The sequence below is a fragment of the Schistocerca americana genome, chromosome 1 (genome assembly GCF_021461395.2).
Source record: "Schistocerca americana isolate TAMUIC-IGC-003095 chromosome 1, iqSchAmer2.1, whole genome shotgun sequence".
NCBI classification, from domain to species: Eukaryota; Metazoa; Arthropoda; class Insecta; order Orthoptera; family Acrididae; genus Schistocerca; species Schistocerca americana.
Window position 1 is genome coordinate 153,137,594 of NC_060119.1, and position 72,089 is coordinate 153,209,682.

The following is a 72,089-nucleotide window of genomic DNA, read 5'->3' on the forward strand; positions in this document are numbered from 1 at the left end:
ATATATTACTGTCCTCAAGTATGTACATAAAATAGTGAGAACATCATTCATACTATACCGTAAAGTACAGTGCAAAACCACAAAATACAGAGGGAGAGACTCCATATAAGCCAATGTGCTGACATATTTACATAAACTGTCAAGGGCGTCGTTCATATCGTAATAGCGAATAAGCTCACAAGTAGAAGGGGTGGAAGGGGGGAAGAGAAAAGAAGCCACAACGTGCTTAGATGAAAGTCCGTCACACTGGAACATAGATCTCAGCAGTTAATGAAAAGTAATCTTATGAAATATAATAAAATTAGTGGTGGGGAAACACGTGCAATTATTGAAAGCTGATTCCATCTTTCAACTATTTTAGCCTTCGACACACAATATATTCCAAATCCGATTGTTTGACTATACGTTGTTGTATCAGAAAATGTCTCCTGTGCCTATCACACAAGTGTTCTAACAGACGTACCACAGGCGAGCGCTTTACGGTAATAAGTTGCGTACGTGGACTTCCACCTGTCATGTTTCCTACTCTTTGGAGCTGCCTCAGGTATTGTGGCGCTTTCGACCAAGGCAGTTTCGCACCGTACTTATTCACACCAGAGCCTCCACCGATTTCAGATTTACGTCAGTCGATCAGCAACGGCAAATACGTTATCGCCGCCAGTCGCGCAGTGCCTTTGTCTAAGGTCTTCGTTTCCGTATAGTTTCTTTCGTAGGTTTAAACCACGTAAGATATGGACACTATTAGTAACGGAAATAATTCCAACAACGAAAGGGAAGCACTGTCTTCTCAAGAATACTCATTGTTACCAGATGCACAGGTAATGTGATGAGTATACGAGCTATCTGTTTGTAAATTCCGAATGAGTAAGTGTCGAGGCCGTTTAGAACTGTAATTGGCAGAATCATTGCTGAAGAGCAGCATTCTTGCCCACCTGACGAAGCAGATGTGCAGGTTAAGAAACGATTGCGTAGCTGCGGGAAAAGAGTCACGAAGAAAATATAGTGCCTTTGTTCCAAATTTCTTAAGAGTAGTTTCCAGATTTGAAGATAAAAAGATTTTTTCGCAAATGAGCCAAATTATGAGAATTCCATAACTGTATTGTGTAAAGCAAGAAGGGAAATTATTGAGACTAACCATGACGCTGCAGAGTGAAAATCTCATTCTGGAAACATCCCCCAGGCTGTGGCTAAGCCATGTCTCCGTTGTATCCTTTCTTTCAGGAGTGCTAGTTCTGCAAGGTTCGCAGGAGAGCTTCTGTAAAGTTTGGAAGGTAGGAGACGAGATACTGGCAGAAGTTAAGCTGTGAGGACCGGGTGTGAGTCGTACTTCGGTAGCTCAGATGGTAGAGGAATTGCCCGCGAAAGGCAAAGGTCCCGAGTTCGAGTCTCGGTCGGGCACACAGTTTTAATCTGCCAGGAAGTTTCAGGGTGAAAACATTTTGAAATTTACTTACGGTATCTCTTTTTTGAAAACTGACGATAGGTCTGTTCCTCATGAAAGAATCCTGATGTTCGGTTGGGAAGAAGCAAAGAAAATACCGCGTGAAAATGGAACAGTTCTTACGGACGAGATATTGCAGAGTTGTTCGAAACGGTTCAAACATATGCACACCAGCACACTTTACATCAGAAGCACAGAAAAAGTGAGGTAGGTATTACCTCTTCTTTGCTTTGCTACCACAGAAAAGTTAAAAGACACATTAAACGCTTCCCAGTCCGCTGTTAGCAGCGGTGGGGCAAGGTGGTCGTGCCTGTGTCCCCCAGTTAGCGCACCGCGCGCGCGAGTGTGTACTGTTTACCTTTCGCTGCGGCGAGTATCACGCGTCCGTGGCTCGGTAGTGCCATGGCGCACTCGTATCGCAAGTCCACAATTAAGATCACATTTCAAGCGACTACGCAAGACCTCGAGCACTTGACATTGAAAGTTTCATCCGGAAAGAACTTCATATTGCACCTCAAGACATCATTGGGATCCACTTTTCTATAACACAAAGTGTCGTCTACATAAAACTGATCAATGAAAAGGCGTGCACTGATGTTGTGTGCCGACACGCTCATGGACTTAAATTTAAGCATTCTGATGGTCACATAGGAACTGTCACGATCGACCACGCTGGATTAGGCCTTCGCACTCTGAGGGTCTTCGAGCTGCCATTCGAAGTCCCGCCGGATGTTGTGATGACAGCTTTCAAACCCTACGGCAACGTGCTAAGCCACTTGGCTGAAAAATGGGAAACGTTTGAGACGTACCCCGTCTTAATGGAGTGCGACAAATTAAGATTGAACTGACGAAACATGTGCCATCCTATTTAGTAATTGGCGGCTGCAGAGCCATTGTCATGTACGACGGACAACCGCGTACTTGCGCCGGCTGTGGCAAGGAAGGACATGTCCGATCGGCCTGCATTCAACGCCGACTGACTCAGACACCGGTTGGTGAAGTTACATCCCCGGCGACGCCTACTTCACTCCCCACCACGTATGCAGCGGCTGCAACCGCAACAGCTCCTGCCCAGGATCGCAACACCTTATTGCAGTCAGTGGTCGATGAGAGTGTGGCGGACAGCATATCCCCCTCTACGACGTCATCGGCAGACTTGCCTCAAGACAGTGATCAATTGTGCCACCAAAACGAGCCTAACGAGAAGATGGAAGTAGAAACGGAAGTTGTCCCGACCTCTGCCTTCCTACAAATGGAGACCGCATCAGATGATTGTCGCGCGCACTCTGACACAGAACAACATGTCCGAAAACAACGGTCCTCTCGAAAACGCAAGAAACGGCGCCATACGCCATCCGGTGATTGCCTGCTTCGGATGTGTGACCCGGACGAACATCTGGCGTCGGACGACACTCAGGACTACCACCACAACTCACCCTTCCCATCACGATGCTACGCCTGATACGATTTCTGAGCCTCGGTCTGACAACATCACTTCTGCTACCAAACATGCGCGCAAGCGCTCTACTGACAGCACTAATCAACAGTTACCAATTGCTGCATCTGATTCTTGGGCGGATGATGTCGAGGAGGAGCCACAGCACCAGGAGGACGCCGAAGGCAGAGATGCTCCCTCGGCTGTACCCAGCATCAACGAACCACAGTGATTACGGCTGTATCGTCAGCCTCTGTGGTGCCGCCCTGCCGCCCACACCTGGCCTCTTACACAACCCAGTTGCCGACCTGGCTGACCAGACATACCGTCTAGCGACGATTAACATCAACAACATACGTGCCCGACATAAACTAGCGATGCTACAGGATCTACTCAACGCAGCAGACATCGACATTGCGCTCCTTCAAGAGGTGTATGTTGCAGACTTCAAGGAACCCTATGGCTACAAGACTTGGGTCTCACGTGCATCTGCCAATGGCAGTGGTGTGGCGATCCTCCTCCGCAAAAGTATATCCGCAGAAGACGTCGAGTATCTCCCTGACGCCAGAGGCATAGCTCTTACTATACAAGGAGTCAAATTTATTAACATCTATGCACCATCAGGATCTGGTCGGCGTCGCGAACGATCCACCTTTTTCGCTCATACAATCACGCCCCTCTTTATGGGCCGTCAGGACGCCTTGATAATCGGAGGGGACTTTAACTGTAGCCAAGCACCTAAGGATCAGTTACCACATCATTCTCCCTACGCAGAACTAATGACAATTATAAATAATCTTCAATTGGTGGACTCGTGGGAACATGTTTGTGGCTATCGGCCCGGATTTACTCACTCCACCAGCCATTCCTCCAGCCGCATCGACCGGATTTACATCTCGCGCTCCATAGCTGTGGGGACAAGAGCTGCCGAAGTTTGGCCCACAGCTTTTTCTGACCACGAAGCCTACATCAGCGGTATTACCCTCGGCCGTTAGAAATCCGCATCGACCGGATTTACATCTCGCGCTCCATAGCTGTGGGGACAAGAGCTGCCGAAGTTTGGCCCACAGCTTTTTCTGACCACGAAGCCTACATCAGCGATATTACCCTCGGCCGTTAGAAGGTATGGCACAGCCGTGGTCCTTGTAAGTTGAACGTCGCCCACCTAGCTTCTCAGGAATGCCGCCGCCTTATACAGAACACGTGGGACTCTTGTAGCCGCCGGCGTGGCACCTACTGGTCTACACTGTCGTGGTGGTTACTCTGCGCCAAAACAGCCCTCCGGAAGACCTTGATAGGCTACGGCCGAGATGTTGCAGCATGGAAGAGACATACCATGGACTTTTACTGCAGCTTCTTAAGGGAATGTACAACACTGCCGTAGTCACCTGCACGGCAGGTGACAGCGAACCGTGCCAAGGCACAGATCATCAGATTAACACGTTACCACCTTGAGGGTGTGATCGTCAGAGCGCGCACTCAAGACAGAGTGGCCCAGGAGGAACCGTCCATGTACCACGTCATTGCAGAACGACGGCGCCGACGCAGGACACTGATCCAAGCTATCACGACGGAAGACGGACGACGCCTTGATCCCCAACGCGACATAGGGAACGCCCTTCACGCTCACTACACTAGGCTGTACTCGGAACATCGACATCCCCTGGAGGTGATCGCCGAAGTCTCTCAACTCACTTATGGCACGATTTCTCCGACAGCGGCAGCGAATTTGACTGCAGATGTAACAGAAAACGAAATCATTGAAGTAATACAGGCTGGAGCTGGTCATAAGTCCCCGGGACCTCATGGCCTTCTTTTGGAATTTTACCGGACATATCAACAATTGTTGGCACCAGCATGGACTGATATTTGCCGCGATCTTATGTCTCCCACGACGCAGATCCCTGGGGCCTTCCTAGAAGGACTGATTGTGCCCATACACAAACCACAAGGCGGATCCAGGTTCTGTGACTATCGGACCTTGACCTTACTCAACAGTGACTTGAAGATTTTCACCCGGCTTCTGGCGGCACGCCTAAAGCGATCAGTACGATGTGTTGTGTCGCAGGACCAGGCATCGTTAGGTGGTGACCATAATATTCGCACTGCATTTTGCCGATATAAAGAGAAGATCGGGCTAGCCAAAGCTCGCCAACTGCCAGGAGTTTTGGCCTCACTCGACTTTAGGCAGGCCTTTGACAGAGTCGACCACACATTTTTGATGGAGGTACTGCGACACATGGGGTATCCGGACGTAATAGTTAATGTACTGATGCGTCTCCTACGCGGCGCGACGTCCAAGGTGTTATATAATGGCCGTCTCACGCCGCAGATACAGATCCAGCGATCGGTGCGACAAGGCTGCCCTCTTTCGGCGATATTGTACGCCCTCGTCTTGGAACCACTCCTCTGCGGCCTCCGACAACGCCTGACTGGGATGTCCCTTGGTGGACACACTTTTTGCTGCACTGCCTATGCGGATGATCTGGTACTCCTTCTTCGCAATAATGACGATGTTCGTGCAGCACTGGCGTGGGTGGCGACCTACGGCGCGGCATCGGGGAGCAATCTCAATCTCCACAAATCACACGCCCTGTCTATAATCAGAGACCTACCCGACGAGAGCGTCGCACCACTACGAATCAGTGACACAATCCGCTGTCTTGGCATTGATTTCACATCTGACATGAAGCGTTCAACAGCCCTTAACTACAGGCGTTTATTGTATCAGGTGAGAGCAGGAATAAGTGACCACCGTCTGAGACGTCTAGACCTCCTGCAACGGACGCGATATGCTAACGTCTATTTGGCGTCACGTATCCCCCATTTTGCACAGATACTCCCGATACCACCTACCCTGGCTCACCGCATATTGGCGGTTTTGGGATCCTTTGTTAATACTGGCATGTTATTTAAGATTCGTTACGAGTCCCTAACCCTCCCGAGGAGCAGAGGGGGTTTAGGCCTTTGTCATGTTCAGAACAGAACGAAGGCCCTGTTCGTCAACTGTCACCTGCAACTGCGGCGACGAAGTCCGACGTGCCTCACAAGTCTCTTACTGGAAGCCTTACGACCAATCTCACTCGCACCCCCTGTGATGATATGGGACATCCCAGCACCTTTCTTCTACATTAGCCAATTCTTCCTTGAATTAAGCTACATCCGCACCGCACTACTACCCACACGCTTGATGATGACGAGGGCGATATATGCTGCCATGCAAATGAACAGGACGCCGAATGTGATTGAAAGCAAACACCCCACTACAAAATGGCGCGCTGTGTGGCAGGCAGTGAATACCACCACCCTTGACACTGACGAGCAATCTGCATGGTACGTAATGGTTAATGGGAAACAGTTGTGCCTGTCCCGCCTACATCACATCCACCTCACTGAGTCACCCTTGTGTGCCACATGCCAAGTGATTGACACGGATGAACATCGTTTCGAATGCGGGTCGGCAAAGGACTTTTGGTATTTGGTGCGTCAGATATTGGCTTTTCTCACACGCACGACTCCCGACAGGACAACAACCCGATCACTTCTTTTCCCCGACAAGATTTATTTCCCAAGAGCAAAAACGAACTCTGTGACGTGGATCAGCGGCCACGCTGTTCACTACCTATTCGGTAATGGCGTAAAGACAGTACCCGATTTTTGGTATTACCTCAACGAACGACATTGTGCGGTCGTCAAGAACCCTAAATACAGGCAATATCTTTCTAATTTTCTTTGGAGCCAAATTCCACAATCTGCCTCTCAGCTGGATTATCGATGACATGAGAAGATAACCATAGCACCTCTTCCCAGTTCCTTTTTTTATGAGATTGAACAAACAACGGAAACAACACAGCAACAAGACGACAGTCATCGAAAAATTCGCAGCGGGATTTAGTATGGAGCATCCTTTGTCGTAACGGGACGACTTCCTATTATTCTGTTTAGGTAGCCGAAGAGGAACGGCCTTCCTTTTATCCATTTGTATAAAAATAAAATAAAATAAAAATAAGCAGACAAACAAACCTCCCAAGATCCTTTTTCCTTTTTTTCATTTTTGTTAAAAAAGTGGCTACTTGTTTCAAGTACGCATTTTGTGATTTTATTAGTGTAGGTTTTGTTTTTATCCAAAAAAAAAAGAAAGGAAAGAAAAGAGAGAAAAAAAGAAGAAAAAAGAATTAAAAAACATAAATAAAAACAGAAAAAGATGGTAGAACACTTGCCTGCGAAAGGCAAAGGTCCCCAGTTCGAGTCTCGGTCGGGCACACAGTTTTAATCTGCCAGGAAGTTTCAGGGTGAAAATATTTGGAAATTTACTTACGGTATCACTTCTTTGGAAACTGACGATAGGTCTGTTCCTCATGAAAGAATCCTGATGTTCAGTTGGGAAGAAGCAAAGAAAATACCGCGTGAAAATGGAACAGTTCCTACGGACGAAATATTGCAGAGTTGTTCGAAACGGTTCAAACAAATGCACACCAGCATACTTTACATCAGAAGCACAGAAAAAGTGAGGTAGGTATTACCTCTTCTTTGCTTTGATACCAGAGAAACGTCAAAAGACACATTAAAGACCTCTTTCTCGATTGAAAAATAAGATGCATTTAACGTCACCAAAAACTGCGGTGCTACACTTTGAAATTGCTACAATGAAAGCTATGAAAACTGTATTCCGAGAAACATCCCTTTTGAATTGTAATTTTCACTGCAACGATTACCTGTGCAGGAAAATGCAAGAACTGCGATTAACAGAGTTATGCAGGGATACCGGAAATTCCGACTGTTCTGCCGCAGTGTCACATCTCCTACCAAAAAGAGTTGATGAAGTCGAATTTAAACGTGGAATGTTTTTAACCAATAGCAAAAGACCATGAATGCTGTCGAAGGCTGGCACAGGAAATTAAACTCCTCAGTAAATCAATAGATTAGAACGTATATTTTCTCAGAAGTAAACAGAAGAAGGAAGGAGTACGAGTTATATTTGAAATTAAAAATCATTCCATTGGCCAACCACTTCATAAAAGGACGGAGAAATGTTCAAATGTGTGTGAATTCGTAAGCGACCAAACTGCTGAGGTCATCGGTCCCTAGACTTACACACTACTTAAACTAACTTAATGCTAAGAACAACACACCTACCCATGCCCGAGGGAGGACTCCAACCTCCGGCGGGAGGAGCCGCGCAATCCGTGACATGGCGCCTCAAAGCGTGCGGCTACTCCGTGCGGCTAAAAGAAGAAAGAGTGGCTGCAGAAAAATACGAAAACGCCATAAACACATCACCATGCCTAATACGGTGTAGGAAAATCGTTGGAATTCGAAACAGCTTTCAGTAGTCTCGGAATGGAGAAATACGTCTCTTATTTGGTTCTTAGTGGAATCTAATAGCACCCTTACAGCAAAATAGTGACAAGTTCAGGCAAAAATTATGGAGGCAGATAACAGTCATGCACCTGTCACTTCGAAATAGACAGCAAAATCTCAATAAATTGAGAATGATCGTGGTGGCCAGAGGACATTGGGAGAATTCATTCTCGTGCTCACATAATCAGTCCTGGATGACGTGAGTTGTGTGAACACAGGATCACCAATTTGCAACAGGCAAGAGACGGATACGATCAGGCAAAGTGGTCATAGTAATGCGATCTCTTAAAGTAGTCATGGGGCCTATGAAATACCACGAATATTCGTGCCCAAATGAAGACTGAACCAAGTAACATCTTGCCAGTGGTGGTTTCAACAAACACGGAGAGACCTCCAGTTTCTCTGTTCGATTATTGCTCTCTGACGAGTGAACCTTCGGAAACCACGGTGCGACTAATAGACACAACATTCACTACTGGGAAGTGGAAAGTCGACAACAGTTACACGAAGATGAATATCAGGGCCCGTGGAATTTGAATGGTTGATGAGAAACTGATTTGTCGATTCTTTATCGATGACACCTTAAACGATTATGAATATCGAACGTTCTGTGAGGACGATGTTCCAGTGCTACTGGCGGACATTCCTTTGGACTTGTGACAACCAGTATACTTTCAGCATCATGGTTATCCGGCATATTACTCTGTCATAGCACGGAAAGTATTAGATCGTACGTACAACTGACCAGCAAAACCGCCAGGTCTTCCTTTCTTAACTTTCGTTTCTGGCTTTGCTTGAAGAATGAAGTTTATAATGAAGTGTTAACAACACGCGGTAACATGATTAAGCATATCACCAATGTATGTCAACTGATTACGTAGGAAACACTTCTCAGCTGCGTCGATTATTCAATGCGCCCACAATAAAGTGCTTCGAAGTGGGCGGATACATTTTTGAGCGCGTACTATTAAATAATTCTTATAAACAAATGCCCCATTGGTGAGAGGGCACATCTCTACCATACTTTTTTCGCGATTACTGAATACATATGGATTTCTTTTTCTGATCCAGAGCAATTTTCTCTAGATAAAGCCGTTTTGGAACTCAATTGAGTTATTTGCCGATTGCAGCGACACCTACCGTGCAAATGACGAAAGTCACACACACAGTTTAATAGTACCCAAAACTAAGCAGCTCTGTGTGTCATTGCAACCTGTTTAACATGTCATCACTCCATAGGATATTGCCTGGACACCTGTCACCTACTTCAATCTGGCTCGGAACCGAACAGCAAATTCAGAACATTGCTGCGGTTCATGAGGTTGCAGATGCTGCACCGTCTGGACCCTGTACCTGTACGAATGTGAGCTAGAGCGCAAAACGTTCTGTAGAGTTGACAATGTGATGGATGGTTGTCGAAACACTGTACGAGCGGTAGCATTAGCCTGGGTCTGTGATGAATGGTAAGTTACAGCAACAGCAGCCTCGTCACTAACTTCCTCTGAGATACGACGCTTTCCTATTCCATGCACCACACCAAGCTCACCTGTGTTTTTGAATTTCATTATCTTCTTTCAGCCATTTAATAACATCGCTCCTCTCCTCATCTGTTTCAATTAGTGTTACTCTCTCAATGCAGCACTGTTATTGCTCCCATTCACATAAAATAGTTTCAGTAACAGCACACAGTCCGTCCTCTCGATAGCCACACCGTTCTATCACCTTAAGGGTTGTCAAATGACGTCTTGTATATCATACTGTCATAGTGTACAGCGCCAGATTTTCTCCTGTGGCCACAAATGAAACTTGTTTTCCGGCGTAAATCGGTTCCGCGTCAACACATTACCATAACAGCCGTATAATAATTACAGCCCGCACTCGACTTTTGTAGAGCTGCACTTCAACTGTAAACCTTGGGACCAGTGCAGATGACACCTACAGTGTGGTGTAAATATGGCTACCAGTGTAATTAGACTGGTGCACATCTATACTGCAGACAAAGTAAATTCAGCATGAGCTCAAAGCATAATACGTTTCGAACCATTTGTCTTACATAGTAATCTTCTGGGGACAGCTACAGTTTACATTCTGTTAGCATTGCATTATACACGCTCTTACTAAGCAGATTTCAGTAATTAAGTAATGCAGGAGATCGTTTGAAACAACTTACAGGAAATCAGCCAGGTGTCCTACTTGAAACAACCGTTATTTCTCCATTTGCGCCTTGAAAATAACTGGGTTTTCACCAATTGACGCGTCGGCGGTTGTCTAAAATGTCACCTGGTTTCATTATCATCTTAGATGTTTGTATATTTTGCACACTGGAAGAAATTCAAGTTTCAGACAGGACTGGTGTCTATCGGTAATAAAATGAGTGTTTTTTAATTGTTGAGTTTTGCAAAGATCCCTCAAAAAACCTTTTATTTTAGTCGGTTTCCTCAAATGAAAAGTTATTTACATTTGTTTATGGATATCTCCTATTTTCATACTAGTTGAGGTGTTGCTAGAGCATTTGTATGGACCATATAATGATGGGTAGAAATGAAATTTTTTCTATTCTTTAATTTAAAAATAATGAAAACTCATGTAGTGAAGCATCATTTGTTTTATATCATAGATATTCATTGAACTGTTAGTTATATGATGGCATCCATACTCCTGGTTGTCAGTTGAGGTAGGTTCTCCCATCTTCATCCCTAGCTTCCGTGTCGGCTCCAGCCTCCACCAGAATCGCTGCCGTCTCTTCGTACCCATGCCACGCAGCAAACTGCAACGGTGTTCTCTCGTAACAATTCCTTGCGTTGACGTCAGCGGAACACGCTACCAGCAGCCGCACAATAGGTGAATGGCCACCGATTGCAGCGAAGTGCAGGGGCGTCTCCATGCTGCTGTTCCTGGCGTCAACCTCTGCGCCTCGCTCCACCAGACTCCTCACTACCTCCACGTATCCCATCTCTGCAAAGAAGTGCAGGGCGGTCATCCCATCACTATCCCTCGTCCTCACATCCGCCCCTGCCGCGGTGAGTTCCAGCAGCTCCTCTACATCCCCCTCCTCAGACGCCTCGATCAGTCTCCTGGTTTCCTCCTCTCCTAAACCGCTCCTGTGCGAAACATAAAAGAGTCTTCCAAAAATGGCTCTGAGCACTGTGGGACTTAACTTCTGAGGTCATCAGTTCCCAAGAACTTAGAACTACTTAAACCTAACTAACCTAAGGACATCAAACACTTTCATAACCGAAGCAGGATTCAAACCTGCGACCGTAGCGGTCGTGCGGTTCCAGACTGAAGCGATTAGAACCGCTCGGCCACAACGGCCGGCAAAAGAGTCTTACACTCTACACTACCACACACACACACACACACACACACACACACACAGTTATTTTTTCCACTCTGTACAGAGAGGATACGTAACAAAAAAAAGCCTATTGAGCTTACGTCCGGTAATGCATGGTTTCCATGCTAGAGACTATTTAATCGCACTGTTACAGAGACTGCGATCGAATACGTGCTGTACCATGCAGCCATAGTTCCAGTACGCCCCATCTGCTGGTAACGTTCCTCATAGTCACGCCCTAGCACCCTCTCTCGCCACAGACACTGATAATCTTGTGTCCGATTCACCTCTCTTGTTGACTCACCTTGTAGTGGATGTGATACAGCGTCGTACACAATGATTCCGTATTCGAATTGAGAGATTGCTGAAGTGGTGTTTACCTACGCAAAGGCAAATGACAATGGGCTGTGGGAAGCATTGTTGTATGAGGAGACCTATCCCCACTGACAACAGCCACAGCATTTAGTGTTTGCAATCGTGTTTCGCCCTTTTTCTGAGGGAGTGTCGTTCCAGGAAGCAAGAAGTCTTAAAAGGCACCAGACGTCGAAGAAAATGACTAAGCAGTGGACCCGCCCGACGTCCGTGTGGAACATTCTCCATGCCAACTGTTACCCACCACGTCACTTACAGTGTGTGCAGCGCTCACTAGCGACAGACTTTTCACATCTGTATCACTTTGGTCACTGGTTTCTTCACTAGGCTCCCCATGATTCCGGGATGTCATCCATCCTATTCACAGATGAGGCCACCTTTACACCGAGTGGTATCTTCAACTTTCGTAACAGTCATCTGCGGGATTGTATGCCGAATCCCAACTGTATGGTGGCAGAATCATCAGCACGGGTGCAGCTGGAACCTCTTTATAGTGGGACCAGTCTTCCTTCTACGTCACCTAACGGGCCGGAAATCTCAGACTTTCTTGCAGGTGACCTTGCCTCCTCTGCTGGAAGAGGAGCTATTGATGATTCGAAGGGTTATGTGACCCCTACATGACAGTACTCTAACCCACTTCACCTTTAAAATCCGGACGCTTCTCAGTTGTGTCTTCACTGGTTGATGGATCGGACGAGGGCGATCCAGTAGCATGACCTGCTTGTTCACAGGACCTCAACCCGAGCGATTTCTGGTTATGGGACCATCTCAAAGGTGTTGTGTATGCAGAGTCCATTCCTGATGAGGAGACAGTGTAGCGGCGTATTCATGCTGTCTTTGACACTGTTTGGAAACAGCCTGGCTCATGTGATCGTGTGAGACAACATGCTACTTGTAGAATGAAGGCTTTCACGACCGGGGGACATGGCTGTTGATATACTTTCCGGGATGCGAGGTCGTGGTCGAAGAACTTTTCTGCTCCTTACGTTTCGTCCAGAACTGCGCTGGACTTCCTCAGAGGCGCTGTCCGCTGAGTCTTGCCGAATGATTGGTTGGGTGTCTGAGAGCGACTTATATATTGTGAGAAAGGGGGGCGTGGTTCAGGTGACACGTGATGATCAGTGATAATCCTTAGCAAAGATAAGGTTGACTATCGATTACCACCTTGTCAAAGATAAAAATTGTTACCAATTTTGTAGAGCCACTGATAATCCTTAGCAAAGATAAGGTTGACTATCGATTACCACCTTGTCCAAGATAAAAATTGTTAGCATTTTTGTAGAGCCACTGTCCATATATCGCTGAGTTTCATAGCCTCCTCTTTCCTATTAAAATTATCGTGATGTTTATAAATTTCGATAGCTTCTCTATATAGCCGTGGATATTAATTTAATGTGGTAGATAAAACTTCGGTATCCGAAAACTTCACTTGGTGGTTACCTGGTTGAAGAGCATGTTCCGCTACAACTGACTTTTCTATTTTTCCAAGTCGATAAAGACTTTTATGCTCTTTCAGTCGCGTGTTTACATTTCTTTTGGTAGTACCAATGTAATCTTTACCACAGGTACATGGAATTTTATACACACCACATGTCGACAGGTTAGGGCGTTTATCCTTCACAGATCGTAGTACTTGACTTCTTTTCTTTGTTGGTTAAAAGATCGGTTTTACGTCATGTTTTCGTAAAATCTTACCGATCCGATCTGTCACTTTTTTAATAAAAGGGAGAACTACTGTAAAGAGATAGAGATAAATAGAATTTTGCGTCCAAGGAACAGAAACCCAAAAGATAAGAATGAACCACAACGACAGAAAAATACAGTAGTTCTCCCTTTTATTAAAAAAGTGAGAGATCGGATCGGTAAGATTTTACGAAAACGTGACATAAAACCAATCTTTAAACCAACAAAGAAATTAAGTCAAGTACTACGATCTGTGAAGGATAAACGCACTCCCCTGTCGATATGTGGTGTGTATAAAATTTCCGTGTACCTGTGGTAAAGTTTACATTGGTACTACCAAAAGAAGCGTAAACACGTGACTGAAAGAGCATAAAAGTCTTTGTCGACTTGGAAAAATAGAAAAGTCAGCTGTAGCGGAACATGCTCTTCAACCAGGCAACCACCAAGTGAAGTTTTCGGATACCGAAGTTTTATCTACAACGTTAAATTACTATCCACGGCTATATAGAGAAGCTATCGAAATTTATAAACATCACGATAATTTTAATAGGAAAGAGGAGGCTATGAAACTTAGCGATATATGGACAGTGGCTCTACAAAAAGATGGTTCAAATGGCTCTGAGCACTATGGGACTTAACATCTATGGTCATCAGTCCCCTAGAACTTAGAACTACCTAAACCTAACTAACTTAAGGACATCACACAACACCCAGCCATCACGAGGCAGAGAAAATCCCTGACCCCGCCGGGAATCGAACCCTGGAACCAGGGCGCGGGAAGCGAGAACGCTACCGCACGACCACGAGCTGCGGGCAGTGGCTCTACAAAATTGCTAACAATTTTTATCTTGGACAAGGTGGTAATCGATAGTCAACCTTATCTCTGCTATGGATTATCAGTGGCTCTACAAAATTGCTAACAACTTTAATCTTTGACAAGGTGGTAATCGATAGTCAACCTTATCTTTGCTATGGATTATCACTGCTCATCACGTGTCACCTGAACCACGCCCCCTTTCTCACAATATATAAGTCGCTCTCAGACACCCGACCAGTCAGTCGGCAAGACTCAGCGGAGCAGCGCCTCTGAGGAGGTCCAGCGAATTTCTGGACGAAACGTAATGAGCAGAAAAGTTCTTCGACCACAACCTCACATCCCGGAAAGTATATCAACAGCCACAACATGCTACGGCGCGTACACACATGGAAACTGTTTTCAACAAATATTTTAACTGTGGTTGCATGGTACAGCGCCAATTAGGCTGTAGTCTCCGTAACAGAGTACATTTGAATAAAATAACCATAAATTTTCGGACGTAAGTTCATTATGCAATTTTTTGTTCCGTATCTTCTCATAAATGAATCCCTGGAGTTTGTACACAGTGGAAGAATCACCCAGCTTATAGGACTTATTGATTGAGATATTGAAGCAAGTATGATTTTTTACATATGATACACTTTTTAACAGTAACCGAAAACAGATGAAAATACGAGTACGTGATATACAGTTTGTTAACGCTGTGGCTCAATCTCTACACCAAAAAATACGAGAAACGTACTAAAATTGGAAAGCAATGTGGCCAGAGTCAGCTACTGGAGTGTAAAAATCGCCAAGCAAAACTCTTGTGAGAAGCTCTCGGATAACTGTGTGTATAAACACTAATCGTAATTATCTTTACATGGAATACACTTCAAGTGAATTAATGGTTGGTTGGTTGGTTTGTTTGTTTAAAAGGGGGGAAACGGACCAAACTACTTGATCATCGGTCCTTGTTCCAATTGTAACAATTCCTCAAGGGAAAGAATAAAGAATCCTCAAAATTACAGACCAATATCCTTAACATCGGTTTGTTGCAGGAGTCTAACATATTCTCAGTTCGAATATAATTAATTTCGTTGAGACAGAGAAGTTGCTGTCCATGCATCAGCACGGCTTTAGAAAGCATCGCTCCTGCGAAACGCAACTCGCCCTTTTTTCACATGATATCATGTGCATGGATGAATGGTATCAGACTGATGCCATATTCCTTGACTTCCGGAAAGCGTTTGACTCGGTGCCCACTGCAGACTCCTAACTAAGGTACGAGCATATGGGATTGGTTCCCAAGCATGTGAGTGGCTCGAAAACATCTTAAGCAATAGAACCCAGTACGTTGTCCTCGATGGTGAGTGTTCATCAGAGGTGAGGGTACAATCTGGAGTGCCCCAGGGAAGTGTGGTAGGTCAGCTGTTGTTTTCTATCTACATAAGTGATCTTTTGGATAGGGTGGATAGCAATGTGCAGCTGTTTGCTAACGATGCTATGGTGTACGGTAACGTGCCGTCGTTGAGTGACTGTAGGAGGATACAAGATGACTTTGACAGGATTTGTGATTGGTATGAAGAATGGCAGCTAATTCTAAATGTAGATAAAAGTAAATTAATGCAGATGAAGAGGAAAAAGAATCCTGTAATGTTTGAATACTCCATTAGTAGTGTAGCGCTTGACAGTCACGTCGATTACATATTTCGGCATAACATTGCAGAGCGATATGAAGTGGGACAAGCACGTAATGGCAGTTGTAGGGAAGGTGGATAATCGTCTTCGGTTCATTGGTAGAATTTTGGGAAGATGTGGTTCATCTGTAAAGGAGATCGCTTATAAAACACTAATGCAACCTATTCTTGAGTACTGCTCTAGCGTTTGGGATCCCTATCAAGCCGGATTGAGGGAGACATAGAAGCAATTCAGAGGCAGACTGCTAGACTTGTTACTGGTAGGTTTGGTCATCACGCGAGGCTTACGGAAATGCTTCAGGAACTTGAGTGAGAGTCTCTAGAGGAAAGGAGGCGTTCTTTTCTTGAATCGCTACTGAGGAAATTTAGAGAACCAGCATTAGCGGCTGACTGCTGTACAATTTTTCTGCCGACAACTTACATTTCGCGGAGAGACCACAAAGATAAGATAAGAGAGATAAGAGCTCGTACAGAGGCATATAGACAGTCATTTTTCCCTCGTTCTGTTTGGGAGTGGAACAGGGAGAGAAGATGCTAGTTGTGGTACGAGGTACCCTCCACCACGCACCGTATGGTGGACTGCGGAGTATGTATGTAGACGTAAAACAAACAGGACACACAGCACAATACCGAGAAGAAGGAAAAACCACAAGGACGACAGGAGACCAACTAACACTACAAGGAACAAAATAGGCCAAGTAAAACAAAGAGACGCAAGAAACTGGTAGAAGAGAGTAAAACGGGAGAGCAGATTACCGTGGCTGGCTGCCCACGAAAATAAAAGGATAAGCCAGTCACTCTGCAACACATTAAAACCTCCACCATAAAAGCACAAGGGTGGAGGGCACTGAGGGACAAAGGGCCTACACTGAAACTTATATCAAGTGATAAAACCCACCCTCACGTATAAAATTTAAAACCAGATCAGCAAATGAGTCGTTGTCTGCTAAACTAGGACAGTAAAAAAGAATATGGGCCACTGTCAACTGCGCACCCCACCGACACGGAGGTGGGTCTTCACGGTGCAAAAGGTTGGCATATAGCCATATGTCGCCCAAGCATGGCCAATGCAGAGTCATCAGAGAGCCACAGAGTACCTGACAGAGGCCTGCATGGAGGACGTTCACACATTCGTAGTCTCCTTAATGGCACACAGTTTGTTGTGCATACTGAGACTATGCCATTCTGCCTCCCAAAGTCGAAAAACTTTGCTGCGTAATAAAGAATGCTGGTCAGTTATTTTAATGCCGCCCTCCATAAGCGGTTTCCATGTAGCCTGTTTGGCCAGCCTGTTAACAAGTTCGTTGCCTGGGATTCAGACGTGACCTGGGGTCCTGACAAACACCACTGAATGCCTGGGCATAGATGCCAGGGCATAGGTGGACTCTTGGACAGACGCTAGAAAAGGATGGCGAGGGTAGCATTGGCCGATTGCTTGTAGGCTGCTCAAGGAGTCAGTACACAGAAGAAACGACTCCCCAGGGCCTAAATGTATGTGCTCAAGAGCACGAGATATAGCCACCAGGTCTACAGTGAAAACACTGCAGCCATCGAGCAAGGAATGGGGTTCAACAAGGCCTCTGAACGTTGGCGAAGCCAACGTGACCATCAGCCATTGAGCCGTCGGTGTAAACCACTCCATAGCCCAGGAAAACGTCAAGAATCGAAAGAAAGTGGCAGCGGAGAGCCGCGGAAGTAACTGGGTCCTTAGGGCCATTTAAAGGTCTTGGTGAAGCTTTGGCCGAGGTTTACACCATGGAGGTGTAGTGAATGGACCTCGAGTAGAAGTGGTAAAGAGAAGGACTCCGGTTGAGATAGAAGCGATCAGACACGATCCACAATCATGAATCCTGACCGGGGCTGCTGATGCGAGAGATGAACCACAGTGGTTGGGAAAACAAAACGGTAATTCGGATGTGCAGGAGAACTACGAATGTGTGCAACGTAACTGGCGATCAGTTGTGCACGCCTAAACTTCAGTGGAGGGACTCTGGCCTCCATCAGGATGCTGGTCGCCATACTCGTCCTAAAAGCTCCTGTCGCTAGTGGAACTCCACAGTGGTGCACTGAGTCGAGTAAATGCAACGCTGAGGGCGCCACCGAACCATAAACCAGACTCCCATCGTCATGTCGGGATTGAACAAGGGCTCTGTAGAGCTTTGGTAACGTAGAGGGATCTGCACCTCAGTTGGCGTTGGTCAGGCAACGGAGGGCGTTGAGGTGCTGATAGCACTTCCACTTAAGCTGACGAAGTTGAGAAAGCCAAGTCAATCAGGCGTCGAAAACCAGTCCTGAGGATCGATACGTTTGCGCTACAGTGAGTGGATCGTCATTAACATAAAGTTCTGGTTCCGGATTAACATTACAACGCTCACAGAAGTGAATGACACACAACTTTGCGGATGAAAATGGGAAGCTGTGGGCTAGAGCCCACGACTGTGCCTTGTGAATGGCTCCCTGCAGGCGTCGCTCAGGTACACCAGTAGTGGAGCATCGGTACGAAATTCAGAAGTCGTCTGCATACAGAGAAGGTGAGACGTACGGCCCCATAACCGCTGCTAGGGCGTTGATGGCCACTAAAAATGCACACTGCATAGAGAGCCCTGATGGACCCCATTCTGCTGGATATGAGGGGAACTATGGGAGGCACCAATTTGGACAAGGAAAGTACGGATCGATAGGAAATTTTGGATAAAAATCTGAAGTGGGCCCCAGAGAACTCACTCATATAACGTGGCAAGGATATGTTGTCGCCAGGTCATGTCTTAAGCTTTTTTTGTAAATCAGAAAAGATGGCAACAAGGTGTTGGTAGACCGACCTCGGCGGAAACTGCCGTGGCATGGAGCCTGTAGGTCAAGTGATTCCAGGACCCAAGAAAACCACCGACACACCATACGTACTAGCACCTTACAAAGAACGTTGGTTAAGGCTGATGGGGCGATAGCTATCCACACCAAGTGGGTTTTTACCTGGTTTGAGCACTGGAATGATTGTGCTCTCCCGCCACTGCGATGGAAAGACGCCATCGCACCTGATCTGGTTGAAGAAGACGAGGACATATCGCTTGTAGTTGAACGAGAGATGTTTAATCATCTGAATGTGGATCCAATCCAGTCCAGAAGCTGTGTCGAGGCAATGTGCAAGGGCGCTGAGGAGCTCCCACTCTCTAAATGGGGCGTTACAGTGTTCACTATGGCTTCTAGTGGACGAGAGGACTTTCCCATCCATCACCCATTTAAGGGCGCGAAATTCTGGGGGTAATTCTCCGCTGCAGAGGCTCGAGCATAGTGCTCAGCGAAGTGCTTGGCAATCCATTTTGCGTCGGTAAGTTACACGGACATCGACGGTAATGCCAGGGATACCTGTTGGGGTCTGCTACCCAAAAACACGTCTGATCTTCAGACTTGGGAAGTTGACGTATGGAACCCAATGGTCGAGACGTACCTCTCCCAACACTCCTGTTTACAAAGCTGGCGAACGTGGACATGGAACCATTTATAAGCCCTTAGGTGCTCGAGATATGTGTGAAGCTTATGTCGCTGTAGAGCCTGCCTACGCTCTTTAATGGCCTCGGCAATTTCTGGCGACCACCAAGGTACTGTCTTTCGCCGGGAGGCACCCTAAGGAGCAAGGGATCGCGTTTCCAGCCGCAGAAACGATCGTTCTAGTGACTTGCTCAACGATCACATCGTTGGTAGCATGTGGAGGAAATTCAATGGAGATAAAAGAGGTGAAAGTTTCTCAGTCTGCCTTTCTTAGAGTCCATGTGCATGACGCCAAGGGAGTGACAGGAAGATGGGGAAATGGTCACTAGAACAAGTCATTATAGACTTTCCAGTGGACTGATGGGAGAAGTCCTGGGCTGCAAAGTAATAAATTAATGGCCAAATAAGTCCCATGAACCACACTAAAATGTGTGGGAGCCCTAGTATTTAGGAGGCAGAGGTCGAGCTGAGACAGTAAACATTCGACCTCTCTATCTTGGCCAGTAAGCATGGTGCCACCCCATAAGGGATTATGGGCATTAAAATCTCCCAAAGGTAGTAGAGGTTTAGGGAGTTGTTGAATCAGTGCAGCGAAGATGTTCAGGGGTAGCACACCATCTTGAGGATGATATACATTACAGACAGTTATTTCCATTGTTGTCCTTATCCTGACAGCCACAGCTTCTAGAGGAGTGTGAAGGGGCACAGGTTCACTACATACTGAGTTCACGACATAGACGCAAACTCCACCTGACCCTCTATTATATTCACTATTGTTTTTGTAATATCCCCTATAGCCGCAAGGGTAGGGATCCCCATTGCCAGGAACCAGGTTTCCTGGAGGGCAGTGAAGAAAGCAAGTGTAAGGTTTAAACAGTTCCTGTAGCTCAGCCAGGTGGTTGAAAAAACAGTGGCAATTCCACTGGAGGATGACGTTATCGTGAGGCAGGGAAGGCATGAAACGCCAAATGAGCCAGTTTACGCCTCAGGGTCACCTGCTGCCACTTAGTACCTGAGCAGTCTTTATCCATTGTATCTGAGAGCCCAGCGAGATCTAGGTCCTCAGTGAATGCCAGAATCTCCACCTCACCTTCAAATGCAGAGCTTTTAAGTAGTGGTGGTGTGGGTGACACCGCCGCAATTTCCTTGTTCTTAGGGGGTCTTGCTTTTTGATTTTTCTCACTGCTCTTTGCGTTTCTCTGACTAGGAGGGCTTCTTTGATTCGGCCTCCAGGACTGAGGAAGATCGTGATGCCCTACAACCAGCTGCTTTTTGGTGCTTCAGCCACTGGTGGGTGTCATCTTTTCCACTAGTAGAAAACTGGGGAGGTAGTGAGCCAAGAGACGCCTTCCTACTGAAAGGAGCTGAAGAAGACTTACGCATCTCTAACTGAGAAGTGGTGACGAACGTCCAAGATGGTTCGGGGGGAGGGGGGGAGGCAGTGCTCCCAAGGTAGGTGGTGTGCGAGCAACAGGGAGGGAAAAGCCCCCCCCCCCACTATCAAGGGGGCAGGAGTAGTCGTATCGCTCTGAGAGCCAACTGGAATTGACTGAACAGATGGGGCTAGAACTGTTCTCATAGTGGCGGTGTAAGATGTCTGAGGTACAGGATGTACATGGTCAAATTTCCTTTTAGCCTCTGTGTAGATCAGTCGGTCCAGGATCTTTTATTCTATGATTTGCCATTCCTTCTGGAGAATCCTGCAGTGTGGTGAGCAAGGGGAACGGTGATCTCTGCAGTTGACACAGATGAGAGGTGGGGCACATGAAGTATTGGGATGTGATGGGCTTCCCCAGTCACAACAATACCCTGGACCATATTTAAGCTCTTATGGTTCGTGATACAACCACAGACACTCCCAGCTTGTCACAGGCGAGTAGTGCCTGTGACTGGGCATAGGAAGCTGTTTTTATCAAGACTGAGCCCGATCGCCTTTTCTACAATCCCTCCACCTCCCCAAACTTGTCCTCTAAATGTTCCACAATAAACAGAGGCTTTGACGACATGAAGGATGCCCCACGAACCCTCGTAGATATGAGGTATTGGAGTAAGAATCGCTGCCATCTTTAGCCTGACACTCCTCCCATGGTGTGGCCAGGGAAGGGGACGATTTGGGGGTCATACGTTTTTGCATTATAATTAGACATTGACCGCTTAGAGACTGCTGGCGTTGCGTCGCCAGCAAGAGATGGAGTAGTACGCTTCATGGCATGTCATCCGCCCTGATGCCACCCAGTCTGACCAGAGGCCCTCCCAACGGGCGCCACCCTGCCACAACAAAGGCCACCTGGCAGGATGGCCATTGCTCAGAGTCTCAATGCCCCAGGGTGACAGGCATCTACCTCTTGGCATACATGGGGAGTTAACGGCACAGGCATCAGCAGAGCAATCCCTGTGCGGTCAGGGGGCTACAACCAACAGGGTACATGGTGCCCCACCACAGCAGACTGGCTACCATGCTGGATATCAGGTACAAACAAGCATACTAGTCCATTATCATCGTCAGTGCAGTAATCAGTACTGCACAGGGGATGGAGGAAAACGCACCCAGGAGGGTGACCTACCCCAACAGCTAGAGAATGAAAGGAAGTGTAGATCCACATCAATGAAGGATGTGGGAGGACAGCACATAATGGACATGAAGGACATGATGCATCGTGTAAGGCGCCCTTTTCGAATTGGCGCGCTCTTCGGGAAAATTTAGGAGAATGGAGGTGAAGCCAGACACAGGAGCATCACGTAAAGGCCAAAACGTGACACTCCTTTCCGTTGCCTCTTGTGACAGGCAGGAATACCTCAGGCCTAATCTAAGCCCCACACCAGCAGGAGGGCAAATGAACTAAGCAATTTATTCAGAATGGCTGACAATATGACACCACAAAATGTTTTTTTAACAAACCGTACTTTTACACTGCAACACACATCAGTAGTCACTGTTCGAGATACATATGAACAGGTGAAAGTACATTGAATGGCACCTTGTTGCATATGTGGCAAATCGACACTACATATAGCCTGGCGTAGTTGTGGCTTCATGATAGACTGCATGTTTCAGTGCTTCCTATAGAAAGAAATCAAGAGGAAGCAAAACTAGAGACCTGGTCAGCCATTGTACCACAGAATTACGTCCTATTAGATAGCCAGGGAATTTTTGTCGGTATTTGCCCTACAACAAGGAAAGAATGAGCTGGGTAGCCGTCGTGTTGTAACCACATACACTGTCGCTTATCCAGTGATATCTCTTCCAGATAAACAGATATAATGTTCTGAACACAGTGTGCATACATATATCCACTGAACATTCCTGGGCTGAAGCAAAGACCCACACATGAGTTACTACGACGCTCCACCATAGGTTTACGCTTCTCAGTCTTTGTTCTTGTAGCTGACGAAGCATGGGTGGATTTTCAGCTGCCCATTATTACATTTACATCACTATGGTTCGTAAACCTTGCTTTATCGCTAAATGGCACACTTTGTGTTGTTGTCCCGCAAGAGTAAACCAACAAAACTGTATACAGTACTACTTCCGGAATGACGTCCACCGAATGCCTGGTGTAGTGACAGGTAATAAAGCTGGAATTTACGTCGAACGGGAATGACACTCCCGTAGCTGATCCCACACTTCTCGACAATACCTCGCGTGCCACCTTCGATGTATGGACGTAAAACTTCTTCTCACTGGTGTTCATCTCTGCATGAAAGTAACGTCGAAGCAGAAATGATTTGCCGACTGACGACACAGTTCCTGCTACTTCTGCCGTGCAGACAAGTACACGGTCGGGATGCTTGATACAACGACGTAGCCTGGCGTGAGCGTGTTTACAATGCAACAGCCGATTCCAGCCGACTTGCCTTTCCTTTTTAAAATATTTCTCGGATTCTTTTGCGAAGAGTTTGAGCTTCAACATTAACTAATATTATATTACTGTACTCTTCTCCTAAATCGCTTTCGGATGCCGTTAAAAACGTATATCATTCCATTAAAGAAAGTAAAAAAATATTCTTCCTTCAATATCTCTATCGATAAGATAGTTAAAGCTCTTTATCACGTACCGAAGTACATGCCACTTGGGGTATAATTAATTGTGGAATAACATTTTGATACTTGAAATCATTCGCGAAATAAAACGGGTGTTACGTCTTACGTGACTCGTGCTGTGTGTGTGTATGTGTGTGTGTGTGTGTGTGTGTGTGTGTGTGTGTGTGTGTGTGTGTGTGTGTGTGTGTTGTGTGTGTTGTGTGTGTGTGACGGGAGGGGGGGGGGCACTTGCAAATTATCACACATTCACACATACACGTGCAGCCACCAAAAGATGCATACACTACAAAATGTTTGAGCACAGTTTAACATTCGCTTAGCCAAGCCTACATCCCTGTACATGCATGCACACATTGACACACTTTTTAACTACATTCTTTTGGCTATCATGTGTCTGATGGTGTCGGAGAAACCGGTATCTCAGAGTAAATTATTATTTAATGCACTTTGGTGAACTACCATTACATGAGGGGCATTAAGTAAGTAATGTAACTTTTTTCTCCGCTAATTTCGGTTGGACAAATGCTCAATTTGTCGTGGAACAGAGGAATATTCGTGCTTCAGCCCTTACCATGTCATGAAGTTCCGATAGAAGGTGGCGTTATTCATAGTCTTCAAAATGGCGTCTGTAACAGAGATGCGTTCGAAACAGAGTTGTCACTGAGTTCCTTTTAGTGGAAAACCAGAGCTTCGCAGAGCATCTTAGGTACTTACAAAGTGCCTACGAAGACCGGGCAGTAAACAAAAGCGCGCTGAGTTGTTGGACGAGCCACCAGTCGTCGCAATAAGTTCGCCTGTCCGGTCTCCCGCTTGCCGGACGGCCGCACACAGCTGTGACTGCTGCAATGTTGGAAATACGGATACCCTCATTCCAGATGATCGACAGATCACAAAGACCTCGGTGCACAGCTGCAAGACTGTTGATACCGCCGACACACCAGTTGCGGTACTCATAGGTGTGTGTCCGTTGGGTTCCCCGCCGCCTATCAGAATACCATGAAGAGCAACGAGGGACCATCCGTGCGAAATTACTTGTGCGTTACGAGGCTGATAGTGACAAGTTTTCGTCGAACATCGTCACAGGCGATGAAACGTGGGTTCATCACTTCGAATCGGAAGCGAAGCATCAGTGCATAGAGTGGTACCATACCACCTCTCCTGCAAAGTGAAAGATCAAAGCCGCACCCTAAGTTCATAAAGTCATGGTGACGGACTTCCGCGATTCTGAAGTGTTACTCTGTTTGATGTCCTCCTTCATAGTGCAGCGATCAACTCTGAAACATATTGTGCTACCCTCGAGAAATTCTTCAGGGACACAAAAATGCAAACAAGCTCTTCCTCCTCCTCCTTTAACGTAAGGCCTCCCACAAGCTGACACACTGGACAGGGGCTCATAGAACTGCACTGCACTATTCTTCCTCATCCACCCTACAGCCTGGGTCTCCCACCTTCCCACTTCCATCACTTAGGCAGAATAAATGAGGAACTCTGTGAGAAGAAGTACGTGGACGATGGGGAGGTTGTTGATGCAGCAAGATACTGACTCCAATGTCGACCAGAAGAGAGATACCATGTGAGCATACAGACCCTCCCAGTAAGGTGGCTTAAGGCCATCGCACTGAACGGAGGTTATGGTGAAAAAGAGGGTTAAGTAGCCATAAGAATGGGAAATAATATGGTGTTTTGGAATTCTGAATAAAACCAACCTGCATTTAGAAAAAAGAAGAGTTGCAATACATACTGAACGCCCTTCATATCTATTCCTGCAAGCCTGCCTCAGCTTCCTGAACACAATATACAGGGTGAAGTGAAATTCGCTCATTCGGGCTTCGCAGCGCAACTCCTCATATGCCAGCGATAAAAAAAAAAAAAAAAAAAAAAAAAAAAAAAAAAAAAAAAAAAATCTCACAAAATTTCATCCGGCGAGTACATCCGGCAGAAAAAGGACGTTAAAGAGTGGCAATTTGGCAACACTGTAACCACATGTATGGTAAGTGTCTTTGTGAGCACACAGTCCTCTTACTGTACGGCTGATGCAGTGGATAGTCTTTTGGGTTAGCATGCAGCAGGTCGATGGTTCGATACTGGGTTTAGGCCTATGTTTTTTATTTGGTAAATGTAGTGCAGGTTGTGCGGTATCTGGCAGCTTAATCGTCAACAGCGATTGCAGCGTGTCTTCTAGAAAACACTTCAACTTACGTACTACAGTCGCAGAAATTGAAGGTTGGTCAGCTTTCAAAGAAGCCCTTTTCATGTCATGGAATTTCACAATTACCTCATCCACTAGATGCGAAACCTGTTTTCTTCGTATCCGCCTTCAGTGGTCCCAGAGATTAGTAGCAACTATTATTCTTGGCTCGTTCAAGTGCTTACATTTAGTTAGAGCCTAAAGGCTGCGTTCACACTGCCGGCCGGGCCGAGCCGAGCCTGGCCGGGCCGCCGCCCGCTTCGATATCAAACACATGGTTTTGAATTGCGGTGTTCACACTGGCGGCCGGGCCGCGCCGACACGGCGTGAGCCTCCCGGAGCCGAGCCGACGACATTCCGAGTGTTTAATATTGCCGGCGCGAGCCGACCGCAGGCGCGAGCCTGTGGAGCAGCACTACAGCTTCTGCACTACACGCATCACACGTCTCCCTTCTGCTTTCATCACAAGTGTGACTCCACACGTCTTTTGTTTTAAGATGTTACCTCACATTTCACAATCAGTGAGGAAAAATTACGTTTATTATAATGATACATGCGAAATTACTTTTATTTCATTTATTTAATCTACATGCATTTACAACAATAGCTTGGCAGCGATCGCGGCATTGCCGCCACTGAATAGTTCGCATTTACTTGTAAACGGAGGCAGATATGAGTGTCACTGAGGGACGGAAATGTGTCCCTACCAGATGACAATGCATTGTAAAGTCATGTTGTGGCACGTTACTATAAGCTGTTGTCTGTGACATCTTTTTGCGATGTTCTTACTTTAATGGATGCAGAATAACGTATACATGACATTAACTTCTGTCCATCAATTTGGTATCAGAAATTCGGCTAGTATGACAGTAATGATTCAGTTTCCAGATTATGGAACGAAGTAACCAAGGAGTGTGTTTCAGATAGTACGCACAAATATAAATTATTTTCCTTTATAATTTTATTTGTTTTATTTACAGTGGAATGAGATACAAAAAATACAGTAAATAGCTAAGTACTTTCAATTCCAAAATTTATTTTTGAAAGGTTTTTTAATTATTTTAAGTTGCATTTTTAACGAAATATTCAACAAAAGTGTTCCTGACAGTTTTCGAACGTAATGTGGAATTTCTGTGGAATGTGGCACCAGCTGTCTGCATATCAGCATTGGTACAAAAGTTTTCAGCTTCAACATTGCATCCTTCTCTGTCAATGACAATATTATGAAGTAGATAAATGCACTTGACTATGTGATCAGCTACATCGACAGGTGTTTCAATTTCCTTCCTCAGTAGTCTCCATTTATTGGTCATTATACCAAATGCACATTCAACAACTTTTCTTGCTCTGGAATGCATAGCATTGTATAGAGTCTTCTCGTTGTCCAAATTTCTGCGAGGAAAAGGTCTCATCAAATTCTCTAATAAGGGGCAAGCTTCATCTCCCAAAATGACGCACGGTAGTTCCTGACACATTCCTTCAAGTCTTGTTGGTGGCGGTAATAACAGCTCCCCATTTATAAGTTTCTTATATAACAGACTTTCTTTAAACACGCCTGCATCAGACTGTTTACCTTAGGCACCAACATCTACAGCTATAAATTTGTAATTTGCATCAGCAACTGCTTGGAGTACAATCGAACAATACTGTTTGTAATTGTAAAACATGCTGCCAGAAAGTTTAGGACATTGGACACGTATGTGCTTCCCGTCTATACATCCAACACAGTTTGGGAATCCCCATCTCGTATGCATTTCACTGGCAATTTCTTTAAATCGAGAAACAGTTGGCGTTGGTAAATGAATGGGAGCAAGTGACTCCCATATGGCCATACAAACGTCTTTCACCACCACTGATACGGTGGACACTCCTAATCGGAATGACGATGCTAGTGCATGAAAGGAGATGCCAGTGGACAGATACCTGAGAAAAAAAATCGTAAAATGTGTTACTCAAGTGTGGTGTTGGGCGAAGTTTTACAGTTTTGTTTGCACAGTAGATATTTACTTAGTCCATGTCATTTCATAGTTGTACAACAATAAATAATTAAAGAGACATTTTCTTGCACCCTTCTACATTCTTTCAATTAAAATAATGAAATCGAAATGCAAAGATCTGAGAGACAGTTACAGAGAATAACTTGTATAACTTGGCAAAATAAAGTCATGTGGTCCAGGGAATAGTATATTAAAATGCAATTCCACTCGGGCTTTGTTCTGACATATGATTTTCCTAAGTTCCAAGAGCTATGCACAGTTCTTTACCAGTGGAAATAGAACCACTGAGTCAAAGGGCATATCAGTCTGTCTATCTTACAAGGTAATGAAAAGAATTCTGTGAGGTCATCAGTGGGTCCACATGATGAACCATCACCACTGCATCATGAAGAAAAAAGAAGAAAATAGTTGGAAAATTCTGAAGGAGTGTATCTGCGATTCTTCGTTGAAGGCAAAGCAAGACATTACCCAAAATGACGAAGCTAATTACTTACTAATGATTCTCAGGAGTCCCATAAACTCTCTTCCCTTCAGACGTAAGCGTTTGTGAAATTTAAAATACAAAAGCATGACTACAATTAATTGGAGGTAGTGAATGCTGCACAAAGTTCTACTGCAAACCAAAAAGTGTGTACTAACGAATCTTACCTTATCGTTATACACAATTTCTCTTCTGCTGTTATACTTCTGCGAAAGTTTGTGTTCTGTTTCGAAATTTTGTCTTGAATGTTCTGCAGCACATACTGAAATGTATTATGATTCATTCTGTAATATGAATAAAATTTTTCAGGATAGTTTTTAAGTTCTTCATGTAAAGAAAGTTTGTGTTCTGTTTCGAAATTTTGTCTTGAATGTTCTGCAGCACATACTGAAATGTATTATGATTCATTCTGTAATATGAATAAAATTTTTCAGGATAGTTTTTAAGTTCTTCATGTAAAGAAAAAAACTCTCCTAAATGTCTGTCGCTATTTATGGGATGAATCCATAACCTCCTAGTTCTTCTGTACTTCAAAACTCGACGAGTTACTGCAGAGTCAAAACAATACCAATAAAAGAGTGAAGACATTGTTCTACACGACAGCACAGACTAGCTAAAGGCGAGCAACTGTTGACTGCAGCTGCGTTTTCTACTGACTTGCTTGTCAGCTGTCGAAGGGTGGGGATTTTTTTCAATTTATTTATTTGGCCTTCGGCAACTAACAGCCATTTAGCCAAAGGGTGGGGATTACCTTGACGGTGCAGCGCAGCCCGCCAAGGAAGGAAAAAAACAATGAAGAACAATGAAACGCACATCTGTGTCGATCTACAGTAGTTTCATTAACTCTCCATTATTTTTTTCTGTCAAAGTAGACAAAGAGACTACAGAATTGCGCTTCAGTTTCTGCAGTAAACGTATCACAAATCTCCAGTTTGTTTTTGTGATTAGTTTTACACCAAATTTTATCAGACCTGTGTCATTGACGCTTCTACCTGTACATGTACTAAACCAAGCCGTAACCGCGCGAACTCCGTGGCTTGCGGACGCGGCACTGACGCCACTGAATAGCTCGCATTACTTGTGACCAGAGACAGATATCAGTATCATTATCATTTCAAAAACTTTTTGGTACTTTTAGCTACATTTCATTCCCAACAATGTATGGTCCAAAACGGATCTAACAGTAAGCTACCCGCTACATAACTTTTTCACTGCAAGATTTGTAAATCAAGTGCACAACGTTGACAAATAGCATCATTTCACAATGACTGCTAAGAAATACGGAAAGATAAATGATTCAATACGAAGCTAAGATGTTATACTACCACGTGTACAAAAATCAGATCTTTTAGTCGCATACTTTCTTCAAAATCCGTTGGGAAGCGTTACGAAACTAAGAAATCACGTGAAACGAAAAGTAGACTTTTTCTTTTTCCACGACGTAAGTAACGCTTTTAAGGAGAAAATAAGTTCATAAAACGATGTGGCGAAGTCTTATATACCGCTAAGAATTTTTAAAACATGAAAATCGGAGAAGTGGATTTTTCCCCCATTTCGCCGTCCCGGCTCGGCGCGGCGCGCAGTGTGAATGCACTACTCGTCGGCCTGAGCTGGCTAGGCACGAGCCGAGCCAGTACGCATCAGCCCGGCCCGGCCCGGCCCGGCCGGCAGTGTGAACGCAGCCTTATGTTACCAATAGGACTACCAATGTGTTTTGCTAGGACCTCACATTATTATACCCGCTTGTATAGAGATGCTATAGAGATCTACAGGAACGAAAATAATTTTAATTAAAAAAAAGGAGGATTAAAACTAGACAAGATACGGTGGTCGACCTTTTACCAACAAAGTGACAATAGATTATCTGTAATCGAGAGACGTGGCACTAGCCAGAGATAGTTTTAAAGCCGAAAGCACGTGATGAGTGGTGGCGCCATCCAAGCGCTCTATGTAAGCGGGACCTCCAGCGCCTAGCAGCCAGTCGCCGACTCACCTCGGAAGATGCCAGCAGTAGGCAACGAAACGTCAGGAAGGAAAAGTAGTTTTATATATAGACCACGGCAATTCAGCCCGGAAGTTTTAAATAATGTTATCTGGCTAGGTTCTCATTTCTGTTACTATATTTCTCAGTACCGGATGGCAACTGGATGTTTTAGCCTGTTGCAGACTTGTGGACACTCCCACGCTAAACTTGTGGTTTGCGAGCCGTCTGTAGTGTACGGGTCAGGTCATAAATGAGCCAATTTTGAAGGAGATCACACTGATTTAGAATTGAGAACCAAATCTTCAGTTATTTTATTGCCGATTGTAATTCTAATCTGAGGAAATTTTGAAGCCTACTTATGACTGATTCCTTTCTTAAACTTCAAGTGTCTTGTTAATTACTCATATACCTTATAAGATAAACCTTCAGGCCTGTTTCCAAGCCCGACCGTTCCAAACACGACCGTTCCAAAACCAACAATTTTTAAAAACAAACTTTTCCGAAACAAACCTTTTCCGAAACAAACCTTTCCCGAAACGAACCTTTCCCGAAACAAACCTTTCCCGAAACAAACCTTTCCCGAAACAAACCTTTCCCGAAACAAACCTTTCCCGAAACAAACCTTTCCCGAAACAAACCTTTCCCGAAACAAACCTTTCCCGAAACAAACCTTTCCCGAAACAAACCTTTCCCGAAACAAACCTTTCCCGAAACAAACCTTTCCCGAAACAAACCTTTCCCGAAACAAACCTTTCCCGAAACAAACCTTTCCCGAAACAAACCTTTCCCGAAACAAACCTTTCCCGAAACAAACCTTTCCCGAAACAAACCTTTCCCGAAACAAACCTTTCCCGAAACAAACCTTTCCCGAAACAAACCTTTCCCGAAACAAACCTTTCCCGAAACAAACCTTTCCCGAAACAAACCTTTCCCGAAACAAACCTTTCCCGAAACAAACCTTTCCCGAAACAAACCTTTCCCGAAACAAACCTTTCCCGAAACAAACCTTTCCCGAAACAAACCTTTCCCGAAACAAACCTTTCCCGAAACAAACCTTTCCCGAAACAAACCTTTCCCGAAACAAACCTTTCCCGAAACAAACCTTTCCCGAAACAAACCTTTCCCGAAACAAACCTTTCCCGAAACAAACCTTTCCCGAAACAAACCTTTCCCGAAACAAACCTTTCCCGAAACAAACCTTTCCCGAAACAAACCTTTCCCGAAACAAACCTTTCCCGAAACAAACCTTTCCCGAAACAAACCTTTCCCGAAACAAACCTTTCCCGAAACAAACCTTTCCCGAAACAAACCTTTCCCGAAACAAACCTTTCCCGAAACAAACCTTTCCCGAAACAAACCTTTCCCGAAACAAACCTTTCCCGAAACAAACCTTTCCCGAAACAAACCTTTCCCGAAACAAACCTTTCCCGAAACAAACCTTTCCCGAAACAAACCTTTCCCGAAACAAACCTTTCCCGAAACAAACCTTTCCCGAAACAAACCTTTCCCGAAACAAACCTTTCCCGAAACCAACTTTCCCGAAACCAACTTTTCCGAAACCAACTTTTCCGAAACCAACTTTTCCGAAACCAACTTTCCCCAAACCAACTTTCCCCAAACCAACTTTCCCGAAACTAACTTTCCAAAACTAACTTTTCAAATACTAGTTAATTGTTTTAATTGCATTTCTTAATTGGTCCTTTAGGTTGGTATTTCTTACAATCAGCCCTTCAGGAGTTATCCGCTATTACTTGCATTTAAAAAAAAAAAGTCAGCCGTTCAGGTGGTATTCGTTGCGGCAGTGATATTTTTTTAAAACAACCCTTCAGGCGTTAATGGTTGTTGCTTTTTTTTAAAAAATATGCCCTTCTGGGGTTTTGCTTTGGGAGATCTTTTATTTCAGTCTTAGCTTGTTTTCTATATTAGTCCTTCAGGCTGTAGGTGAAAAATTTTATCTGGCTAGGTTGTTACCAGTGTTTTTAAAATAACTCATAAATTGTTAAAGATCGCAAGCTTGTACTGTCAAGGCTAACTTCTATGGTTATTTGCTTTTTTGATAGTAGTGGTATCATGCATGAAGAATTTGTTCCTATAGGACAGATTGTCAGCTAAGAGTTTGTAAAGACATCCATCAAAGTATCAGGAAAGGTGTGAATTAAGTGAGACTAGACGTTGCAGACAAGTGGATGATGCACCATGAAAACGCCCCATGTCACACAGCCACTTGAAGGCACTGCTTTTGTTCCACAGCCCCCATATCCATCGGATCTGAAATGTCCTGACTTTTCTTTCCCAGAAATTGAAAAATATCTTAAAAGCACTCATTTCGGGACTCTGACGAACATTCAAATAAATGTGACCGACATGTTAAATGTCTTAGCTTTTGAAGCCTATCTGCGCTGCTAACAAGACTGGAAACAACGACTCCGCTGGTGAATAACTGCCGGAGGGAATTACTTTGAAGGGCACAATACTTTTGACAAAAATAAAAGCTTTGGTAGCCAAAAAAATTCATCTCGTTACTTTTCTCATACACCTCGTATGATGGTATTTAATAAAACTAAAAATGAGGAAAACCACAAAGATAAACAGGGAAGCCGCCTCTAAAGTTGCAGATCCACAAAATGAGAAACTAATAAGAAACAGCATTCATTCTACTAAGAACGTCTTAACAGGGTATGTGGCCCATATACAGGACTGCAAAACATTAGTCGAACATGAGAATTTAAAAACTCAGGTCAACAGTGAGCCACTGTAGAAAAATAGCCCGTCGGTCACCCTTTACGAAATTCCCACTAGCATGCCCAATTACAGATGTATACGAGCTAATTTTTGACAGAGAAATGGGTCGAGAAGATTTTAATGATTTTTCCCTTTCATTTATGAAATGCGTCAGAGGAAAATCCACGTTACATTACGTGGCATAAGTGTCTACTGTTATGAGAAAGAGATTGGTTGAACAACGGAAGTCTCCTGCAGTATCTGTTGACGATTACTTTATGATAATTACACGTCTGAAGTCCTTTGGTTATGGACGTGTGTATGTTCTGTATTTAGGCTAAGATAATATGTTGGACCTGTGGGAAAAAAGAAAGTGAAGGAAGTCTAGCTGTCTGCCTACCCTGCAAAAAGCAGGGGAAAACGCACAGTGAACAATAGGATTTGTCTTACCTAACAAATGCTATTGACAATACTGACAGAAGACAGACTACTTAGAATCACACTAACTTAGTACTCCGTCCATGAATGAACTAGCAGATGCAGAAAATACTGGACTCAAATCTAGGAAGCGTAAATCGCCATCTAAGCGGTTAAGAGAAGAACTACTGGCTGTAAATTTAAAAAGGCCTTGCACGTGCTTAGCAAAAAGACAGCTGTTTGATGTCGCCATTCAGACAGACAGCTCTGCTGAAATGCCATCTCTTCCTGTCAACTGAAAACAAATACTGGACGCTGCCACCCAAAGTGATTAATCCTATATCTTTGTAGAAGTATAAAACACAAATAGACCCTCAACGTTTGTATGATAGCTATAGTGATACGTTAAGTTTCTCTGGAATAGAGAAGCTGGTTACTCTACACACATCTTAAGGCATCAAGTGCGTGTGTGCCACCCAAGTGAGATTTCGTTATCTTCACTTTCCCCGAATTCAGTTAAAAACAGCGACTCTTCCATCTTGCACAGGCAAGCGTAACGCACTCAGCCAAAACGCATGCAAAAAAGAGGAATCTGATTTACAACAACTTTACAAACAGATATCCATCTTTTGATATGCAGCTCCTTGTATTGGCCGTGTTTGCAGTTAAAATTTTTGGGATTTGAGGTCCGCCAGTTACGCAAAACAACCGTTTTTCTCAGTACCCAAACACGTTTTGGCATTACTGTGCCATCGTCAGTGGGTTTTCATTTTTATTTATTCATTAAATTTGGTGAGCATGAATTTTCTGGACCACTTGTGTTAATTATTACAGGTAGCTTGTCGTGTTTTCGTGTGGCAAGTACTTCCATTCTCCGCATCATGACAAGCTACCTGTAATAATTAACACAAAAGTGGTCCTTAAAATTCATGCTCACCAAATTTAAAGAATATATAAAGACGAAAACCCACTGATGATGGCACAGTGGTGCCGAAACATGTTTTGGTACTGAGATAAACGGTGTTTTGCGTAACTGGTGGACCTCAAATCCCCCCCCCCCCAAAAAAAAAAAAATTAAACAAATCTTACCACATATCAACGCATGGCATTTGATCATAGAAAGTCATGTCTGCGTTGTTTCTTTCATACTCACTCACAACCCAGCAATCAGTCGTTACGATCACCACAATTGAACACAAAGAGCATCCTGACGCTGCTACACGAATTACAGAAGCCAACGGAAGAACAGAAATTCAATGAGTGCAGGAAGTGCACTCTGCACCAAGGAAGAATCTCCAACACGCCTAAACAGCGTAAACCATAACGAAGAGGAGATCCTCAAAGGCAGCTGTAGTAGTTCCCAACAGGTGATCAGAAAACTCCGTCAGTTGTATGAAGATCATGCCGTAATAGTGCAAGATATTAACGCAGATACCAGTGGATTTACTCTCACCATGTACTTCCAGTAATGAAATATTTACACACATTGAAAAGCTAACGCACACATTTCAGACACGTTATGTCAAGCTAATTGTAACTGTTCTTCAAGCAGATGCTAAATCTGTGTCGTGTCGCAGTGCAACACTATGTGATAGGGGCCATGAATTACAGAGGCTGTTCTCGAGCTGCAGTTTTACACCGATGACCCAAAACATTATGACCACATGTTTAACAGCGTGTTGTTCGACTTTTCAAAGACAGTACAACAGAGATTCTGATTACCATGGCTTCTATAAGTCATTGAAGTACGAGGGTAATCCCAAAGGTAAGGTCTGTATTTTTTTTTTATAAATACAGAACTATGTTCGTGTGGCAGTTGGTCACACTGTTATGAAGAGTGCTTCACGCGCTGTGTGTAAACAAGCACACGTCGCTCTGAGGGGCTCAGTCTTGGCTTGGCAGCCGTTGAGAATAGAGCTCCCGTTTGATGTTACCGCCAAGTGCGACTTGCGCGCAATTATTCGGTTTTTGAACGCAAAGGGCACTGCACCGATTGAAATCCATCGCCAATTGACGGAAGTGTACGGTGAGTCGTGTGTGGATGTCGTAAATGTTCTTAAGTGGTGTAGAGTGTTTGCAGCTGGTCAGTCCGAAATTCACGACGAACAGAGGAGCGGGAGACCATCAATTTCTGAGGAGACAGTGTTGAAGTTTGAGCAAAGCGTGCGTGAAGATCGGCGGATCACACTGGATCATCTCTGCATGTTGGTTCCTGAGATTTCCCGAAGCAACGCTCACAGAATTTTAACGGAAAGATTGAACTACAGGAAGGTGTGCGCAAGATGGGTTCCACGTATGCTGACTGAGGACCACATGTGGCAACGAGTCGATGCTTTCCGCGCATTTCTTCACCGCCTTGCAGCCGAGCAGGACAACTTTATGGACTCAATTGTCACGAGTGACGAAACGTGGCCACACCACTTTACACCTGAGACCATGCAACAATCACGCCAGTGGCGGCATTCTTCTTCGCCAAAGCCGCGGAAGTTCAAGCAAATGGTGTCTGCCGGTAAAAGTCATGACAACCGTTTTCTGGGATCGGAAAAGGGTATTGTTGGTCGACTTTATGCCCACTGGGACCACAATTAACGCTGACAGGCACTGTGAGACTGTTAAGAAACTCAAACGGGCAATTAACAACCGGCGTACACATTCTACATGACAATGCTCGCCCACACATCGCTCGACAAATCGTTGCTCTCTTGCAACAATTTCAGTGGAACAATCACCCACCCACCCTATAGTCCTCACTTGGCGCCCAGTGACTATCACCTGTTCCCTAAGTTAAAAGAACATTTGGCCGGAAAGCGATTCAGCTCCGACGACGAGGTGAAAGAAGAGATTCATAACTTTCTGAACAGCACGGTGGCGGGGCATACAAAAACTGCCACAGCGTCTACAAAAATGCATCGGCAGAAATGGTGATTATATAGAAAAGTAGCCCAATGTTCGAGCTGTAGACTGATGTAAACCACTGTAGAAATAAACAGGTCTATGTACTTATAACAATTAGGAGACCTTACTTTTGGGATTACTCTCGTATGTGGCACCAGATGTCTACGCCCAGGTGAAGCAATTCCTGCAAAGTAAGAGACGGCTATCTACTGGCACACAGCTGGCTCCCGATGTGTGTTCCAATGGATACATGACAGACACATTAACTGGACAAGACAGTGTTATTTCACTGTAGCACGATTCTGACTTTGCAACACAGACGGTTATCCTGCTAGAAGATGTCATTACCTGACGGTGAGACTTCAAGCATGAAGCGATGAAGGTGGTCCGTAATGTTCAAGTATTTCACAGCCATCATGATGCCTTTTATTACCATTACAAATCTAGTGGAAGACCAACTTAATCTACCTCTTCACACAAGGCATCTGTGGTTCAGTGCACGTTTCGTGTCTGGATGTCAGAGTAAGGATCCAACCATCGACCTGTTGTAACAAGAAATGCGATTTATTCGACAGGCCATATGTTTCTATTGGTCCGCGGTGAATACTCTGTGATGCTGTGCCCTCTGCAATCTTAACTAACTGTGTCGTTTGGTCAACACAGGAATACGTAGGGGTCATGTGACGTGAAACTCCATGTTCGACGATGGCCTTTGAACGATGTGCTCCGAAACACTTGTGCCTGCACCAGCACTGTGTCGTCAGACCTACCACAGATCGCTACCTGTCTAGAGTTACACAGGAGGGATCCTCCGACCTCTACGTTTCGTGAAGATACGAAGTCGTCCAATACCATACAGCCTACTCCTTGTTTCACCATCCTTCGACCACTTTCCCTAGGTGCTCACGACAGAAGTAGGCGAACAGGCGACCACCTTCGCCTTCTCAGAGATTCCCGTTTGCAGCCGCAGTGCCACAACAATGGGCCCTTTGTCAAAAAGGCTTGTATCAGTGGATTTGTGCATTTGGGGCCCGAATCTTCGCTATAATGGCTTCCCTTTCACCTCTGTTCCGCTGAAATTTTTCTCTTACTTCGCCACATGACCGCTACAGCATCAGGAGGCATTCAACCTAATAGTGGGCTGCGGATATAATGTTTTGAGTCATCAGTGTATGTGCACAATCACCCTGGATATACACCTACTTACCAGAACAGGGCGTGAGAAATCTCCAATGTAAACGTTACATTTACGAGTGTCTCAGCTTGTAGGTATGTTCATTGGGAAGTCACCTCACGACAGAGAACTAGCCATTATAATCTGATAAATTGCTGATTTACTACTAAGGCCTACAAAGTGATTTAGAATTCAAGACGGTAAAAAACAAACTTCGCAAAAGAAAACTGGGACCTTCTGTGGACTGGGTTCGGTTCCCCACCCTTAAGAGACCCCAGAGACAATGTTGGCGAAAATGCCTTCGAATTAGACTCGGTCTGGGATGCCATAAGGACTCTTACACTGAGGATTCCATTCAAACTAGCACCGTGATGTAGTGGATATGACACTAAACTGTTGCATGAAGGGTCGTATGTTCAAAACTCACCTGGACTGTAGAATTTTAATTTCTATATTTGGTTCGAGTACATTCTACAAGTATCCACAAATGTCATGAACCATTGTACTGGAATGTTCTGTAGCTGTGTATTACTGTTTGTGTTCTGGCTGGAGGCAGTTCGCTCCACGCCCTTTTATGTGCAAGTGCTGAATAAACATTCGTTAAGTGAAGTTAGTGTTCGTCATTAATCTAATTACACCTTCTTCTAAGTGACATTCTGGTGGAGACGTTGGGTATTGGAACTTACGATAGCGCACGTTATCGACGACAGAGGCTCCAATCAGGCCACGACAGAGCCGCCGTTTACGTGGTGAGAAACCTCAGTTCGAGCCATATTCAACACATCGCAGTCTATCGAAGACAGAAGAAGACGAGGACGTTAGGATGACAGCAACTCTGTGCCACCCCATGAGACATCCTTCCGGGTTCTCTGGTGACGATGGCCAAGATCCAAACAAGTGGCAGAGGGTATATGAGCGTATAGCCTATTTTAACAAATGGGATGGCACCGTGTGTTTGGCTAACGTATTTTTCTACTTGTAGGGCACTGCCAAGCAATGGTATGAGAACAACGAGGAGAAGTTCACAAGCTGGGAAGTATTCCAGACGGAACTGCGCAAGTATTTCGGCAAAACAACGACAGAAGTGCGAGGCTGAAGATAAACTAAAGTTCAGGGCACAGCGTCCAAGAGAAACTACAGCATCCTACCTTCAAGACGTCTTGGAGCAGTGTAAAATAGCGGATGTTAGACTGAAGGAGGAAGATAAGGTTGCACATCTCATGAAGGGTATTGCTGAGGACATGTATCAAGCCCTACTCCTGAAGGAGGTTCCGACAGCTGACGACTTCATAAAATGGTGACAGTATATCGAGACAATGCATCAAAAAGAATTACACGCAAGAAGTTTGAACGGCTTCCAAACGTCGAATCGATGTCTGTGATGGAGGAAGGAACTGATTTCACAAGTGTTCTCCGTCAGATAGTGAGAGAGGAAGTTCAGGAGGCACTTTGATTGCATGGAGAGCAAAAAACCCAGACGCTTCAAGATGTAAGGGAGGAAGTGGAACGGACATTGATCCCAATCTCTCGTCCTTCATTTCCCTTTGAAACGGTGAAAAAGTCGAGACCCAGGCGGAGTCACATTCCTACAATATAACATGAGCAACCTGTCTGGGCTAAGTTAGTGGCATTCACTGGAAGGTTATTACTAGCACCATAGAAAACTTCATGCAAGACAGGGGCGCCGAGGTTTGTCATCTGCTTCTGTACACAGCATCACTGTTACAGAAATAAGTGCCTACTACAGCACCATTACTGGGTCACTCCCTAACAGAGAAGACCCAGTATTGGGTGGACGCTGCTCAAAGCTTCGGTGTTGCTGTGATGTCATGAGGGTGTTGTGGGTGAACACAGAGCATATGAGCGTATGTGCTTACAGCACCTTGCCAACTAGATATCTGCTGTATGGAACATGACTCTTTGGAGCTTGATGTAAAATTCCCCCTGTACCGATCAGGGTTAACAAAATAATTTAACTACGAAAACTGATGGGATACAGTAAGAAAATAGAAACAAATAATGCAACAGGCAAAGTTGTAAGACTATCCTACACAGTGGTAGGCGCACTGAGGCAGGATGTATGATATTTTGAATACATTGAAAAGTACATCGTGATCATAAGTAGAAAGTGCTATCACCAACTCATGGCTGCCCACATTTGTTGGCTTCCCATGAGATGTTTGTTGATGCTGGGGCTGGCAGAGCAACGCTGCTGACAGATGCAGATGCAGAGTTTCACTTGCCTGCTCAAAGGTGTCCACCTGGCTGTTGAATGTGTACTGTGAGACATGGAACTGAGTGAAGGGAGGAAGTCTGAATTTGCGACATGTCACCATTTACATCAGGGCATGACAAGCTGTAGATACGTTGCTGCTCTCATTGTCTCATATTGCGGCATACTGTTATGTTCCTGGTGCTAGTGAGGAGCTACATACTCTTTATTTTCGACTTCTCGTTATCCAGCTTAATACCAGTCGAAGTATCTCATCAGTAGCAACTGTGACGCCAAACTACTAGATGCAACTTTTCGTCGAGAGGGTTGTGATGAGCTATACATCATGCACAAAAAATCCCGAGCACTCGCCTGCTCGAGTACAATCTGCAGAGGTTACTGTGTGTTTCCCTGCTGGGTAGCACACCTGTGTACTCAAACCAAGAACGTCTCCTGCTGAGAACACAGTAAACATACCTTTTTTTCTCAGAACAGGCATAATGCCAAAACCTACATACACATATGGTTTAAATGAACTAGCGACTGCAAGTATTGATGAATTGCTTAGAGATCAAAGCAGTTCTTGAAGTTATAAAATAATTGGCTCTTCCAAAGCTTTTGTTAGCTTACTTATATCATAACAAACATTTCAGTTCATAGATCTGTTGTACCAGTCACGAAAAGGCAACAAAAGGTTTGTGAGCTATCACCAGATGAATTTTGTAGTCTTCACTGAAGGTATATTTCCCAGCACAAACACATCTACTTAATTCAATGGTAAACATTGTAGGCTTACAAAAACACACACACACAGAAAACACACACACACACAGAAAACACACATACACACACACAAAACACACATGCACACACACAAAACACACATGCACACACACAAAACACACATGCACACACACAAAACACACATGCACACACACAAAACACACATGCACACACACAAAACACACATGCACACACACAAAACACACATGCACACACACAAAACACACAGAAAACACACACACAGAAAACACACACACAGAAAACACACACACAGAAAACACACACACAGAAAACACACACACAGAAAACACACACACAGAAAACACACACACAGAAAACACACACACAGAAAACACACACACAGAAAACACACACACAGAAAACACACACACAGAAAACACACACACAGAAAACACACACACAGAAAACACACACACAGAAAACACACACACAGAAACACACACACACACACACACACACACACACACACACACACACACACACACACACACACACACACACACACAGAAAACACAGAAAACACACGTACAGAAAACACAGAAAACACACATACAGAAAACACAGAAAACACACATACAGAAAACACAGAAAACACAGAAAACACAGAAAACACAGATACAGAAAACACACACACACACACACACACACACATACACACACACACACAGAAAACACACACACACACACAACACACAACACACAACACACAACACACAACACACAACACAACACACAACACACAACACAACACACAACACACAACACAACACAACATGCAACACAACACAACACAACATGCAACACACACACAGCACACACACAACACACACACACACACACAACACACACACACACACACAACACACAACACCTAGCGCTGGAAAACACAGATTAGCATCTTGCTCTTATGCTTGTGCTTACCTGATTTTTATCGGTGGCTGCCCGAGTAGCCAACACACTTCGACCACATCCTTGGGCTGGTTGTGCACAGCATCGGCCCAACCCTGAGTGGCCAGCACCTGGAAGTTGGCCTTTATGAAGGCGACGGCGGCTTTCGTGAGGCTGGGGCATGTGTGCCTGACAGCGAGCACTGCTGTGGCCGCCGCTGACTCTACAGTCAGCAGAGAAGCCAGCTGCTGCTCACACTCTGTCTTCAATCCCGACAAGTCGTATTTGTCTGCTGCTGCCAGAACTTGGGGAGTCATTCTGGACGGATGTGGAGTCCTCAGTGTGTGGCAGTAGGCCAGTAGCTCTCTTAGCACCGGACCCTCCACGTCTGTTATGGTGACCTCATTGCTGCTGGACTCCAGCGTGTCGTGGCTGAACATTGCGCTGAAGACGGGGCTCCTCGCTGCCAGGACGGCCCTGCGCGCCATCAGCCGCGTCTCTCCTGCCACGAAAGTCACCATGGGGCCCTCCCCAGCGTCCAGTAAGGCGTCTAGGTCCACAGCTGCAGTTTCCTCAACCTTGGTAACGGGTTCCATTGCGGGTGATTCTGGAACACAGCGTTACTGATCAGCCCTTTGATCTCACACAGCGCTCTCAGTAATTATATGACGCACAGAGACACCTGTGTGAAGCAACAGTTCGTAATATTTCTACTTTACATGTAAATTACGACACCCTGATATTCTTGCTGTATCAGACAGACGCCATAAGTGAATAACTGCAGTTCTTAGGTAACACAGTACCAATATTTCCTTAACAGTTTGAACACTTCTTTTGCCCAAAATGTATCCCATTTCTTTAGTTCCTATCTACATTTCAGTCTCTATCGAACACTGAATCTTCCAAAATGGTGTACTGGCACAATACCGATAAGTGTAATATATTGATTATTCCTAGCTACTGAGGTGTTATCTTGAAGCTGTGAGAATAGAGGACAGGCACTCCAAGGCGCGAAAGCAGAGACCATGCTGAGGGCAGAGAAACTAGGAGAGATATTATTACATGAAGTAGACCGTAAGGGAAGTGCGTTGCGAAAATGCAGACGCTCCCAGAAGCAGTCCCAGGGCGCTAGTTACTCTTCAAGGAATTAACATGTAACTTCATATGTCTTCTACATGCTGTGGTAGGTTGCCACCGTAGCACTTACTAGCGGTAAAGAGAGCTTGATACCAACCCTGAGAACAGCAGCGCCAATAGGCTCACAAGGGTTAGAAAGACAGCGAAAACGCCAAAAAACTGTTGGCCTAACAGTCCCTGCTCCTGGGAAACCGAGGGGCGGGGCTAAATGACGTATAACAACAATGTTGCGAGCCTCATTTTGCAGAGCAATTACGTTTAGCTTTCAGCTGAACAGTTTTGATACCAAATACTGACTTAGGTAGTGCAACTGCATTAACATCCCCGCCTTAGGAGCAGTAGAGGGGACCTAACTAAACCGTGATTGGAAGACGCTTGCAAGAGACTTGTGGGATTAGCTGGTTGGCTTTAAGTGCGAAAAACAGTGCCCCCACGCGTTCGGTCTTGCTCCGGGTAAGTCTGCTCTCTTACTTGGAGTGCCTCAGTGAACAGTGTCACATTCAGTATGCTTTGTTTTGCAGCTAAGTTGTTGCCTTAAGATGCTGCTTGAGTTTGCTACTGTGGTTAGCATCTATCCTAGGACTTCTGCACTGGCTTCTGTTGTAAATTGTTATTCATGCTTTTTCTAACCCTAGAACTAGCCTCCAGTGTGTTAGTCCTGTCTGGAATAAACAACTGTTTCAAAACCCTTTGTCCAAGAGTTTCCACAACGAGTTCCCTATCATGTCTAACAACCTGCATTTCCAGTAAATGCCTGCACCAGTATTGGCTCAGATAGAAGAAAACAATCAAATGCCTTCACTGTGAATTGTCCTCTTGCATTCTGCTCTGTACCGCTCGGGAGCGCAGACTGACAACCCCTTTTCTCCCACTCCCATCTATGTCAGGACACGACATAAGGTCAGAAGTTACCACACAGTCCACTCAAATTAACGTGATCACAGTCTATGTTGACATCAATGTGCAATGTGCAACATCCATTCACAGGATGCACAGGGTACTACTATCACAGATTGTCAGGGGACACAGAAGACATTGCAGACTTTGTCGTAATGTGGAAAGAGAGCAATTTATCTGAATATCAAACGCGCATTATAATTGGCTTTCAGGGCAATCGAGGAAGGATATCAGGACAGCTATGTTCGTCAACTATTTGTGGGCCGCTGTATTCAGAGTGTACCATGTATGACAAAAAATGGCTCTGAGCACTATGGGACTTAACACCTGAGGTCATCAGTCCCGTTGAACTTAGAACTACTTAAACCTAACTAACCTAAGGACATCACACACATCCATGCGCCTAGAACCGCTCGGCCACAGCGGCCGGCACCATGAATGACAAAATGGCACTATCCAAAAGTGGCGCCAATGCTACTGCGGTGCACCATATATGTCAGGGATTAACGACGGCTGCAGAATTGTGTCCGGGGCAATAAGCGTGTAACAGCTGAGCAACTGACTACCCAGTATCTCCTCGCCAACCGTTTAGTGAACGTTGCTGCATATGGGCCAGAGCATGAGGTGCCTGGCCCATGTAACCAAGCTGACCACCGTTCAGGGGAGACGAAGGCTGCAATTTGCACGCCAATAGCACAAGTGCAAGTCCGTAGAGTGGCGACAGGTGAACTTTTCAGATTAATTACATTTTACGCCCCATCAGACTGAAGCAAACGCCCTGCAAGCATGGTCTGTACAGTCCAGACTGGACGACGGAGGGTTATGATTTGGCGAATGTTTTCGTGTCATTTTCTGGATGGTACTCTCATTCTGGAAGGCACACTGGATAAATGGAAGTATGCCTCTCTCCCTCGGAATCATGTCTGCACTTACATGCAGTTTCTTTTCCTTGGCATGCTACACTATGTTTCCGGACACGCCCAAATACATACTTTTTCCTATTAGGTCCACTATGCTGCCACCTACTGCCAGTTACTCCATATCAGCGACCTCAGTATCCATTAGACATTGTGAGAGCTGAATGGGGCGCTCCGCGGAACTCACATACATCGAACGTGGTCAGGTGATAGGGTGTCACTTGTGTCATACATCCGTACTGGAGATTTCCACACTCCTGAACATCCCTAGGCCCACTGTTTCCGAAGTGATAGTGAAGTCGAAACGTGAAAGCATACGTACAGCACAAAAGCATACAAGCCCACCTCGTCTGCTGAATGACAGAGACCGCCGACAATTGAAGAGGGTCGTAATTTGTAATAGGCTGACATCTATCCAGACTATCACACAGGAATTCCAAACTGCATTAGGACCCATTGCAAGTACTATGACAGTTAGGCGGGAGGTGAGTAAACTTGGATCTCATGGTCGAGCAGCTGCTCATAAGCCACACATGCTGGTAAATGGCAGACGACGCCTCGCTTGGTTTACGGAGCGTGAACATTGGACGATTGAACAGTGGAGAAACGTTGTGTGGAGTGACGAATCACGGTACACAATGTGGCGATCCGATGGCGGGGAGTCGGTGTGACGAATGCCAGCTGAACGTCATCTGCCAGTGTGTGTAGTGCCAACAGTAGAATTCGAAGTCGGTGGTCTTACGGTGGGGTCGTGTTTTTCATTAGGGGGCTTGCACCCCTTGTTGTTTAGCGTGACACTATCACAACACAGGTCTGCATTGATATTTTAAGCAAATTATTGCTTCCCACTGTCGAAGAGCTATTCGGGGATGGTGATTGCATCTTTCAACAGGACCAGTCACCTGTTCTTAATGCTCAGCCTGCGGCGGAGTGGCTACACGACAATAAAATCTCTGTAATGGACTGGCCTGCACGGAGTCATGACTTGAATCCTATAGAACACCTCTGGGGTGTTTTGGGAAGCCGACTTCGTACCGCCTCACCGATCAACATCGATATCTCTCCTCAGTGCAGCACTCCGTGAAGAATTGGCTGCCATTCCCCAAGAAACCTTTCAGCACCTAATTGAACGTATGCCTGCGAGTGTGGAAGCTGTCATCAAGAATAAGGGTGGGCCAACACCATATTGAATTCCAGCATTACCGATGGAGGGCGCCACGAACTTATAAGTCAGCTCACGATAGCTGAATGTTCCATAGGCCAGCGTTCGAAAGCTGCGGCGAAATTCCTTGAAACGTTACCTCTAACACGGTTAGAGGCTGCAGTGAATGCAGATAGTTGTCACGGTGAGCAACGTTTGTTGTCTTACACGTAAACATGGTATGCAATTAAAAAATGTTACCCTCTCACGTGGGAATTAAAATGTGTTTCTTTCAATGGTTCATTATTTTTTTCCGCATGTGCTTACACACGTTTTTACAAACTTTCATTGCATTACGATAACTCTTCTGATTGGGGGGGGGGGGGGGGGGGGTACTTCTCAAATTGCAAAAGTTTGACTATAACGATCATGTTTTTCCTCAAGTTTGGTTACAAATGCGCAAAAACTTAAGTTCCGGAAAAATTACTTTTCATGTTCACAAAACACTTCATTATCGCAGAAGATGAATTTTCAATATCGCTAAATGAAATTCCTAATTACCTACCACATAAGCCGGCCGAAGTGGCCGTGCGGTTAAAGGCGCTGCAGTCTGGAACCGCAAGACCGCTACGGTCGCAGGTTCGAATCCTGCCTCGGGCATGGATGTTTGTGATGTCCTTAGGTTAGTTAGGTTTAACTAGTTCTAAGTTCTAGGGGACTAATGACCTCAGCAGTTGAGTCCCATAGTGCTCAGAGCCATTTGAACCTACCACATAAGCTATGCAACTCCGCGTTTATTCTACCCAACTCCGTATGACGGTAGACTCAGCGGCAAGATGGAAGATTGATTGTTGGCTAAGGACACAGGCGAAAGTTACTGTACATGTGGCTAAGCAAGGTTGAAGTTACATGTTGTGTTGTTTTGTGTTCGGTGGTGTGCTGGGTACGTCCATATACTTAGTCGGAAGTTATTGCTTTACTTAGCTAGCGGGATGAATGTCTCGATGTTCGTATCTAAGAATATTTATATTTCTCTTGTCACTTTAAGCGTTTAAGGATGTACTTCATAAACGAATCGTGGAGTGGATTTTATTATTAAGGACAATTTTAAAAACAAAGCCGCGTAAAATGACGCGTGTAGGTGGCACGGAGGAGAATTATATCTCAAATTTACGGACTAGTTCGGAAATGTGTGAAATAGTGTATTTAAGGGACACCCATGATCATGAAGACAAAATCGGTAGCGTTATTTAATCGCGGAATAATTGCAAAAGCAGAGCGTGCGAAGGACTAATTTCACAAGGTAGTAAAATAATACCAGCAGATTATCTGTGTCAGCTAGCTATGAAATACAGAAGAGACGGTTTGCATTTATCATTCTACAGAGCGCGAAGGAAGCATATGCCCACTCATCCTGGCACTCCAGGCCTTATGGCACTTAAATCAGGTATTTTATCAAACCGATATGAAAGATTCTGCTTTGTAAAGCCGGAAAATAATGTATTTTCATGGGTGAACAAAATCTGCAATTTATGAATTGTAAGTTGCATACTGTACCACTTTTAAAGGTAAGCTTTTGTACACTTTATCAGCTAGATTATATAATGGTAAGACAGAGATTTAGGAATCAGGTTTTAAATTGTAGGACATTTCCAGGGGCAGATGTGGACTCTGACCACAATCTATTGGTTATGAACTGTAGATTGAAACTGAAGAAACCGCAAAAAGGTGGGAATTTAAGGAGATGGGACCTGGATAAACTGAAAGAACCAGAGGTTGTACAGAGTTTCAGGGAGAGCGCAAAGGAACAATTGACAGGGATGGGGGAAATATATACAGTAGAAGAAGAATGGGTAGCTTTGAGGGATGAAGTAGTGAAGGCAGCAGAGGATCAAGTAGGTAAAAAGACGAGAGCTAGTAGAAATCCTTGGGTAACAGAAGAAATATTGAATTTAATTAGTGAAAGGAGAAAATATAAAAATGCAGTAAGTGAAGCAGGCAAAAAGGAATACAAACGTCTCAAAAATGAGATCGACATGCAGTGCAAAATGGCTAAGCAGGGATGGCTAGAGGATAGATGTAAGGATGTAGAGGCTTATCTCACTAGGGGTCAGATAGATACTGTCTACAGGAAAATTAAAGAGACCTTTGGAGAAAAGAGAACCATTTGTATGAATATTAAGAGGTCAAATGGAAATCCAGTTCTAAGCAAAGAAGGGAAAGAAGAAAGGTGGAAGGAGTATATAGAGGGTCTATACAAGGGCCATGTACTTGAGGAGAATATTACGGAAATGGAAGAGGATGTAGATGAAGATGAAATGGGAGATACGATACTGCGTGAAGAGTTTGACAGAGCACTGAAAGACCTTAGTCGAAACAAGGCCCCGGGAGTAGACAACAATCCATTATAACTACTGACGGCCTTGGGAGAGCCACTCCTGACAAAACTCTACCATCTGGTGAGCAAGATGTATGAGACAGGTGAGATACTCTCAGACTTCAAGAAGAACATAATAATTCCAATCCCAAAGAAAGCAGGTGTTGACAGATGTGAAAATTACCGAACTATCAGTTCAATAAGTCACGGCTGCAAAATACTAACGCGAATTCTTTACAGACGAATGGAAAAACTAGTTGAAGCCGACCTAGGGGAAGATCAGTTTGGATTCCGTAGAAATATTGGAACACGTGAGGCAATACTGACCCTACGACGCATCTTAGAAGCTAGATTAAGGAAAGGCAAATTTACGTTTCTAGCATTTGTAGACTTAGATAAAGCTTTTGACAATGTTGAATGGAATACTCTCTTTCAAATTCTGAAGGTGGCAGGGGTAAAATATAGGGAGCGAAAGGCTATTTACAATTTGTATAGAAACCAAATGGCAGTTATAAGAGTCGAGGGACATGAAAGGGAAGCAGTGGTTGGGAAGGGAGTGAGACAGGGTTGTAGCCTCTCCCCGATGTTATTCAATCTGTATATTGAGCAAGCAGTGAAGGAAACAAAAGAGAAATTCGGAGTAGGTATTAAAATCCATGGAGAAGAAATAAAAACTTTGAGGTTCGCCGATGACATTGTAATTCTGTCAGAGACAGCAAAGGACTTGGAAGAGCAGTTGAATGGAATGGATAGTGTCTTGAAAGGAGGATATAAGATGAACATCAACAAAAGCAAAACGAGGATAATGGAATGTAGTCGAATTAAGTCGGGTGATGCTGAGGGTATTAGATTAGGAAATGAGACACTTAAAGGAGTTTTGCTATTTGGGGAGCAAAATAACTGATGATGGTCGAAGTAGAGAGGATATAAAATGTAGACTGGCAATGGGAAGGAAAGCGTTTCTGAAGAAGAGAAATTTGTTCACATCGAGTATAGATTTAAGTGTCAGGAAGTTGTTTCTGAACGTATTTGTATGGAGTGTAGCCATGTATGGAAGTGAAACATGGACGATAAATAGTTTAGACAAGAAGAGAATAGAAGCTTTCGAAATGTGGTGCTACAGAAGAACGCTGAAGATTAGATTGGTAGATCACATAACTAATGAGGAGGTGTTGCAGAGGATTGGGGAGAAGAGAAGTTGGTGGCACAACTTGAGTAGAAGAAGGGATCGATTGGTAGGACATGTTCTGAGGCATCAAGGGATCACCAATTCAGTATTGCAGGGCAGCGTGGAGGGAAAAATCGTAGAGGGAGACCAAGAGATCATTAAACCAAGCAGATTCAGAAGGATGTAGGTTGCAGTAGGTACTGGGAGATGAAGCTTGCACAGGATAGAGTAGCATGGAGAGCTGCATCAAACCAGTCTTAGGACTGAAGACCACAACAACAACATATTTGCGGTAGGGCTTTCTAATATTTCGCAGCGAAGGTATGTGCAGCCTTGTGGTAATGAAAATATGTTTTGTGGAGAAAGTAAGTTGCTTTGCGGAAATACAATCTGCGTTCCCTCCCAGCTTTCAGGCTTTCTGTGAGAGAATTTACTGCACGGTGTATCACAAGACTAAGCACACCTGAACTCTCTGGCAGATAACATGTTTGTATCCTGAACGAGGCTTCAACCTGAGTTATTCGCCCGCACTTTACGGAGCAGCTTGAAACATATCTAGACCAAGCCCGGCCAAACGGCGTTCTGCTAACGCGAGCGCTTCGGCTGCGCTCTTGCCTAGAGCTCTGAGCGCTGCCACGAGTGGGGCTGAGGTGCGAGGAGGAACAGGGAAGTGGAGGCTGCAGCCGGACGCCGAACATTCGCCTTGTCAGATGCCAAGCAGTTTGCCGACAACACTGCTCGCGTTACATTAGATTCACGTTCTACACTGCAATTACTATTGGAGTTATAAAATAAAAAGTGGAGAAGGATCACTTCATCGCCGAATAGAATACTTTCCGTACCGTTCGAAGTCCGTGCGAAGTGCTTAATGTGCCATCACCTGGCTATGACCATGAAAACACTTACTGGTTCGTGATTACAACACAGCCAGGTAGACGACATGACGCACTTGTCATCTGACGAACGACAGCGAATGTTAGATGAACCGAAGGCAGCCATTACGTAAAAAACAGTTAACGTTAAGTACAGTGGCGACAAAATCTTTTGTGGCCAACATTGCGTGTTATTTGAATTCAGCGTCTTAATGCATCGAGACAATCATTTGGTAACATATAGTGGACAAGACTGATGCCACCAAATAAAAAGTACTACTTCTGAAAGATGAGTTTCAGGTTCATCACATGGAACATTTCCCACATCTCAAGGGAATCGTTTGTGGACCAGACATAGCCTACAACGTTTTGGTAACAAACATCTCATTGTAATTTCCGAAAGACATTCCAAGAGACAGCACGGTTCAAAAAGTATTTCTATTTATTTGTTATATCGGTCTTACATTTGACTGCTAGTGACATCATTACTTCCAATTTGAGCTGATCCAGGTACTTACAAGACTTTTACAAAATGTTTCACCAAAAGCAATAACCTCAACTGCACAGGCATACCACTAAAGCTATTTCAGTGTTTTGTTAAACACATCTGTGCTATCTATTTTTTTCTGTTACAAAATCAAGAATGTCCCACCAATACTCAGGCTTAAGAGATTTTAATCTCTGCAGAAGTCTCATGTGTTTGACTTTATCACGAATCTTAGTTGTAGACATATCACGTATCATAACATTAAAATGTGTATAAATTTATAAACATTGCAACTTACTGTAAAATATCTATTTGTAGAGCTTTCGTAGCTCTGCTCACTGTAATAGCACTACCTTCTGTACATCTTTAATCAAGTAATAAAAGTTATTGCTTTGGCAGTAAAATAAAAATTTGAAAGTAAACGTGATAAAATCCTGCTTGTATGCTGCAAATTTCGCCTCTTAGCTGTAGTTTAACTCTACTGCGAACACGTCTTTCTAAGTTTCCCGCGTGTGCAGCTTTCAGCATGTAGCCCTCTTACACACTTACTCGGAATAGTGCAGTGGAGGGGGAAACCGGAGCGCTGACCCGACTTGAGCGCGCTCTGGGATCGCAAATCTTGGCCACGCCTGATCCAGACGAACAGTGTTGATCCAACTTACACTTCATAATTCAGAAGTCTCAGGGAACTTTACAATCGCATAACCTCCTCTCCAAAGTTCACATTTCATTTAGGCAACCGTAAAGAGGTACGGACTCATTTATGTGAAACGTGCCCAAGCCGCACATCAGACACAGCAATAGCGAACTTCAGTTGACTTAATGTTGAAAATTTTTAGAGTAAAAGCTTGGACAGGACAGCTCATGACTACTACAGCAGGACAGCTCAAGATTACTGCGTACTGTTACACTGATCTGTGTTCCAGTATTCCACTTTTTTCAGGAAGACATGTAAAAAGAATAATTGTAAACCTGTATCGTTGATGTGAATCTGTTGATTTTTGGACCATGTTTCAGGCTCGAGAATTATAACGTTTCTGGAGAACGAAAATATCCTCCATAAAAATCAACATGGATTCACCAAACTGTTAGCTCTATTCCTCCTCGAGATCCATAGCACTGTAGACAATGGCGGTCAGGTTGATGCCATGTTCCTTGGCTCCACGAACGAATATAACACCGTCCCGCACTGAAATCTAGTGAAACAAATAAGAGCTTACCGAGTATCTGACTAGATCTGCCACTGGATTCAAGACTTCTTTGCATCATAGGTCCATTATTATTTATAAGTTCTACAAATGATCTAGTAGAAAGCGTCGCAGAGTTTAAGACTGGTGGCAGATGATGCAGTTGTCTTGAAGAAAGTAGCAATGCAGAAGACAGCATCGATTTGCGGAAAGACCTGGAGAGGACGGATGAATGGTGCAGGCTCCGGCAGTTGCCTCTGAACATAAATACATGTAAGGCACTGCACACATATAGAAAAAGTAATCCACTAATGCACAACTATACTATTGATGACAAACTGCTGGAAACAGTATCTACCGTATAATATCTAGGAGTAATTATCCTGAGCGACCACAAGTGGAATGACTATAAAGCAAATTGTAGGTAAAGCAGATGCCAGACGCATTCATAGGACGAACCTCAAGGAAATGTAACGCATCCACGAAGGAAATGCATATAAGGCCGTTTTTCGACCGACTTTTGTGTATTTTTCATCTATCTGGGATCCTTACCAAGAAGAGCCGATAGAGGAAATAGAGAAGATACAACGGAGAGCGGCCAGTTTCGTCACGGGTTCTTTCAGTCAGCGCGATAGTGTTACAGCGATAGTCAACTTCCAGTGGCAGACGGTACAAGTTAAGCGTTGTGCATTATGGAGAGGTTCCTTCAGAAAATGTGGAAACAGATATTATATTAATTCGACATAGAATCCAGTTCAACACTGAAACTGAATACGAATCATCGTGAATGGATACGCACCAAAGACTCACACATCATTAATTAATGAAAATCCGCTCAAATTGCTTAATTACTGCTTTATTAAGTCCACACACCACCGGTTTCGGCCTTTATAACTGGGCATTAATATGAAACTGCCGAATGTTAATATATAATGTGATAGATATAAAAATATTTTCCTATTTTTTATAATAGGAGACGAGACAACGTACAGTGCAAGTACAGATGGAATCAACAGCTTACTTTTTTGCAGTATAAAAGCAACGTCAGATGATATAAACATTAAATTAAACTCGATTTGAACACTTTCGCACCCAAATACGTCAAAGAAAAATGTTCATAACCTAATTAAAAAACTGTAGATTCCAAGAAATTTACACTTAGCATGCTTTAGCTTAACGACTTATTCTGACGTACTTCAGAAGCACAATGCTACGTTTTTCAAATAAAATGATCAGGTAATACTTAGAATAAATAAATGTGTGAAACAGTTGTAATGAACGAGGCAGCCAGGTACAGCGTAAGCAATTGGAGTGGGGTTTCATTTATTGAACGACAGTTGCGGAATCAGCACCATCCAAACATGCAGAAAGTAACAAACAGACCATTGCTTTACGATTTCCAACAATTCCATTTAACATACACGGCCAAAAAAAATAAAAAAAATTGGAACAGCATGAAAGACAACGTCCATTGTGTTCCAATTATGGCATATGCCACCTGGGGTATAGCATATTTACTGATAATGGATTCGATATCGTCCGCCAACGGAGAGCGTTGTGTGTTGTTCCAACAGGATAATGCTCTTCCATACACTGCCCGTGAAATTTAATGTGCTCTGCCAGACATGCAGCAACTTCCCTAGCCACCATGATCTCAGGATGTGTCTTTAATCGAGCACGTGTGGGTTATGATGGGACGAGAAGTGACACATGCGACTCATCAACCAACAACTCTTACAGAAATACGTGAACATGTCGAGCAGGCATGGCATAACGTATCTGAATACACTGTTTGCATCTGTACGATCAACTAGATGTCAGAGTCAGCGCATGCACTGCCGCTTGTTGACGCTACACCACGTACTAACATGTTTAAAAAAAAAAATGTTGAAATGTGTGTGAAATCTTATGTGACTTAACTGCTAAGGTCATCAGTCCCTAAATTATCCTAAGATTCTAAGGACAAACAGACACACCCGTGCCCGAGGGAGGACTCGAACCTCCGCCGGGACATGTTTCAGCATTGGTCCTAACCTAGTACTCCGAAACTTTGTGTGCTGCTGATCTGTAATGTAATCATTTCATTTAATCCATACGCACTATTGCAACAATAAACCTTGAGTGAACTGGAAACCACAAAGGGTGTACTAATTTTTTTCCAACAGTGTACCCCGATGCTTTGTAAACATTCTGATGATTAAACGTATGCAACGAAAAAACCAAAAGTCTGCCTTTCACAATGTAAAAAACTGAACCAGTCATTATAGACCGTAAGTGATTTACGCTGATTGAACAGGCGATGTAGCAATCACTGCGCTAGGCCTCTGTAATATCACAAATTTAACGGGCTCTCAGTAAGCACTGCCGTTTTGGTCCATCGACACTTCATGTGTTTCACTGCTGCTGTCACGAGTTGTCAGAGTGTAAACATGCTTTTAAGGCTATGACTTGAGCCATTTTAAGTTTGATTAAGGCTTACCTTTGCAAGGGAATTTTATTCAGTCAAGAGGTACTACAAAGTATGCTGCCTATTTCATAAGGAGCACATTTATACCTAGCTGATTTTACAAACATTGATCAGCTTTTATTGGAGAAGAGGAGAATTATAAGGAAACCGATAATTTTCTTTCATTTATATTCCGTCACTTCGTAGCAAGCCGAAATGACTCCATGCAGGCCTAAAAGCGTCACTGAACAGTTTCTTACATTTCACTGTCTCTTGCTATCACAAAGAGAACGAGAAAACTTCGTATCAGACTAAACACAAATAATGAAAATTAAAAAATTCGTCTGCACTTGGCCCCTCTTAAAACAGATGTCAGCATAACCTCGAAGAGTTAATAGATCTTCTGTGTGAAAAAAGCGCAGACACTCCCTACACGCCAACAGATAAATATGCCAACAGACATACGAAGTTCTGTGTCTGAACCTTCGTGCATATTTAGTCTAGACGACGCTTTACACTTGTTAGGGTTTGAACAGGTGGTTCATGAGCCGGCTGAAGAAACTGCGTGAGAATCTAGCAAATTGACACTGATGAATTTCTCCTCGTTAAAGCAATAGCGTAATACGACCCTTTTGGAGCGACGTTTCTACAAATTTCCTTTCTGGCAACAAGGGCACATTAAGCGGCTGATTTTCCAAAAAGAAATCGCCAGTGTAGTTTGCCAGGGAAGCTGCATTCAAATAAGAAAGTGGCAGATTTTCTGAATCAGAGAAGTTGTCACTTCTGTAGCGGCGCAAAATCGCCAGTTCAATCCGATTAAAGGCTTTAATTCCTCCACGCACCGACGTCTGCAGTGGTTTGTTGAAACTAGGGAGTACACCAGGATCTAAATCTTACGGTGCAATTTATGCTATGTTAGTGAACACTTATGATATAAAAAGGGAACACCTGAGGTCAAATCTCATGAAGCATGGAGCGAGCTGCTAGGCAACATGGGACGGGCAGTCAACGTTTGGTACATGTCTGACTGACGATGTAACAAGCATTTCGCGACTCGCCTCTTCCAGCTGCGTATCCTGCTCTTATAATAGCTACTACGAAATTTCACTGACAGTTTCACATATAAGTTTGCGATACGAATCGTGCAGGCTCAGCGTTCTTACCTGCTGCATATATACTTGATGTGCACTTCCTACTGCGCTACCTCCTGACTGTGTCACGCCTTGCGAGTGACTGTTCCAAACTTCCAAGCTACGCGAGGCGGCAGTAGTTGTAGTGCCACGTGACTCCCGTTCCCCGAAATCTGGCGGAGAAGGCCGAACGCGCGAGGCGTGACCTTCGCTTCGCCCAGCGTTTCTTGCCAAGAAATGAACCGACTGTTTCCTACACCGGAACGCTGCATTACCAGGAACGATGATACGAATGACGTCTTGCTGCAATGGTAGACGCGGCTGAAGAAGTAGCTTTAGTCTTCCTAGATTTCTGTACCATTTCGTCGATCACCACGAAGGTATGATCGTACGGAGTATATGCACAAACACTGTATATTTCATTAACCCTTTGTGCGTCACATTTAGAAAAAAATTGGGGAAAATGTTTTTGAGATGAATATTTACTGTATATCTTGCACATATGCCATATCCATTACAAAAGTTCTTTTGAAGCAATTGGTTAATAAATAAAATAATGATTCTCAATGGCATCATTAGAAATTACATAATAATTACTCAAAAAAATGCATACATAATTGTATTGTAAACTTACCGTATTTCTCTCCCTTGCTCTTGAGGAACTACACACAGAATAAAACTAAACACAACAGTTATTATTCACTCACGAATGCAGTAGCACAACTCACGACACTTCTCTGTTCTGCACTTCAAACAAACGGCGAGTCACGAAAGCAAACGCCACTGTGATCTGTTGGCCAAACTCTGAACTACGTAAAGCGATGCCAGACGGTATCACTGAAGCATTGGGCAGCTTAAAAAATCCAGGAATACTTAATGATGCCAATTGGAATCGCAGACGCAGAAAGGGTTAACAGAACAAAGCACGTTATAATGAACGGCGAATGTGTTACGGAAACGAAAATAACATCCTGTGTGCGGAAAGGAAGTCTAATACGGCCGATATAGCTCTCAGTATACCTAATTATTTATCAGATTCTGTGAGATAAACTACAAAATTTTACGCTTTCTATGTTGTCCACAAAATAGTACTCCATTACACGATCGTAATGTGATGATGACCCTTAGAACGCTTTCGTTTCTTTTTGTTTTTCCATGCATTTTCTTTTACGTATTTTTTGTTTTCATTTCATTGTACATTGAAAATGTTATTTCAGAATAAGATCTCGTAAGTTTAATTTTTGGTTCAGTTATGTTCCTGTTTACATAATGTACTTGTGATGAATGTGATTGCTATTTTCATTTGTTCTGATGTTGCACGTTCTCTTGTTAATTAACACGACTATTTAATTCAGTTTCGGTGAATAGAGTAACATGAAACTGTGTTCTGGCATGAAACTGTAAATCAATGTAATCAGAATCATTGAAAGTGTTATGAGAAGCGAGATGTATGAATGGTGTGTAAGTATACAGATATGTCGAGAGAGAAACATCAACACAGGCTGAAGAAGTACAGAATGGAGGTTCGGCCGTGCATTTACTGCAATGCTATGTCATCGTGGCCAGTTAAAATTATCAGTGTTTGCACAGTGTCGTTTTTATCATTTCGATGTGTACCACGATTAAAGATCTAGTGATTTTACATGTCACGTTGCTCATTAGCCAGAACTGCACGTTTTGATTCATTAAGCATAAAACTTTGATGTGCAGATCGGAAAGTTGCGTGGACGACGTAAAAAAACCGTTTGTAGACAGCACGAAGCACGGACAGTTAAATCTAACAGTAAATATGATAACGCATTTTCTTGTCGTATACTGATTCTACGAACTAACTGTGAACTTACGGTGTGCTAACCGCTGCGTGACTGAAGTGATTATGGAGACAATAGTGCACGCCACTAGTGTTCGGTATAAAACGCGAAAAAATGTCTTTCGGTACGATTAGCATGATTTACTTTCGTAGTGCTGGCGGGTATACTGTGAAAACTCACGCGCCACAATCGATTAGTAAACCATCACCCTACAAATTGACGATGTTGTACAGTATACATTATAACCTCAGATTATGTCAAGTTTCCTATGTTCGTCGCTGCACGCAAATATGTAAGCTGAAACTAATTCTGCAGACGTCGATCTTTCCTGTTAAATTCGCAACAATTGCCCAAGATAAAGGAGTACATCAAGACGATACCTGTTATTGGATCACACGCTCACGGACCATGGACTAAAGACGCTGACGCGTACGACTCGCTGGCAACATCAGCTACCTGTTGTGAAGGGACAATGGGTAAGAGACAGCACGAACTACATTTTTCTAATCACTGCTGGTTCATGGTGTGGATTCCTGTAGTCATGTCCTAGTTCATGAACCACGGGCAACGTATAAGTGGCCAAGTAAGTGGTCCCGACAGTCGGGATACTAGTTACTTTGGAATAAGGCTGGGCATCTAGGACATATTTTGAGTTGTGGTCACCTTTGTGCTCATACGGCAAAGACTACCAAATCCACCGGTTAGTCCCTCAACCGTCAGGGGTAAAACTCAATGGGACTCGGGGCAAGTAAGGCTAGCTAGCAACCTGCTTCCCTGGTACTTTAAATATGATGCTGGCAACAATCAGAGCAAAATGGCTCGGACCTTTGGAGGTGACGGAGTCCCACCTCCAAACTGACAAACCAGGGAGTCCTAAGATACGACTCGGCAAACAAATGGTAATGAGATGGGGAGCTATTAATATCAATGGGGCTACTCTGGGAAGAAGGTAGAGCTGGCAGAGGCTGCAAGTAAGATGGGGCTGGATGTTTCAGCTGTTAGTGACATTCGGGTAAGGGGTGGGAAAGAAGAGGAAGTGGCAGAATACAAGGTCTACCTGTCAGGAGTCAAAGCAGGAATAGCACAATGGGGTGTAGGGCTTTACATCAGGAAAGAAATGGAACCCAGCGTAGTTGCAATAAGGTATGTAAACGAACGACTGATGTGGATAGATTTGACAGTGTCTAGCAAGAAAATTAGGATTGTGTCAGTGTATTAGCATTGTGAAGGGACAGATCAAGATAAGATGGATAGATTTTATGATGCACTCAGTGATGTAGTTGTTAGAGTAAAGGACAAGGACAGTGTCTTGCTCATGGGTGATTTTAATGCCAGGATTGGATATCGAACAGAAGGGTATGAAAAGGTTATGGGTAAATTTGGAGAGGATATGTAGGCCAACAGGAACGGGAAACAACTCTTGGATTTCTGTGCCAGTGTGGGCTTAGTAATCACAAACTCCTTTTTTAAACATAAGAACATTCACCGGTATATTTGGGAAGGCAGGGGAACCAGATCTGTCATTGACTATATAATAACAGATCAGGAATTCAGGAAGGCTGTGAGGGACACACGTGTATTCAGGGAATTCTTTGATGACACCGATCATTATTTAATCTACAGCGAAATTGGTATTGTGAAGCCGAAAGTGCAGGAGGTCAGGTCCATATGTGGGAGGATAAGAGTGGAGAAACATCAGGATAAGGAAATCAGGTACAAGTACATAACAATGATCTCAGAAAGGTACCAGTTAGTTGAATGTAGTCAATTACAGTCATTGGAAAAGGAATGGACAAGGTACAGGGACACAGTACTAGAAGTGGCTAAAGAATGTCTTGGAACAGTAGTGTGTAAAGGTATGATGAAGCAAACAGCTTGCTGGAATGACACAGTCAAGGCAGCCTGTAAAAGGAAAAAGAAGGCGTATCAAAAATGGCTACATACTAGAACTCAGGTAGACAGAGAAAGTTATGTTGAAGAAAGAAACAAAGCCAAACAGATAATTGCAGCATCCAAGAAGAAATCTTGTGAAGACTTTGGAAACAGGTTGGAGACTTTGGGTTAAGCTGCTAGAAAACCATTCTGGAGTGTAATTAGCAGTCTTCGAAAGGGAGGTAAGAAGGAAATGACAAGTATTTTGGACAGGTCAGGAAAACTGCTTGTGAATCCTGTGGATTCCTTGGGCAGATGGAGGGAATATTTTGAAGAGTTGCTCAATGTAGGTGAAAATACGATCAGTAACGTTTCAGCTTTCGATGTAAAATGGGATAGGAATGAGGATGGAAATAGGATCACATTTGAGGAAGTGGAGAAAATGGTCAATAGATTGCAGTGCAATAAAGCAGCTGGGGTGTATGAAATTAAGTCGGAACTCATCAAATACAGTGGAATGTCAGGCCTTAAATGGCTACACAGGATAATTGAAATGGCCTGGGAGTCGGGACAGGTTCCATCAGACTGGTCAAAAGCAATAATCACATCAATCTTTAAACATGGAAACAGAAAAGATTGTAACAACTACAGAGGTATAACTTTAATCAGTGTTGTGGGTAAAATCTTCTCAGGTATTGTTGAAAGGAAAGTGCGAGTATTAGTTGAGGACCAATTGGATGAAAATCAGTGTGGGTTTAGGCCTCTTAGAGGTTGTCAGGATCAGATCTTTAACTTACGGTAAATAATGGAGAAGTGTTATGAATTGTATCTATGGTTTATAGATCTAGAAAAGGCATATGACCGGGTTCCTAGGAGGAAGTTATTGTCTGTACTACGAGATTATGGAATAGCAGGCAAACTTTTGCAAGCAATTAAAGGTCTTTACATGGATAGTCAGGCAGCAGTTAGAGTTGACAGTAAATTGAGTTCATGGTTAAGAGTAGTTTCAGGGGTAAGACAAGGCTGCAACCTGTCTCCACTGTTGTTCGTATTATATATGGATCATATGTTGAAAACAATAGATTGGCTGGGTGAGATTAAGATGTGTGAACACAAAATAAGCAGTCTTGCATATGCGGATGACTTAGTTGTGATGGGAGATTCGATTGAAAGTTTGCAAAGTAATATTTCAGAGCTAGATCAGAAATATGAGGACTATGGTGTGAAGATGAGCATCTCCAAAACGAAAGTAATGTCAGTGGGAAAGAGATATAAACGGATTGAGTGCCAAATAGGAGGAACAAAGTTGGAACAAGTGGACAGTTTCAAGTACTTAGGCTGCATATTCTCACAGGATGGCAACATAGTGAAAGAACTGGAAGCGAGGTGTAGCAAAGCTAATGCAGTGAGTGCTCAGCTACGATCTACTCTCTCCTGCAAGACTAAGTTATCTGTGCACCGTTCAATCTTTCGACTAACTTTGTTGTATGGGAGCGAAATCTGGGTGGATTCAGGTTACCTTATCAACAAGGTTGAGGTTACGGATATGAAAGTAGCTAGGATGATTGCAGGTACTAGTATATGGGAACAATGGCAGGAGGGTGTCAACAATGAGGAAATCAAAGAAAAACTGGGAATGAACTCTATAGATGTAGCAGTCAGGGCGAACAGGCTTAGATGGTGGGGTCATGTTACACGCATGGGAGAAGCAAGGTTAGCCAGAGACTCATGGGTTCAGCAGTAGAGGTTAGGAGGAGTCAGGGCAGACCAAGGAGAAGGTACCTGGATTCGGTTAAGAATGGTTTTGAAGTAATAGGCTTAACATCAGAAGAGGCACCAATGTTAGCACGGAATAGGGGATCATGGAGGAATTTCATAAAGGGGACTATGCTCCAGACTGAACGCTGAAAGGCATAATCAGTCTTAAATGATGATGATGATGATGCTGTGAAAACTCAGTATATAGATGCAACAGTAGCTTTTATTGATCATTCATTTTACGTTACTGTGGCGTGTCATATTGTATAGCTATTCTCATTTATTTTCAGTAACGTTTAGAACAGTAGTTAAAACTTGATTTCGTTGACTGAATTATTTCTTTCTATAATCTTAATAATTTTGCAAGCTCATTCATTTTCGGCGCAGTAATTATTGCAAACAGTTGCTATTAATACTAATGTAAAAGTTAGACAATTTTTCAATTGTCAATGTTTCTTTATTTATGTAGTTTATAGGTGTTCATCTGCATTTTGTTTTTTATTGTTCTGCACTTAATGTAATACAAATTATAGTGCTGTGCAGATGAAGTTTGCGTGCTGTACATTATCCGCTATTACATTAGCAGGCAGTAGCATGCCAAGAGTTGTGTAGTTTGTTCAGGAGAATATCTTATCAGTGGTAACTGTTTCATTTGGTCAATGAGTGATAACTCATAACATTAACGTTTCTGGATAATTACTTGCATGTGTGAGAGTAGTGTTCGGTTAAACTAAGGAAAAGGTAGAGTATTCCGGTTTCAGTTGTGTTACAATTTCCAGGCTCGAGAAATTAGCGGAGATGGATTGGTGTATCCTCCATTCGAGTTGTTGAACATCGCCAGTTTTACCTGGTCGATCTTCGAGAACATGCTGTTCTGGATAACACAGTTACATTTTTTGATACCCTCTGATCTGTTATCTTCACAGTAAGGAAATTTAGAAACAGCTGGAGTAGTTTTTCACTTGTGGTAATAAATGGCAGCTGTCGTTAAATGTGGCTGAACAGAAAATAATGCCAGTAACATAGGGGAAAACCCAATAGTATTCCGTTTCAAGATAGTTAACTGACAACAAAGCGTAAGAACAGAGGGGCAGTAGTAAGAAGCGGTGTGAAACTGATCGGTCTAATAACATCAACATTAGGGAAGGCGAATGGAAGACTTGGATTTATTGGTAGAGTTCAGGGAAACTGCACTCTGTAACGCGTCTTTCTGGTGCGACTAATACGTTATCACAGCGTTTGTAGGCATGACGATAGACATCGAACGATTTCGAGGCATGCTGTTCAGATGCAAAATGCTCGCTATAGCCCATACGAAAGTGTAATAGATTGTCGAGAAACTTATTTGCTAACCATCGGAAGAAAGGTGACGCTTCAGAGCAAGTTCAAAAAACCAGCCCTCTACAGAGACTGCATGAATTTTCTGTTGTCGCCCTCGTAATACCGCATAGGGATCTTAAGAATAAGGTGAGAAGGACTGGGGGATGCTGAACCATGTAGAGTGTCATTTACCCTCGCCCGACATGGAAATGTTATAAGAAAGAAAATCTGGAACACTGTAACGAAGTAATCTCGACCATAAAGTATATTGTTTTGTGTGAATTATGTACTGTACGAGGCCTGTCTAAAAAGTATCATGCCTTCGGCCAGAAAAAATATTTCGAATACTTGACGGGTTTGGGATCCTAATCCCCTTCAATATATGCCCCTTGTGCTTCCACACCCCAAGACCACCGATCCGTCCACTGCTGGCAACACGTCTGGAAGCCTTTTTTTGGAATGGTGTTCAGCTCCGTCGTCGTGTTCCTCATTCTCTCTTCTCTACTCTCAAAACGGGTTCTTTTAGTAGCGTCTTTAATTTTGGAAACAACTAGAAGTCTGAAGGAGCCATGTCTGGAGAGTTGGGAGATTGGCAAATTCCACGTTTGAACAGGAAATTTTGGATCCAGTGGGATGAATGTGCGGGGGCGTTGTCGTGATGCAGTTCCCAGTTTTTCGCCGTCCACATGACTGGTATTTTGCACTGAACTGCGCCATGGAGTCGCTGGAGAACATCTTGATAGTACTCCATTGTCACTGTTTGTCCTTCCTGCGTGTATTCGTGATGCACAATTCGACGGGCATCAAAGAAGACAGTCAGCATCACCTTGATTTCGCTTCGCACCTGCCGCACTTTCTTCGGTCTTGGAGACTCGGGACGCTTCCATTGCGACGGCTGTATTTTTGTTCTGGTGCATACCCGTACACCCATGACTCATTTCCAGTTACAACGGTGTTCAGAAACCCAACATCAATGTTGGTGGTGTCCAGAATGTCTTTTGCCACGTCAAAACGGAAGTTTTTTTGTTCCGGCGACAACTATTTGGACACGAATTTCGCAGCCACTTGGTGCATGTTCTAATCATCACGCAGAATTGCATGTGCAGAATATTTACTCACCCCCACCTCTTGGGCAATCTCCCGCACGGTCAAACGACGATCTGCCATCACCAAATTTTGCACCCTCTCAACAACAGCTGCACCCCGAGGAATTTGGGGCCTGCCAGAACGCTGATCACTCTCCGCTGGTGTGCGGCCATTTTTGAATCGGCTGAACCACTCCTTAATTTGTGTTACACCCATCTCACCTTCTCCAAACACCTGCTGAATCTTACGAATTGTTTCGCTTTGAGAATCACCAAACTTTTGACAAAATTTGATGCAGTATCTCTGCTCAACACGTTCAGTCATCTTGGCAGAATTGGTAACCCGACGAACACGTTGTGTAGCACCTCCCTCAGCGACCGACAGGCAGCCACTGACGTGCTGGAAGGCGGGTACAAAATTCACGCATGCGCATAAAGGTCTCTTCCTTTACTGTGTACAGTGGCACTGCGCTGTCTTCTCTATTTTACGCGGGAAAATCAAAGGTCGGATACCTTTTAGAAAGACCTCGTATGTAGATGTAGATTGTATTTCACAGTCATGCAACACTTACGTTGTTCTTCAAGGCAAATGATGCCTTGTCATAGGATCAGCCACCCTGTTTTGTTTATTACTAGCTTACTGCTCACTGCTTCGCTCGTGTAGACTGTACTTCAGACATTTTTGTTTTCTTTTAGTCGAATTTTTATGTTTCTCACAAATTGCAACACCTTCTATGTTTCCCACACAAATAAGTGTTGGTGGCGCTCTCAATGATCTTCTATCCTCTTCCAACCCATGTGAAGAATCAGTAAATTGTGTGAAACAATCTAACATTGAGATCGTTGCAATGTTACACTCGACACAAATTGTACTGACAGGAAGTATAGCCATGACAGACCGGATCTGGAAAATGTATTAGAATTCTCCTTGAAAACCTGTTCTTTTGTGAAATCCAGTAGCCGTCTTATTGAATCTTTCCGTTTAAAGTCAGTGGCTGGTTTCGGTGTCTCTATTTCAAAATTTTAGTGTACTGATGTTTGCATGCAGGACAACCTCTTTTTCAGTCCGTTTTAAAACGTCGTTTAAATCGTTAATATCGTAAGCTCCAGATACTGCTCCCACAATTTCGTTACAACTATTAATTTCCGGATGACGTTTATTGTTAGCCCGTGTGATATTCTGAATTCTGTCTGCAGAGCAATTAGCGCAATACTCCAGTCTCCATTGCTTAAAACAGTCCGTGTGAAGTAACTCGCTCTTAATTCTGACGATCGTTCTGTTTAAGCCAGAGTATACGACATTCCATCTGAACTTCAGCTGACGACTGGACGCTTGACGCACCATCTTATATATGCTTGTTTGTGAACGTTACGGGGAACATGATGCATAGATGCCCATACAGGTGAGTATTAAAGTCTCGGTAGTGACTAAACTTGTAGAACACACGTCCTCTGTCGGTGAAGTATCGTTGTAACTCTTCAGGTGGCTGCAGGGCCTCAAAATAGCCGGAATAGTAGATGTTATTGGTATTTTCCTTCACAATTCCACATTCTCTGGATTTCCAAATAGTCTTCAGTAACATATTCCGCATAAACGTATCATGTAATCTTAGAATGCTGAATTAAGTACTAACAAACTTGTAAGGTGTCAGGCAAATCCAACACCTTCCATGAAAACCCTGGCATGATAGCAATTCCGGCAGTATGTCACATAGCTGCGAATAAATCAAGACATTAAATTAACCAAAGTAATACGATCAACGAGTGAGCAAATGGAATACCACAGACAACCACAAGAACGCCTAAATGCATGTCATACCTTCCCACCGCGAAAAAGACGCAGTTCCGAGTGGAGAAACGAGAACAGAAGCCGCGAGCTGAGCCGTGTTAAGCTAGAAGGCCCTACGATAAGGGACAGACACCCACGTCGCCAGCCGGCCGCCAAGACCACACCCCCAGCCCATGTTAAAAGATAGAGCCCTTCAGAAGAACCGTATAGATCTTACGCTAACACTAAAAGGACCACACCAGCTGCAAGTTTTAGCGTGAGAATATACGCGTCTCTGTTACGTAGCAAACATTAAAAACATTGCCCCACCACGAAAAGTATAACGTTTCTCATTGGACATACAGAATTTTTGTAGGCAGAGCTTAAGGTTAACATTGAGATCCTCATTGGTCAGTTGAAAACACAGCCAGATAGCTTTTCTTAAACCAACTTCGGTAAATTGTAGTAAGGAGAAGTTTGGAAGAGTTGCTTCCGAGACGGCGAGGTGTGTCGAGCTGCGCTGCCCGCCGCCCCCTGATGCTGCCTAACCAACGACAAGGTAATCAACGCACGCGATGTCGCACTCAGAACTGCAGAAGTCTCACCTGTTACACCTCGTTTTTACGTCATACTAGCGTCGATCGTCAATTGAACTTCGTGGTATTCACATTTGCTATTAGAAGTTAAAATCTGGAACGCGATGATTTTTCTGTTATATAATTATTGAGAAGCCACATCAGCCACTGTAATTTACGACGAGTTAAACAAGTAATTAAAGATAATTGAGGGTCACTGTAGACCATTTTGATAGTTTTCTCTTTTATGAAACTTAAACCTATATTATAGATGTGATATGGCATAGGTCATCCTTTGATCCATTATAGAACTTGGAAACCCATTCACGGAATATTCGTTCACATTTTTGTTGAACTCAGTTGGTTTTTATCATCCTGTACTAAAATATTTCCTTTTATCAATAGTGCAACTTATAAACAACGTTTTATGAGTAGAATAAGAATTTCAATGGTAAACTTAAATTGCTTTTTCGATGTTATTTTACCAGCTAACTAAAAATAGGGAAGCCTTGAACCCCTTCCACTAAATTAAGTTAGTATTAAGATTCTTTTACAGGGAGTACAGTGGAGCTGACTCTGAAATCATTAAGTATTTGATTATATGATCGCTAGTCTCACTGAACTCTTCTGAACTCTACATGTCATGTGTGGTCTGGCGTCTCCTTACCAGCAACAGCTCTCTGGTTCAACTTAGTCTATTCCCTAAAAAGCACGCTCAGAGCATCGTTGCGCGAAAGCGGTAGGGAGACACAACTTAGAACAAACAGACACCACGCAGAAAGTTAGAAACTTGAAGAGATATGAATTTCTAAGTGATCTGTCCGGTAGGGTAGGTAACTGACTCTTTTTTGTTTCTGAAGAGACCTAGTCTTCTCTTGTATGGTTTGAGCTAGGCATATAGTCCTTTTCGGATGGATGCTGCTTCCGTTACATGGTTACATCACCTTGCCTCCTCTAGTTGCTCCTGTGAGTTCTACGCTTTCTTGACAGTTCTGCTAATAGCCGCGGTATGACCAGCCAGTGAACCCATCACTGAGAGACCTGTGAGGGGAGTAAGGAGGGAGGGGATACTTCCGCCTGATGCTTTGGGTATCGGTATAACCCGGGGTGCTTTAACCAGTCCTTTATGCTACAGGGCGCTTTTAACAGCATACATCGCTAACAGTTTACAGCTTTTAAACATCTCTTCCCTGGCTCCTTCTTGTTCTTCATCACTGTCTTCTTCTTCAATGCACAACGTGCAAAGTTCAAAGCTTGCTTCAGATTCACCCCCAAGTACAACTTAATTTTATACACACGATTTTATCAACTACAAACGCTTCCCTATTCAAGTATCCCTTCTCACAGGTTTGCCTCGGCTGTATCACCTAAAATTCAAGCTGTAGCGTGACGTCCTGGGAGATCTTGGTGTTCTCCGTATAAAATGTATAGTTCCAAACATGCCTCATCAAGCAGGTTAACCCCATATCACTATAAGCCAAACGTTTTTGAAGCCTTGTACCACGTCCGCATTAATTATACCCTGCAACACGCAACTGCCGAGAATATATGCCGAGAATACCAGCACCTTATGTGATGTGTCTCCTACCGCGCATGTTATGCTACTGTTCTGGCTGTGCTCTGTACACCCCATTATATATCAATTCGTCAGCATTAATACAACTGTTTTGTGCTGCAGGAAAACCAAGCCATTTAACTAGTTCACTATGCCCTAGATATCTTATGACGTGTTTTACGGGAAACACATATGATTCTCAGCTCTTCTGCAATTCCTGAAATTTCAGTGGAACCGCCATCCTTTAAGATGTAAGTTCTAGGATTGGTTCTCTGTGGTCTGGAAACTGTGAATATCCCATTCGTCCAGTTAGGGAGGTATGACTTCTCAAATGCTGTCTTGTATTTTGAGATATACAACAAATAAGCCACATTAAATTTATGTTTATATGACTCCTACATTTTAATGCGATAGTATACCGCATTCATGAGTCTCATGAGTCTGTATCATGAACATCGATTGGCCTGACTTTTATTGTGCTACGTTTGGTTCGATTGTATTGTGCAGTTAATTCTTGAGGATAGTTATCTATTTGTATGAATTGCGCAGATTAAAACGCATCCAGGGTTGACTTTTTATTGTCTGCTCGGATGTTTCATGATACTCATCTTCAGGTGGGTGAATGTTCAGTGATGATGTATTCCATACTGCTGCATCATGGTCTTGATATATCCATTGTAAAACTCTCCACTGTGATTGGTTGCCAGCCGGTGTGGCCGTGCGGTTCTAGGCGCTTCAGTCTGGAACCGTGTGACCGCTACGGTCGCAGGTTCGAATCCTGCCTAAGTTCTAGGGGACTGATGACCTTAGAAGTTAAGTCCCATAGTGCTCAGAGCCATTTGAACCATTTTTTGAGTCAGTTCCTATGTAAGTGTTTACAAAATGAAATAATGGGTTCAGATTGTGACAGTTGTGAAATTTCGTAGCAAAGTATTCAAAACTTTTCGAGAGTGTGATACATTTTCGTAACAAGTGGTTACAAAAGTTCTCTTTTCTTACTATTACAGCATTCATTCACGAAATGCTATTCGAATTAGATCGCCAGCTGGGGGCTGAAAGTCTCCAGCAAGCGGAAGAGTTGGTGCAGGCATCTTGTAAGTACACCTCAAAACTCTCTTAAAGTGTTCAAATCGTAACACTTCTACTGCTGTTCTAGCATTAGAGCAGTAGCAACTGGAAACTACAAGTCCCCATCAAGTGGAAGAGCTTGTGCTAGCATCATGTACGTACATCTCCAAATTCTGTGTACTAGTTTACATGTTTAGAAATCAGCTCTTGATGTATTCAGTTCCTAACAAGCGTTCATAAAACTTTTGACCTTGCTATTTCAGCGTTAGAGAAGCAGCTGATGGACATTGAGCTGCTGCTGCTGGAGTCTGAAATGCAGCAAGAATGTAAGTACAGTTATGATATATTGCCATTAGACGTTTTTGTGTGAGATATATGTACATTCATTGATATAGATGTTTCTACTACTCAAGAAGAAAATTGAATTCCTGTAGGGGTATGCATCGAGAATCCTGACCTGGAGTCTTCAATTCCATCTGGTATGAAACTTTTACTTATTTATTTAATTTTTTCGTAGTTATAATCAGTACCTCGATGTAGTCCAATTCAGTACAAACTTTTTGTTGCTGTTTCTAATAATCAATATCTTGTTATAGGCGACTTCTGTGAGATGGATCGATGGCTGCACAACAAAAACAATTCCGGCGAGGGTGAGATGCCTGAGTGGCAAAGCGAGATGGTGGCTGCTGAAAGACAGTGGGATCCCTCCGTTATGTAGCAGGGGATGGATACATTTCACTGGGTGGGAGAAATGCCAGAAAGATCGAATGAACAGCTCACTACTGGGATCCACAACGTAAAATGTGATTATGGTGTGACCATTATCATTTAAGCATATAATTATTATTCAGGAGTGGTGATTTACTTATTTGTCATTGATTGTTTACAGCATATATTTTAAAAATTTTTTGGGCACTGTGCTTAATTTTTCCCGTTATTCGTATGTTACAGAGGTGGCACCAACACCGCCACGACAGGAGTTGGCTGTGGCACGTGCACCTAGACCGGTGGTTGTGGGGGTGGGTGTCAAACACACACACCAGCGGCGTGCACTGCAGTGCAAAGCGCCGCTCGTTGCCTCTTGGGAGGCCGCCGTAGCTGATGCAGAGTCTGCCCCCGAACCACAGCATACCATCTGGCGTCCTTGGTTGCATCAGTCAGAGCAACTATCTCCACCCCACAGGATGGGAGTGGTGAATGGTCTATTATGCAGGAGCATCACGGAGCGTCCTCGCCGCAGCTTGGGTGCTGCCTCCGGAGGTCGCAGCCACCACATCCTACTGCTCACGCTCCGACTTCTCGCCCTCGCCAGCAGCGCAAGGTATGTGTACCTAGGTGCATACCCCTCCCCCCTAAAGGCGCCTCATCCGCAGCAGCCTCGTCCACTGCCTGGATGCAGTCATCAGGTAGCTGTAGTATTAATTATAATTAATCTGTGGCTAGCGGTAGTGCTCTATCCCGTCGTGATGGTGAAGGTCATCAGGTTAGCGGTGTCATGGCCTCTCAAGAATACTCATCGGTTACTAGAACCTTTGAGAGGCGCACCTTATTTAGTAGAATAGAAAATCCGGTTGGGGGGGGGGGAGGGGGCGGGTATCGTGACTAAGCCTGGTTTCAAGAAGCGTGCCTCCCAGTGTTGGAGGCAGTGCTCCTGAAAGCCCTAGAAGATCCGAGATATATTGCCATTAAATGTAATGCAGTGCTCTGCTGTGAGTTGACCCATCCTCCCAGACAGTTGGGTGCCGCCGAGGAGAAAACCTTACATTATATCTGGAGTGATAAAAAAAATGGGGTTATATCTCGGAGTACATCAGTCGCTGAGTGGTATTCTCAATCCATCTTTGGTGCTATGGTTCAAATGGCTCTAAGCACTATGGGACTTAACATCTGAGGTCATCAGTCCCCACGACTTAGAACTTCTTAAACCTAACTATCCTACAGACATCACACACATCCATGCCTGAAGCAGGATTCGGTTTTCCGAGATGAACGTAAGAGAGTCAGCTAAAGCACTCAGCCAATTACCCCACCTTGACACCTATATTCACGTCTGTGATCCGTTAAATGGGCTATCCAGTTATATCGATCTCCCTGAGGATATTAAGAAGAAGTGGGCTTCCATTAACGTTCAAAATGAAAAAGATAACGCTTGTTTTGGATGGTCAATCCTCTCTTGTGAAAGAAAAATTAAATAAAATCCAGAGCGCACAACTCGATATGGGATAGGACTTAATATTCGTCGATGTTATAGCTTTGACGGTGTCAACATCCCCGTAAAGATTCAGAACATATCAAAATTTGAAGCACAAAATCCCGTAAAATCGATTCACGCTTATGTCCTGAAGAGGAAGCAGAATAGCAAGCCAGATGAGCAGATCAAGAATATTATAGTCGAACCACTCCATATTTCGAAATATGCAGGTGAGCTTGATCTTCATGTAACATGCTGCTCTTCTCTGAAGTTGATAATCAGCATTTAGTATGGATCAAAGACATTTCCCGCCTCCTTTACAGCCAATTATCCAACCATAAAGATGAGAAACACATTTGCTTCATGCGGCTAAATAAATTTTCAGAAGAAAGGTAATTTCACCAACTACGACATAGTCAAGTATACGAACAGTGACCCACTACTGTCAATTTTTATTCCAGTCTTTCATTGCAATATCAATTCTTTAGACGATGACCGGTTTCAGTACGTAATGACCATCCTCAGATCTACAATATACAAATATATACACCTAGTGTGCAGTGTGTCTTTCAACATGATACAGTAATACGTATCACAATATACTCTCATACAACCAGGGAAATTTACAAATAAAATAAGGTAAAACATACCTGTTTTACACCATGTCATAAGTGATAAGGGCATAATGGCATCGTCAAAACATATAAATATAATCAGCACAGCATCGTCAGATAGATCTAAAATGAGGTGTAGAATAGGCCATATCGTCCACACAGTTACCATTCCAACTGGCTACTGAAGTACAGTGGCTACCAGAAATCTGTTTGCATACTTCCTCCGCAGATGTCGCTATTGTGGGCTTAGATGGAGTCATCATTTAGGCAAAAAACAAAATCTAATAGAATCACATTAGGTAAAATACATGCAGCAGACTTTTAAATATTGATAACTATCATAGAAACCAATTGTGATACATATAAAGACGAATACAGTTACCCATACAAAATAATTAAAAGGAAATATGTGAAGAGAATAGGTCCTATCCTTTTATCGAGAATTTACTGTCAACAATTAATATACATAATAGATTGCCTGTAGCAACCTATAAATTGCCTATGAAAGATAAAACGTCTATATGACAGCTGAGAAAAGAGCAATTATCAGTGCCCTCTGTTGGGTCGGCCGACAGGTTGTTATGTAGGCACGCACTGATCGTAAGAACTTAACCACTAGAGGGCTTTACATACATAGTGATATGTCTCGACATAAATCACCAAATAAAGGTAGGTATAAATATGTGAGAGATTATTTGGTTATCATCACCCTTGACCATCGCCTCTCCTGGATCCCCCATCTCTGGACTATCCAAGTCAAGATACACTCCCGACTCCATCTCCTCAAGCTCCTATATGGCCGCACATGGTGTCTGGATCCCTCCACCATCCTCCACACCCATAAATCCCTCATCCGCCCTATGCTATACCCATCCCACCTGGATCTCCACCCCTCCTACCTTTTACAACTCCTTTGATATCCTAGAACGCCATGCGCTCTGCCTCACCAATTGCATCCGCCTCCCCTCCACCAAGTGGATCCTGTATGACCTCATTCCGTTCCCACACCTCCTCCATTTCCTTGATCCTCTAAACCTCCTGTCAACTCGATTCCCCTCACTTGCTTGTCTCTCTCATCCTCTCCCAACCATGTCCACAGCCGCACCTGTACTCCCAAGTCCCATCTGCTCTCCATCTCTCCACTCACTATACCCTCGCCCCAGGTGGCTTCCATCAACTCCCCCACCCTGATGAAGCCCTAATCCCCTCCATCTACCCCTCGTACCAACATTGCTCCTCCCCTTCCACCCCCTGTGTCTTTTCCCAAGGGCACCCTCCCTCCCTTCTTTCCCTCCTCCC

At 43.9% G+C, this 72,089-nt stretch overlaps 1 protein-coding gene across 1 annotated transcript; it reads right to left on the minus strand.

The window, feature by feature from the left end:
* Nucleotides 1–10,779: 10,779 nt before the first annotated feature.
* LOC124623128 (speckle-type POZ protein-like) lies at nt 10,780–55,267 on the minus strand. Its single transcript, XM_047148922.1, has 3 exons — nt 55,207–55,267; nt 41,448–41,916; nt 10,780–11,338 (listed from the first exon to the last, which is right to left on the minus strand). Exons 2-3 carry the CDS (start codon nt 41,900–41,902, stop codon nt 10,903–10,905), a joined length of 891 nt encoding a protein of 296 aa, XP_047004878.1. The 5' UTR covers nt 41,903–41,916; nt 55,207–55,267; the 3' UTR covers nt 10,780–10,902.
* Between the last annotated feature and the right edge of the window lie 16,822 nt (nt 55,268–72,089).

Excerpts from the sequence above, each read along its gene's own strand:
- LOC124623128 (XM_047148922.1), bottom strand. The coding sequence starts at position 41,902 with ATGGCGCGCAGGGCCGTCCTGGCAGCGAGGAGCCCCGTCTTCAGCGCA. Across the intron at positions 11,339-41,447 it reads CAGCCACCGATAAAAATCAG|GAGCGGTTTAGGAGAGGAGG; the intron begins GTAAGCACAAGC and ends TGTTTCGCACAG.